Here is a 72,089-nt window from a genome sequence, read left to right as displayed (position 1 = left end):
CTTTAATTCTGTTCTATTTTTATTATTAGATGTAATATTATCAGTTGACCAAAACAGAGTAAGCAAAATTGGTTTAGTATACTGCCGTCAGTTTTTATTGGTGTGCTCGAGGGGTGCTTTGTCCTGTTCGACAACTGATGTTTCGAACCCGTTCTTGTTCGTCTAAGTGTAATGACCAACCTTTAAGGGGAACACCTCAATCCAAGTGATTATATCAAATGCTCATGGTTAATTTCACTCTAAAGCTTCGCATCCATTCACTATGTAAACTAATGCCGTCGGTTTTCATTGATGTGCTAGTCTAAGAGGAGTGTTTTGTGCTGTTCGACAACTGATATTTCTTTTAACGGCAACAAATATATCATAGTAAGAATGTAAAACTCGAAATCGGACATTTGAGCGTTGGAGTTTAATTTTGTTTTTTTTCCAATATAGAGTATGTTTGTGTTTTTTATCTATAAAAAGTATTAATGCTGATGTAATTAAATACTAATAACCTCCACCGGAGTAGACAACTCGATATTGTACAATTTATTTCACGTTGTTACGAATGTAAATGAATTGATGTAGGGAGTACACACGTTGTAGACTTAAATACTAATCTTTTTAACTTTAGTCACATCAAGGTTATATATACGCTCTGTAAAATTGTTATAATGAGCACAGTGTATTACGTGCTTCATTATAGTGAACACATTATTACATCAAACTAATTGTATGTCCTCTAAAGAGTTCGTTATAATGAGATTACATTATATTAGTGGTATGTGTATACAAGTCACTGTAGCTCACACTGTAGTTTCTATTGGACTAATTTCAACAATAAGAATGTATTCAATTTAATGACTGCTAAATGTACTCACGGTATGTACAGTTTACTTCATCACTGAAACCATCCCAACAATGGTGGTACCCATCACATAGCAAGTGCGTCTTTATACATCTTTGTCCGTCACTACATGCGAAATCGCCTGGCAGACAGGGAACTAATGAAAAACCAATTATTATAAATATGTCATTACAATTTGGTAATGTACACTAATCCAAAAATCATATTATAATTACTATGGATAAAGTTCTCTCAGAAACCGCGAGTATAATGCTACTCGTAATTGTAAACGAATATCACGATTTGTTTTCATCATTGGTGTGTTAAATTCCCACAGTCGTCGCCCCACCCCCCATGAACGAAATGTACCCCATGACGTCTACAACGCGTGTTGTTCACATACAGTTAATACGTGCGCAATATGACTACTGTGAGCGTTGACAAAAAATGCAGTGACAGAATTTTGTAGCCAAATCTACATTACAAAAAGATTTACAACACATTTTAACAACACGTTTGAAACTCGAGATTATCAAACAATACCTCCGGGACTATAGACAATAAAAAGGAATACTAGCTGTTTGCTAATACATGGATGATATAATATTTTCTAATGAGAACAAGTGAGTGTCCGCTTCAAACCTATTCTTGTTCGTCTAAGTTTAATGACCATCATTAAAGGGGAACACCTCAATCCAAGGGATTATCCCAAATGCTCATGGGTAATTTCACTCTAAAACTTCGCATCCACCCACTTTGTAAACTAATGCTCATTGTCTGTCTCAATAATAGGTTATGTAAATGACCATTGAAAGGATTGTAATACTTATCTAAACACGATCGATAAATAAACAAATTGCAAACTAGGTACACTTTGCTCTGTCATTTGCTTGGACCTTAGAATGTATATGCTTCAAATGACCTGTTGTCAATCACATTTGTAAGCAATAAACACATCCGAAACAAGATATATTTTTATGTTTTACACGCACTCAAAAAAGTAGAATAGACACAATGTTGGCTTCTCGGTGTTGGCTTTTCAATACCAGCTTCTGAGTTTAGAAACGATATAATTGCGAACTGGGTACACTTTCCTCTGTCTTTTGCTTAGACTTTGCTTAGAATGTATATGCTCTAAATGACATGGACATGTGTTCAGTAACAATTCTAAACAATGAACACATTCGAAACACGATATTTGTATGTTTTACAAGCAAACAAACGGGTAAAATAGACACACTTTTGACTTCACACTGTTGGCTTTAGAGAAGTTATACTCGTTATTGCAAAAACGCCAATAATAAACATCGGTGGACAAAACAAGACACTAAATGAAACAAATTCAAGTTGGAGATGACCCACTACTAACATCACAACACAATGTGAGTCTGAGTACAACATACCGATACTGACATATATAGAGCCTTCAATGCAGAAACAAACGTACATATGTCATATTCGGGGGCCCAAAACAGTATACGACGTATCTATTGTTTCATAAATTCATTGATTACACAAAGTACATTATTCTGTTTGTAAACCCAAATACATTGCATAAACATCTAGAGGTTAAACATTTAAGTTACCCAAACTGTATATGAAATACATTTTAAAATTATTATTTTTCATGCGTCATGGATTGGTTCGACTGAAAACAACTACATAATAACATGATACTTCCAAACAGACAAGTAGAATTGTTAGTGCACATATTCAAGATGTATTAGGAGTATTGCCTCAAGCATTGTAACTGGCATATTTCCCGGAGCACTCCGTTATGTTGCAACAGGCTTTGATCATACTAGTTTTGGCTGCCATCTTGCGCTAATTACACGCATTGAAGGTATGTGTTTAAACAAATTTTTCGAATTGTTATTGTCAATTTTGTCACGTTTCGATTTTACAATTCCCCAAAATTCATGGATGTTATCGTTATTACCATGTGGATACATATATTTTTCATGTTATTTAACCATAACGTCGCTTCTTTTTATCAGATTTATTTCTTTGTTGTATTTAATTATCAGTGTTTATTATCTCCAGTTATGTTGTCAAGATTGAGTAGTTGTAGTCAAAGTTTCTATAGATTTATGCTGTTTTCGTGACGCAAAGAAACACACTTTGGCCATTTCTATCAGTTTACATAAGTGTATTCTCTCTGATTGGCTCAATTAAAACAATCAATCATATTAATTGACGCCAAGGATTAAAATTCTAAGGCGTGAATCCACCCTTGTCTTTAAATAGACAAAGAGTGTTAATTAAGACAGACTTCATTCTTTGTACTCCAAGTGATACATTGTTCCAAATCGTCCTAGCGTATGTAGTTTTTCAACTAGCTCTATCTCGTTGCTGTACAACTGAATAAATGCGTGTTCACCATTAGAACATTGTACACTAGTATACCGTCTACTGCTTGATGTATCTACAGTCTATCTGGTGAGATTTAAAAATCCTATACTGTTTGTGGCAGTTTCCCCCACAGATGTGTACATCTTAAAAGATTGTTTCTCATGCGACACATATATGTATCATGGGACTATATCTATTTATTATCCCTTGCCAATAAAAAGTATTTACATTTAAACTAGCATATATCATGTAAAAAGACATAATAAAGTGCATCGTTAAAACACATATTCAAGGCTATGGCAATGTACTATATGTGCGTTGTGCACGTCGATTGTCAATTGTCACTGTGATACATAATGATACGATTTCAAATTAACAATAGAATATATACACAAATACGTTAAAATCAGAAATAATCTAAAATTATAAAATCACATTGGTTTAACAATGACATCTTAAATAAAAAACAATTAAAATATCTCAAATTTTAGCAAAGAACCAATCAACAAAAATCTAAGAGTTATATGTGGGTATTACAAGGATGTTGAAAAGTATGCACGAAGACAGTGCAGCGAGAGTATCGACCGATGCGCTGCGTAGGTCGATGCGACGGTGTACTGTCCGAGTTTAGTGAGTGGTAACTGTCCTTAAAATATAGGTTTCATCATATATGTCCATTAAAAGGTTATAACATTGATTCGGAAAACTATAGTGGTGTAACCTTTTCAATACTACAAGCAAATTATATAAGTCGATTTTAAAACAAAGGATAAAACCAATAACAAAAGAAAATAATGTGTATACAATTAAAGAACAAATTGATTGACGCATATATATAGTACAGAGGCTACTAAATCCGCTACTAAAAATTGGGTACCCAATATGGATATCAGTGTGGAAAGCACATGGAAGAATAAGGATATTGAATATAAACAATTCTAAGTAGATATATAACTGAAAAACGAATAACCAAATTGTAAATAAACATCACGACATATATCATCGATGTCGACAGTATGTACACATGTTTTACAAATAGAAATGAGCAGATACAACATTATTAACTTGAGTGACACTGTAAACTATATAGTCCAGTCATTCTAGCAAAAAAGGGGGCCAACCCGTCACAAATTGCAACAGAAATAATTTTTTCACAGTGCTTTTCAGAAAGGTATCTAGATTGACATACTAAAAGTCTAGGAAAATCTAGGCTTCCGAAATATACCTAATTTGCATATATTCAAAATGGCCGTTTTGCACATTTTTAGAACAAGGACATACAACTATTTGGACTTATATTTAATTCTAGATGGGGTATTTTAAAAGTTCATGATGCTATGGTACTGTTTTGAGTCAGGGAAGGTATGAGAGTGCTAAATGTGTTGATTGGGTAACTGAAAATTAGCATAAATCCAATATGGCCGCGATAATATAATTATTTAATGTAACTTCTCTTCCGGCTTTTCTTCTATGTGGCATAACTAATAGGTTTAAGATGCTAGAATGCTAGAATATTTTAAACAGAATCGTAAAGTACAGAACAGATGTAAATAAATGATTTCCTGGGTAGACAGATGCTTCATCTGCATGAATCCAACATGGCCGTCCCGTCTAAAAGCACAACTAGAGGAATGGAACACCTTGGTTGGATCTACAAATCTGCTATACTATATACACAATAGACCATTTAAATGTAAATTCTCAACTCTATAAACTATGTTATTGATTTAACAAACTGTATTATAATAGTTATAATTCTGTCCAAAAGTTTATTGTTTAAAAATTCAATTGCTAATCGTCATCGCTATCTTCATCAGATATCTGGACTACATTTGTGCATCTGGATCCTCGATATTGACCACAATCTGCAGAACATTCAAGGTTGTGCTTTCTGCAGGTACATCTGAGACTGTGACAGTCTGTGGAGCAGTTGCATCTCACTATCCTCAAGAGAAATTCAGGGGCAGTTTCCTTGTCAGTCATTACAGGAATGACGATCTGTTGTGGATCGCGTCCTGGGATTTGCTTCCTGGCGAGAAACCCGATTCGTGTCTTTATCATGACTTGATTGTCCATAAAGACGACACACCTGTCCTAGTTCAGCCTGAGTCCTACCTGAGGCGAGGGTGAGTAGGAAGATTGTTTTCCACCTCAAAAGTTTGAGTGGCCAGCTTAGAGCGGCCAGCACAACAGAGAAGTTCCGATTGGTTGGGTTCCTCATTCGGGCTCTAGGCCTCTGATTAAACAGTTAATAGTCTCATAATGGTAGGACAACCAGCTAGCCTAGTCCCCAGAGAATCGCAATAGTGACAAGACTGACCTATAACCAACAATCGCTGAAAGGACAAGTCCATTTCATTTAAACGATGGACAAAAAGTCAGCTGTCTGGCCAACAAATAAATGGCGTGGATCTCCCTTCCACTACACCAATCAGTGTACGCATGTCATTTCAAGGCATAGGCTGTATTGGTGGGATCTCTTTTCGCCCTGGCCAGGACGTTAGCAGCCCACTGAGGGAGTCAACCGAGAGCCTTGATGCATGTATGTGGTACACTGCTGGGCTCAAAGGCAGTGCGTCGTCCAGTTGGAACAGCAGATTTGGAAGTCCTGATGCACCCCTGGTGTTTCGTCTAACATTTCTAGCAGTAGTGGAAACCAGACCTTGCTTGGCCCATTGGGCGCCACCTGCGTCAAAGTGCAGATGCGCTCCTGTCGAAGTTTCTCCAGTACCCGGTGAATAGCAGAAAGGGAGGAGAGGCTTACACGTCCATGTGGGTTCACGGGGGTCGACAAAGGCTCCTGGCATCTGCAGTAATGTTGTGTACGTCAGTAGCTTGGTGTTCTGGGGTGTGGGGAATAGGTCTAACATTGGACCGTCCCACCATCTGAAGGTTACCCATTGGGGTATCCGCCACTCTGTATTCTGGAGATGGAGCCGTCATGAGAGGCCATCCACTTGACTGTTTCTCGCCCCTGGAAGGTGGTGTGTGGCTAGCTCCACATTGTATTCCAGGTACTAAAGGAGAATTTTCTCTGGTGGGACTGACAATGATGGGCATCTGGTCCCCCTCCTTGTAGCTATAGGAGACCACCGATGTGTTGGCCGTGCAAAGCAAGACTCTGTGGTCTCAAACTAAGTGAAGTAGTGCAAAGCACACTTCTTTCAGTTCGAGCCATTTGATATGGCAGTCCTGAATCTAATGCAGCGGCCATATTTTCCATTGGGCTTGTTGGTGCAATAGGTGCGCTCCCCAACATGTGAGGGAGGTATCCGTTTCCAGAGTCACAGCCCTTGTGAGTGGGTCCAAGGAAACCCCCTGCCTGAGGTTGGCAATTGCCGAACACCAGGGCAAGGCATTCCTAGCTTGGTCCGAGAGTGTTACTCACCTCTCTAGTTCCCGGTGTTGCAACAAAAGTGCGCTATAACAGGCGGCTGCATAACGCAGCCTGGGGGAACTACCCTGCGAACCACTGACATCATTCCGGTGATCCGCATTACTTCTCGGAGAGACACAGAGGGAATGCTGACTAGGCGTTCAGCTAGGTCATTTAGGCAACAGGCCTGAGGTGATCGTACCAAGCCCACCTCTTTGTCAAACTCCCTGGTCAGGAACACCAACTGTTGTGTTGGCTGAGGGTGGGACTTGATCGATTTACTAGGAAGCACAACTGGTCTAGAAAATCTGGTGTTAGCCTTACTGCTTGACTAACCCCTTGTTGGGTTGTGCAGCAACCAGCCATCTAGGTACACGTTGATGTGTATCGTTGTGATTTGTATCGGCACAGCAGTAGCACCACCTGTTTCCACAATCAGGTGATACGCATGAAGCCCTGCAAAACCTCAAGGGGAGCACCCTGCACTCGACTACTTGGCCCAACTGGGCGAAGTATAGCTCAAATCTAGCAAGGCTAACCAGTAGAAACAGAGCACGGAGAATAATATGATGCTTGGAGTTTCCAGGAAGCTCATATTGATTTGGTCTGCTTAAGTTCATGCGGCACAGACACCTGTAGTCTCAGTTATAGTCTTTGGAACCACCAATACTCACGAGTAGAAGCCCGGACTTAATGCCGAGTGCCCTATCCTGTGTATAGCGCCCTTTGTAAGCAAACCATCTACCTCCTGTCGAATTGCTCTCGCTTTGTGGGGATTCCCTGGTAGTGCCTTGCACGGGGGCTGGTGCCAAGGGGGTGGAGATTGCAGCGGGATCTTGTAACTGTGTATCGCCACCTGGAGAGTCAAGGGATCGGTTACGTGCTGCCTCCAAACTGGAATACACTAGCACAATGAGTGCGATATAAATTTGTGGGTTCAGCGGTTCCACATCTGGGTGATCTTTCCTCCGCTGAGGTGAGACCCCGCGAGGCCTGTAGAAGTCGATAGGTTCAGACTCAGCCTTCCGCCAAACATATGCCCATCCCCCTTGCCACATGTGGAAGCATCAAACCTGCTTCCCCTGCGAGCTGGGTAGGCGACCCCAGGGGAAGAAAGGGGGACCAACACCTGGTCCCTTCTTCCTGACGGGAGCGTCGCCACTCTTCCCTCCCCCAGAAGAGCTGGGAACCTTGCCTCCTGGACACTTCTGGCTAGTGGGTGCCGACTTTGGTCGTTATGTTTTCTCAGCTTGGGGTCATTACCGCTTGCCCTTGGCAGAAGCCAAACTAGCTCACAGGTCGCACCTGTACCAACTGGTCAGTGGGTCTAGGAGGCTGGTGCGTTCCGCCATTGAGACTTCAAAGTGCTTGCGGCGCAAAACAATTCGTTTCAGTGGGCTGGCCACAACTCGAAGGTTGAGGGTCGCCACTCTGCAGTCAATGCATGGATTTTTCTGAATAACCGGTCGAAATATTTGATAAACGCAGCCACCCATTTTGCCCGCCCCACTGAACCAAAACAATCGTGGTACCATGGTTGGGGAAGGAACCGAAGGATCCAATCAGAATGCAAGATTTGACTCCAGACTGGCTACGGTCTCAAACACTGCCTGATCAGATAGCGCTTGGTCAGGTGGAAAAGGTTGAACATAAAATTTACCTACCCTAAGGACTTAGGCCTCTACCCCACGGGGGACCAAGGTCCGCCCATCAACACCGTCTATGCGTTGCCCCTACGTCCATCACTCAGCGGGATCCAAAGCAATACCGAATGCAGGACTCTGGATCCCGGAAGTGACAGTCCCCCCTCACCCGACGGCGTGGCTTTTGAAGTCATTAAGAGGAACAGACTCTGAGGGGCCGCCCGAGGTTGCATATTTAAATGATACTATTATGACGGCCATATTGGATTTATGCAAATGGCTGTTAATCAATCAAATGTTTCACAATCACATACAGGCACCTCCCTGGAATGTATTGTGAAGAAATTATTTCTGTTGCAATTTGTGATGGGTCAAACCATAAATTGACTGGACTATATACATGAATGAAAGAAACGAGCGAAACAGAACAATTTACAAATCTGACAACAAATAAATTAAATATGATTGACACCATGACCTGTAATGATGAGCGATTAATAACTGCTCTATCAGAACATACATATAACTGTTTTTAGTCCCTGTTCAGGCGCAGCCTTTTGTCAAATGTCCGTTTTCAGTTTCCCATATTCCATTTTACGTCTCCAACATTTTCTCAGAAATTCTACAGCAGGTATCAGTGAAACTTGGCAGGTTGATGAACAAGTCTCTGCCGAGTACGCACGTAATTTTTTTTCCAGATCTGAAAATTTCAAGTGGGTCTTTTTCACGATTTTCATCAAAAATTACCTCTCCCGGCAACATTGACAGGACGTCTGCGCATGCTCAGAATAGATTAATTACTGTAATGTTTCAGTTAAAATAAAATCCAGCGAATATACCTTTTTTCCTATATTTTACAGTCAACTTGTTAAAAATCAATGAAAATATATTCAATACAAAACACCCAGAAAAAGTCTGTATGACGATGAGTAGATGATGGTATCTTTGGTTTATGAACGTGCAATTCCAGGAGGCATAGCTCAGTTTGGGTGAAGGGATGTGTCATGAATTAGTTTTTGCGTATCTGTTGACCGACTTGGTTAGCTGGTTAGCTCGTTAATCGCTGTGTTATGTCTGTCATCGTTTAGGCTCATGCAAGGTCCTGGACGGAACTTGACTCAGTGATTGGAACTAATTACGATATAATTACGATATAACCGTCGCCATCCGAACTACTAATACTATTTCCAGTTAAAAGACATAGGGCGTACCCTTCACACATTCAACTTGCACATAGCCAATCAAACTAAATACTGGACCTGTCATATCTTTTGATTAATCGTTCACTATATTACTAACTGCGAATACCAACTGTCAGAAATAGTAGTCCGGATAGCGGCGGTTATATCGTAATTAGTTCCAAATCACTGAGTCAAGTTCCGTCCAGGACCTCGCATGAGCCTAAATGATGACAGATTTAACACAGCCATTCACTAGTAATCAGCTAAATAGGTCGATCAACAGATACGCGAAAACTAATTCATGACACTGCTGTGAATGCATGTTTCGTTGCATCGAATAAATAACCCAATTTTATGATAGAAGCTTGCGGTCTTTTGCCATACAGGGTCAAGTGATTGAGCAATAAAAAATGTGGTTTTATGTATCAGGTCATTGAGTGTATCCAAAAACATGGTACCAATGATCCGAAATTTCAGGAGTGCTCGCTGAAGATCTATCAATCTTGCGTATTTCAGTTATTAGAATTTTTACTAAAACAACATGAGAATGATTCTGATGCCCAGTGGTGATGTTGAAACAAACCCAGGTCCTGGTAATATACTAAGACCTGATTAACAAAAAAGTCATGTACATCAAGGTTCACTCAGATTTATGAATGCAGTTTCTTGAGCAAGTATACATGTATGACAAATAGTTTTGTTGCACTTGTGTACTCTGAGATTCTGAACATGGGTCAGTGGAAGTTTTTAGTTGTCAGTACAAAACTAGATTATGGTAAATCACTTTATGATGAGTTGTACCCACAAAGAGTTCATATTTATTCACCTGTTTGCAAATGTTCCTTGTACTAAACAAATAACGTGGACTATGACATTTCATGTCTTGTCAAATATGAAACATATTTGAATAAAATAAAATTGTAATCAGCCTCATGCCAAATTTGTCATATGAAATCGAACATAAATAACAAACTTTAAACATTAAATACTGTATTGTGTCGACACAATATCCAGAATGCACGACCATTGTGTAAAACTAAAAACGAATAAGACGTGCTACACCAGAATACGGACGAAGTAGCAGCATAGGCATTCAAGGAAATGTATATTGAGATAACAAAACACGACGGAGAAGAAACACGGAATCAGCAAAATGATCGAAACGCGTAGCTATTATTATACAATCTAGCATCAAGAAAACAACGATACAGTTTTTATAGAAAGAAACATGATCTGAGCCAGGCTACATGCCTAATTATATTCTACTCTAGTACAGTGAAGTGTTTGAATAAAACAAGCAACAGACAACTTGTTGCATATATCAGAACTAGCCGAGCTTGATGTCTATTTAGGATTCTGCTTACAAATAATTTATCCAATCATAGTACGTTCATTTTAGCAAATAAAACAACCTCATTAATAATTATTTTACCTATCAGCTTGTTTCCCTATTACCCAATCATGTACAAGGCCAAAGTCACTTTGCCAAAATGCACCAAAATGCACGGAATGTAAACTTGTGTATATAAGTGGGTGCTTTGACACATCATGGCAGGAGTTTCAATAAAGTCATCTGTTATAGTGTACACCAGTTCGTCTCTTGTTATTCACCCCTGAACCTTATAATAATTATACACAGCGTATTCAAATTGCCTCATCATCTGTACCGCCTTCAGAATAAAGCACGAAACAATCTAGCATTGGATTTTCCCTAAAGTTATCAGAAGAAATTGATAAAAAATATGTTCGACTTGAAAACATCCTTTGATAAGAGAATTATAAAAAAAAACAATTAGTAAAGTAAATAGAAATAAGGGTACAATATTTACCAATGACTCTCATTTATAATTATTTCAGTAACAGAAAATAGCACACTAGCGTAAATGAATTTGTTTCTAAAGATGCTTAAACAATTTGCGAAGTCCGTCGAGGATCTTATTTTGCTTCACAATTATTCGCAGATGGACCTAGCTTATTTCGTACTTTTATGAGCGATAACTTTAATATAACAGCATATACTGGAAAATTATCATCTCGTTGGTAATGTTTTAACAATATTAAAATTCTCGTCAATGATAGCATATGTCTTGTTAGTCTTATGTCACGTGACAACATTTTGAGTGACAAAGAAATTATCATAACGTAATGCAAACATGCATTTCAAGCCTGTGTTTCTCGTAAAAAGTATGGATTTGTTTTTCATTGTTGGTATCCTAATAGCTTTGAACCATAATAACGAAAGCACAAAAATCTACAATTTGACTAGAACCATCTTAATATGGAAGCACGCATTTATGAAAATTATGGACAATGTTCATTTAAATTCTAATCTTCTTTTTAAACAGACACCCACTATTGTTTTATTCATAACTCAGTGTGTATTTTTGAGGCAACAAGTGATAATTTACATATAAATTGCAAAAGTAATCATTTGTTTCGTCAGTTAATAATAATTTAAATTTCCTTCAAGGTATTTATCCTTAATTAATGCGTCACATGTCGTCCATATTAGACTATTTTAAAGAGAATAATTGTATTCAGTTCACACAGATACAATTTATTACCAAATACAATACACGGTTTATTACTCGCCAGGGATGTCATCGCAATGGGTGGCGCGATTTTACCTAAATATTGGAACACATACTTTACATATGTAGTCTACATAGTATTTCCTAGATACGTTCGAACTGATGACTGTATGACAACAAGTAACATACTATACACATAATAAATGAATCGTACGAAGGAAGATATTCACAATGATATTCTTTTCGTTAACATAAAAAAATATATAGTTTTAGTGTGAGTAGGAAATGTACGATAGCCAAAGATTATTCAAAAGTTAACATCGATGCGCCATACGCTTCCAGCGCGGTTGCTCTGTATAATGATCTTCATAACAATGTTAAAACACCAATTACTAATTTTAAATTGAAATCCTCTAATCAATTTAATCAACTTTGACCTTTTCAATCCATATGTAATTCATTGTTTAATGTTAATTTGTAATGTTTTATAGATATGCAAAGTTGTTTAATTATCTCATCCACTTTGCATGTCGTATCTCTGAGTCTGCCCTCTCTGGAAATTAGCTTTGGCTAAGGAGGTTACCCAGGATAAATAAAATGTTACAAGACATAACAAAACACTACAATAGTATAAAAAAGCTGGCCACTACGTTATACAGGTAAATACGGTTATTAGCAATCGTTAAAGAATGATTCATATAAAATATTTGTATGGACATAACTAACACGTAATAGTGATGACATTGACCGTGTACAAATATGAATTACTTACATTCGTAGGACAGCAAACGATGGATCGTGTCTGGATGCTGAGGGTCCGTTCTGGCTAACATATTGTGTTCGCTTCTTTCAATCGCCGTTAATCGCAACTTGTTGGTGTTGCACAGCGTAACTGCTGGGAAGGGTAAACTCAGTGCCGTTCCAACTTCGATTTTCACCCTCACGTCGTATGCAAGGAACAGTTTGATGAGGTCCGAAGCCTGCCACACGAAGACAGTCAAGGCGGTTATGCACACCGCCGACCATATGACCTTACCAAACATTGACTTTGCTCCAATAATACGGGGTAGACCATGACATGTTGTTGATTCACTAAATCTTGCAAATAATTCAAAATATGTATTATGTTTGCGAGTAAATTCAGTCACAGGCTTGACGGAAACTCCCTCTTGGCGAAGCATTGCTGTAGTGTGAATAGCGTCGTCCCCACTGAACGAAGTCATCTCAGACAGCATTAGACTGAATCATACATAAACTATTAGTTTATATTCACGACTGCTGCAGCGATTGTTTATCATATTACAGCGCACGAAAAGGAGGATAAAATACCGTACAGCCACCCTTTCCCGCGATCGCCGTAGGACGGAATGAATCATAAAACTAATTACGCCGTGATATTATCTGTCAATGCGAATGACTGATTCTCCTTCTAATGGGTTAATCGCACTATCTTTTGTTAACGCATATTAGTGAAGCTATTATTCAAATGCATATTGTCATTTAATTGGTCAATGTAAACATTTGGAACGTGGTATCAGAACATAATATTGACATCATAGCGTATAATTCATCTGTATACGTAATTTATGTTCATAGCGCATTTGTTACGCATGCGCGAATATTATATCGCATTTACAAACTGTCAAATAAATATGCCCAATTTAACCACAGGCTCCATAGACCTCACTAACAACAATGCCAATTGTGTAATACTATGATGGTTTTATTTTCATAAATTGTTATATTTACATTATTTATACGATAGGATTATGGGTGTTCCCAGTATTATGGCGTAGTATATTGAACGCCGCTGACTGAAGTCACCATTAGTGACGATTGCATGTATCTCAATGATCATCCGACCAATAGTAGAAACGGTGTAACTTATTTGTCATTACCAACCACATGGGATTCAACAAGTTATTAGAATTTGTATGTGAGTAAGCAAAGCTCACATTTGAACATCGCTTACAGCTGCGATGAAATCGAGTCATGTTTCGCGAATATAATTATTGTTAATGTTCTTAAACAGAATGATTGTCAAACGACTAGAGTCGCGATTGGTGTAAAGTTTAGAGAAGCGCAGATAGGAACCATCTTCATATTTAGAGGCTGCGTCAATACCTAGGATTCATATGGTAATATAATGTGACTTGTATCTTTGCTGGTCTGAAATAGAGACACTCTCTCACTGAGTGGTTCTCGATCTCTGTAAGGTTGTGATATGAAAGGCTGTCGTCGACGTTGAAATGTAATGAGCGGTAATCATCGCAGCGCGTAATCGAATAAATAAACAATATATTTTACACCGTTGTGTACGTCGTTTTGAGTTCATTATCGAACAGAACGCGGCGCGACGACCACCATCGACGACCACCATACTACACTTACACTGTAGAAGTACTGGGCTCAACTGAAGAGGATACACACCAGCTTCCTATAGTTTATTCTTAAAGGGTGGTGCTCGTCGAGCAGCGCGTGTTCGAATTTCATGTAAATAAACAATGTATATTACACGCGTTGTATATGTAGCTATGAGTCCTATATCGAACAGAACGCGGCGCGACGACCACCGCCCTTTGAACAAACCGACATAATTGATACAGGTTGCCAACTCAATTTACGTTTTTTTCATCGCTGTCCAATATCTAGGCGTGGCAAAGTAAACACCGTACCCACAAACGGTTGCAGCAGTACGAACAAACACGTGATTGCCAGGTCTCCAATCTCATGGTTACGTCCTGCCTCACAGACATAGGTAATTAGATGTGGATTTCATTTCATTGTTGGATAATAAGTTAATGTCGTTGAGCATGAGTGATGTATTATTCATCTTAAGTCGACAAAAACACAAAGGTAATTGTTTGGCTTAGCCACGTAACCTAATGAAGGAGCAGTATGATACGTATATTATACTTTTTATGTGTGGCGTTTATATATAGTGATAAGTTTGAACTCGTAACCTACATCCCGCTAGAAATTATGGGAAGATGACAAAAGGGTGATATGAAAAAATTTGAATAAAAAAAATCAAATTATCTAATAATATTATGATATGTCAATTCAATTCAAAAACGGACCCGTAACAACGTTTCCAGATATTTCGACTTCTAAAGTGCTTCTTGTGTTGGTAATATTCAAGCACATTATGTTACACTGTGTTCCCACATAACTATCTTTCCCCACATAGCTCTAATGTTAAGGCCACACTGGCCACCAAATAAGCGTAATGGCCACGCTGGTTTTCTCCTACGGAGCTCTAACGTTTAGAATTCACTGTATTTCTCAATACCATTCTAACGTTTAGGATCCATGTTATGCCTTAGGGGTACATTGTCTTCCCCAAATAACTCTGACATTAAATCAACAATGTCTTCCCAACATTAATCTACGTTGTATTCCCACAGAGGTTACTAAGTTTTCCCCAATATCACGCTAAGGTATAGACAACAATGTAATCACCCAAAGAACTCTAACGTTCGAGACATATAGATTTGACATACTGGGAAGGTATGCATACTTGTGTCTAATTAAAAGATATCCTGTTGCAGTGGGTATACAATGCCGGGTGCTATAATGGAACAAGATTATACATGTTATAATTAATTCAATGTATTTAAAACCTTTCTCAGAAGGTTATTTAAACGACAGGACTACAAAGGAAAATGGCATAGTGGGATACCACTAGATTATATATGCTATAATTAATTCAATGTAATTAAACGCATTCTGTCTCAGTGGGTTATTTAAACGTCAAAGTATCACGAGAGAATACCTATTATAAATAATTCTATGTACTTAAAACAGTCAAATATTAGATTGAAACAAAGGTCGGCACTTAAGGCAGATATTATTTTTCAGTGCGTTCAGAAATGTTAAAACACACACATTATTGCATTGTGCGGTCAATTATCGTGGGAGAATAACCGAAAACCATGTAAAGCGAGTATTTCTAGGCATCTTGAGGCAGTTATACAACCACCAAAAGGTAGTTTTAGAATCACCTGGACAATTCACTTTTATGATGACAAATGTTTCTTGATCTTCTCACCGACAATGACGAATTGTTTACGTTTGGGGACCGTTTTTCAAAGATATCAAATATAGTTTCCAGCTACCTGTATCCTATTTCCTGTGGCTCTTTAATTAAGGGGACTTTCCGATAGTATTACTTTGCAGTGATATTTGAATTCATTGAAATAATGTATTGAAATAACTACACATGGGATTTTTAATATAGTGACGTTTATTTACAAACAACATTACAATGCACATATATCATCGGCAACGTGGTATAAACATGAATGTATGTATGAATAATTATTGACTTTTTATGAACGTCTTAACTGCATTCAGTTGTTGATAGAAATTCACCAACAAGTATTTAAAAACGATTAAGTACATTTGACTTAAGAACACTTGATAAAACAGATATTTACAACATTATCAAAATACTCGCCGTTGACATAAATACATTTAATTGATATTTATAAGGGTAATGCTTGATATGGTAATTTGAGACACAAATATAAAAAAACTATAACTAATGCATGTTCGTCAATCTCTCAATTATTCGTGCAACATCATATGTTAGAAACAGGGCGGTGTTTGGTTCAAAAATCACAAATGAATCAGTTATAAATCGAGTGTTCGTTTAGTAAAATACAATTGACAATGACATCACTCAATTGTTTCTGAAAAGGTATACTTAAACTCGTTAATGTCAAATACATAAAGTATAACGGCGGAGCATATTCAAACACTCGTTCCTATCATAGACTGCGGCAGGTTGCACGGTATTGGATCGTATTTGTGATTCATATTCTTGCTTTCCATTTTCTTTGCCCGTTTTGCTAGTTTTTCCTCTCTGTTCAAGCTAAAATAGTTGTACAAATTATAAACCAATTCGATGAACTCCACTACTGTTATGAGCGAAATGCCCACGTATAGTCCCATCAGACCGCCAATATCGGCAAATAGCTGATCAACCTACAATAACGATAATATGAGGTTATTACGAGGATACCGAAAAGTATGCACGAAGACAGTGCAGCTTATTGACCGACGCGCAGCGGCGTACTGTCTGAATGTATGAATAAAAACAAATGGATGTTTTGTGTAGAATAATGAGTACAGGATCTCCAGTATCATCAGTATTTTGTTGGTCATAGTCACTAAATGAAGGACATTTTAAAATAGTCAGCTTATTGTGCTTCGCCAGTAGCTCGTCATACAAACATATTGCTTTATAAGAGCATTTAACAGTAACGGCATCTATGAGGAAATCAAGTTTTGTGCATATGCAGTGATATTTGCATGTGACTTCAGCTTTTGGCCAAGGTCAAGATCAATTGTATTCTGAATGAATTGAAATTGAAATATTTGCCACAGTTATTTAAATGACCTTATGTTGCAACACAACCATGACACAGAGATACATGGTACAGTGATGCGTGTCCAAGCAACATGGGACGTTTCGTGATGTAGCTCTGTCCTGAGAATTAGAAGGGTATTAGAGTGGATTGATATGGAATTACATACTTGAGAATCTAGTATTAAACTGAAAGCAATTTTTATTATTTTACTTAATTCAGTCAAACTAATTTGAATGTAGTCAATACGAATTATCTTGCGCACAGTGTAATGCCTCACAGAGGAAACACTATGTCCTGTGTTGAATTGTCCTAATATTGTAGAATTAATTATGGTCAGCACATCAGTCAGATTTGTCAGTAGCATAACATGTGTCACCGAAGAGGGTTTGCCAGTGTATGGTTATACATTGCCAGGTGGAGCTACATCATTAGCAAGATTTGTTTAGACCATAACATGGGTGGCAGTAGACGTTTTGCGCTCTTTTCACCAGCAATTCAATAACTGGAGTACAATTGTTCCTAACTAATTTTGTTGACAACCTTGGTACTAATTAGACTCATCGTTTACAGCAACAAGGGAGGTAGTCATACATAGTATGCTTATATAGCAAATAACATACCGTATACGCTGGTGTATTCAAAATACTCCGGTAATTAGGTACTTCAAAAAAGACTTCAATAAGAACCAAATTGTCCCTGTAATAGAAAATCTTTATATTGAGCTATAATATTATTGAAGTGAGCGTCACAAAAATCATAGGTCCATTCGCTTAGTTGATATTAATTGATATGAAAATACAACTCAATAAAACAAAACAATACTATTTATTCCTACCATCTTTCTAACCTTGATAAGTGATCTTCCTGTGATGTTATTACATTTCAGATATACCACCTCGATAAAGACTTTCCGTTTTTGAAATTCTTTTGTTTTTTGAGGAAATTAATTAAGACAAGTGATTTTGATTAGAATATTCTGAAATATATTAACAATAATTCATAACGAGATGTATTTCATATGCACACTATTTCATACTTACTGGCTACACAAGAATATGAATTTGATATCTGCTATATTCTCTATATTTTTGCATTTTATCCTGTCTTGACTGAAAGAAGCTTAATGAAATTACAAATTATGTAGTGTGTCCAAAAACTCATTTTGAACGATAACTTTAACAAAAAAAATTTTCTTGGTAAAAATATTGTATTTTTCTGCATAAAAACAAAAGAATTTCACAATGTCGAAAACGGAAAGACTATATCGTGGTGTTCTAGTACTGTTGTGATGAGTTTGCAGTTACTATCTAATTATCGAATTATAGTTATATTGCCGGGTTAAAAATAAAATACAATATAAGATAGCATACCTGGCACTTTTTTCATCAACTACTTTATCCCGAATTTTGGTATTGATCGGCCGTAATACTTTGAGAAGACCACCCTAAAATAAGAAAAGAGCTGGTAAGTCGCCTTATTTTGCCTGTTACATAAGGAGTATTCATAGCGGATATGAAGTTATCATAAACACATGGGAACGCCCTTCTGTACGGAATGTTCTACATCATAACTACATTCATAACATAATACAAATATACTTACCAGGTGTTTGTTAGAAGGCCACATTGATTGGGACACTGTCTTTTTGAAGGTTGTTTTCCTAGAGTTAAATATCAAAGTTATACTCTGTAAAATGTGTGTAATGATTGTTGTTTGAAAAAGAATCTGATAAATAAAAAATACCAACAGCCAGTGAAGGAGCAATGGCAGGAGAGGGTAGGGGATGTTTAGGCTGAAAAGGGACAATATAAAGACAATTATTTCACCCAATATGCAAGGCCATGTCTCAAATATTAACCATATGCATGTCACACATCACCCCCCACCCCAAATGTATAAAATTGTGATCAAAATCTGAAATTTACAACATGGAAATATTTAATGTTTGTTCGTTTTTATTAGTGCCTATAAAATATTGGAATTAATTGAAGCCCAATCATAATGTTACATTGTATATTAACCCCTCTTACAGTAAAAGTAGTATCATTTACCGACATGGTTCTTTACAGTTGTTTTCAAAAACTCCTCTTCTATCGAGGAAGTTAATCAATCGCCGGCACACTTCTGAAAACAAAATTATGAATAAATCTGGCTTTTATGAGTAATAATATGAATAAAGAGTAAATTAACGTAAGCATACAGTACAATATGTGAAAACATGAGTGTGGATATTATAAACACATTTATAAAATCCATACTCATGCATTGACTGTGCATATAAACACAATATATTGTTGCTGTACTGTTATGCTATGTCCATGTATTACTATGCTATGTTCCTGTATTACTATGCTATGTTCCTGTATTACTATGCTATGTTCCTGTATTACTATGCTATGTCCCTGTTCTCTCGTGCTATGTCCCTGTATTACTATGCTATGTCCCTGTATTACTATGCTATGTTCCTGTATTACTATGCTATGTCCCTGTTCTCTCGTGCTATGTCCCTGTATTACTATGCTATGTTTCTGTATTACTATGCTATATTCCTGTATCACTATGCTATGTCCCTGTATTACTATGCTATATTCATGTATTACTATGCTATATTCGTGTATTACTATGCTATGTCCCTGTTCTCTCGTGCTATGTCCCTGTATTACTATGCTATGTTCCTGTATTGCTATGCTATGTTTCTGTATTACTATGCTATGTTCCTGTACTACTATGATATGTTGCTGTATATCTATGCTATGTTCCTGTATATCTATTCTATGTTCCTGTGTTACTCTGCTACTACTATGCTATGTTCCTATATTTCTATGCTATGTTCCTGTGATACTATGCTATGCTCCTGTACTACTATGTTATGTTGCTGTACTTATATGAATGTTCCTGTACTACTATGGTGTGTTCCTGTATTACTATGCTATTTTCCTGTAATACTATGTTAACTTGTTGTACTACTGTTATGTCCCTGTATTACTACGCTATGTTAGAGTTCTTTTATGCTATGTTTCTATTCTCCTATGCTATGTTCCTGCACTAATGTTATGGTCCTGTACTTCTACGCTATGTTCATGTACTACTGTTATGCTCTTGTACTTCTGTGCTATGTTCCTATACTACTATGGTATATTTCTGTACTTCTATGCTATATTCTTGTGCTACTATGTTATGTTCCTGTACTACTATGTTAACTTGTTGTACTACTGTTATGTTCCTATATTACTACGCTATGTTCCTGTTCTCTTATGCTATGTTTCTATTCTCCTATGCTATGTTCCTGCACTAATGTTATGGTCCTGTACTTCTACGCTATGTTCATGTACTACTGTTATGCTCTTGTACTTCTGTGCTATGTTCCTATACTACTATGGTATATTTCTGTACTTCTATGCTATATTCTTGTGCTACTATGTTATGTTCCTGTAATACTATGTTAACTTGTTGTACTACTGTTATGTTTCTGTATTACTACGCTATTTTGCTGTACTACTATGCTATGTTCCTATTCTATGTTATGTTCCTGCACTAATGTTATGTTCCTGTACTTCTGTGCTATGTTCCTATTCTATGTTATGTTCCTGCACTAATGTTATGGTCCTGTACTTCTGTGCTATGTTCTTGTACTACTATGTTATGTTCCTGTACCACTATGTTATCTTGGTGCACTACTGTTATGTTTCTGTATTACTACGCTATTTTGCTGTACTACTATTCTATGTTCCTGTTCTCTTATGCTATGTTCCTATTCTATGTTATGTTCCTGCACTAATGTTATGTTCCTGTACTTCTGTGCTATGTTCATGTACTACTGTTATGCTCTTGTACTTCTGTGCTATGTTCCTATTCTATGCTATGTTCCTATTCTATGTTATGTTCCTGCACTAATGTTATGTTCCTGTACTTCTGTGCTATGTTCCTATTCTATGTTATGTTCCTGCACTAATGTTATGTTCCTTTACTACTATGCTATGTCCCTGTTCTCCTATGCTATGTTCCTGCACTACTGTCATGTTCCTGTGCTTCTGTGCTATGTTCTTGTATTTCCATTCTATTGTCTTGTATTTCTATGCCAGGTTCCTGTACTACTATGCTATGGTGTGTTATTACTATGCTATGCTCCTGTACTACTATGCTATATACATGTATTACTATGCTATGTTTCTGTGTTGATATGTTATGTTCATATACTACTGTGTTATGCTCCTGTGTCTTTGTATTATGTTCCTGTATTTCTATGCTATGTTCTTGTAGTACTATACTATGTTCCTGCACTACTATGCTATGTTCTTGTAGTACTATACTATGTTCCTGTACTACTATGCTGTGTTCGGATTACATTGTTTCTTCACCTTGAGCAGTGTTAGTTATTTTACATGCCGGTCGATCTTTACTCAGCCACAGTGTGTCTCGGCAATTGCACTTCTGTTGGATTTTCTGATGTAGATATGTTTTTCGACACGCCTAGAACAAACATATAAATTAGGATTATAATTATCTAGATAGTACTGTATGTTAATACAACACGCTGATAATCGACTGGCTTTGGATTGAGCTAGATGCTACCTGGGTACATCGTCTTGAAAAACATGACTGTATGAAAATTGTTCATGCAATAATCAATTGAAAAATATCCCAATGTAGAGTTCAAATATTTCAGATATTATTATTTCAAAACTGTTTTTTTTTTTTATAAATTACCACAAATTGTGATTATGTAATTTCTTCATACAAAAATTAATTTCATATTGTTGTATATAAATCTATCATTAACTGATGTATTTTTGAGAATATTTTTTTATCTTGATACTGATTACCAAGAATCGGTCTCTATTCGTGGTCGATTATCACTATTTTTGTACTCCTTTGTACAGACAAATAAAAACATCTTATGTAATTATTTTGTATATAATATTTTATAAACATCCAAATAAGAAGTCATAATGTCTTATTGGTGTCTTCGGATGACAATTCACTCTGAATCCAGCTTATACGGATGAACCACGGTGTAAATGCAGTTATTGTGGGAATTAAATAAATAATACAATAACAAACATAGAATATTCGTATTGACTGTCGAATATGCAAACAACAAAAACTAAAAACTAACCTGTACAGAATAGTTGTATTGGCTACCGAATATGGAATCAATCTGAGGATTATTCTCACAATTACTGTATGGGTGGGCAACAGAAGAATGTAATTCCTAATAAAAGAACATCATAGATATTTATTTATGAAAATCATAAAATGTAGCACCAGTTGATTCTACAAATTTAACTTTACTGTGGGTTATAATCGTGTGTCATGTAGGACTATATGTTTTCCGCTATACGGCATTATGTGTAATTGAAAATAAATTAATATCTTATTTCAAAATTAGTTGTGTAATTGTATTTAGTATTCAGAGCGTCGTGTCATCGCCCAACGCGTTCGACCAATTCGTTTTAAATGCATTGTATACGTTACTTCGACCGTGTTTTTAGAAAACACAAAGTGTGAATTCTTCATGCTCACAATAATAGGGCTGGATTGAGTGCGGACGAGAGAGCTTCAGACATTATTGGAAAAACTTGTGGAATTATAAACAATTTATTATTTTGTTTTTCGACAAATACATTCGCCATCAATTAATCAACACTACTATGTTTAATAAAACAACAGACAAATCAAATAAAAGTAATTGTCACGGTATCACAGGCATAAAACAAGTTGAAGATTATAGACAATCCGTTGTCTGTGGCATGTCAGTTATTCGATCGTTGCCAGTAAACTAAAAATCTTTTACAATTTACAAATTATTTAAGTGACTAGCAAACGCTGTATTTAATAGTCGAACAAACAAACAAACAAACAAACAAACAAACGAATGAATGAATGAATGAATGAATGAATGAATGAATGAATGAATGAACAATCGATTGATAGATCAAACTAAAGTCAACTCACCTCTCTCAAGGCAATTGATGCCTTCCGCCCCGGTGCAACTGTTATACCATCATCTTCCGGGAAAGGTGTAATATCAGAAGGGTGCACCAGTATACGTACGCCGGCTTCCTGACCATATAAGGGTATATACTCGTCCTGCTCAATGTACAACGTAAGTTTCAATCCTGTGTAACAAACGGTAATCGTCGGACCTTTTACTTTTCTGATCATTTGTTATTTTAAATTGAATTTATCACGAAGATATGCAATATTTAAACACTTTTTTGCAAACATCGCTCGCTTCATTCCATCTTATCGTTGACCAAAAGATTACTACTCAATATAAAACAACGCGATTTACACTGTTTCTTACCATATTGAGAACCCATTTTGTCAGCTCGACGTGTGAGGGCGTCATTTCTGACGTTGTTGAACGTGAAACAGTTGCCATACCTATCATTTTGGAAAGTGGAGAAGTCACTAAAATAAAAGACAAAGAAGCATAATTCAATGTAATCAAATATGAAACATAAAATGTGGTATATTACATTTCATTTTTTCTATCATTGTTATGAGATTGCGTATATCTATGTATTTTATTATGGCACCAGGAATTACAATTGGCTGGAGAGTAAAAGTTGGTAAGAGTTTAATTTTGAATCTAAAGCGATTATGAGTATTAATATTCCGTACTGTCGATTACTTAATTATACGACTGGCATATACTCGTGAGTGTGACTGAAGAATAAATGGAACGGGAAAACAATGGCGCGGTACAAGCTATCAACAAAAGCGGCAATGTGAAACTTGTTTTGTTTCGCTATAATCTCTAAATGGAATTTAAACAATTGAGTCATGTGGACAATATCACATCGACTGCTTCGATATTTTGAACACAAATTTAGTCCAAAATTTTTAGGCGGCACAATAGGGGAGCTCGCCGAGTATAGTACTGTACTATGAAAAAGTTGAAAAGTTAAAGCGAAATTGTACGTAATACAATTTCGAGAAAATTTCAATCTGTGATTGGCGATAACAATTATGTTTCTCAAATACCATAGCAACGTTTTTTATGAACCTTTCGTAATTTTCAGGTATGTTTAGTTCTAGTTTGTTAAAATATAATTTATTCTCGTAATTGTTCATGTGCGTAAAAAATGATTTTATACGTAACAATAGTTCATAGTGGCTTTCATCCATGCATTCGAATTGGAGAATTATGAAATGCTTTAATATAATTATAGTTTTATCGATCTGTTCGTAATTTTGATTGTTCCAGGCCATATTTGATGTTAGTTGACAACACGGACGAGTATGCCGCTTATACAATGTATGTACTATACTGTAGTGAAGCAGTGAACCAAGCCTGTAGATGCCCTTATAGCCTGGCAAAGATTCACGTACATAATTCAGCAATTCCACCATGAAGATAGGTCACCTGGTACATACTCGTATCTCGTACATCTCGTATTGAAGCCAACCTATGAAAACACATTCTTTAATGATGAGAATCCCAAACTCGGTGGAAACCTTAACTCCACCAGGAACAGGTACTATCAAACATTTTTTAATCGAAATGATCCAGGCAGGGATGTCGATATTTAAAATATCCAGATGCAACCCGAAAAAGCTCACTACTTTGTAACTCTACATAAATTGAGCAAATGTGATTAATACCTTACCTTTGGTCACATTTATTTTCATTGAAGGCACACTGCAACACAAAATCCTCGAATTGGTGACCATATTTGAAGACGTCGGACATATTTAGTGTCAATACATCACGGAGATCGCTATAGTCTGTGGATGAGCTGTAAGTGAGATAACCTGCAGCGGAAGGACACAAAATATACCTTGTGTTTGTTTAGTATAAACGGGAGTAAATAAACCGAGTATATTAAACTAAAACCACGACCAATTGAATAGTGTATAAAACTTAATGTATTATATACAAATTTATAACAACGTACGCTTCCAATCAGGGGTGTCATTGTTTGCCAGGTCGCTTTGGTAGAAATGATTTCCTTGGTAGTAGTTTACACGAAATTCGTCGAATAAACGAGTGTCTTGCGTAAGTTCTTGATACCTTTCTTGCAGAGAATGTATATTCACAATATCTACACAGAAAAAATAATTCACAGTATATATTAGGTTTTTCGATGTAAAGTATTTTTTTTAAATAGAATGAAAATTCAATAATACCTTTAATTGGGGACGCACGCAGTGTAGTTGGCATGGTACATTTTGCCTCAGTTGCTGGCTTGAGACCTTCACAGAATGAATTTTCAATGAACTCATTTGTGGCGCGGCTACGACACTCCACTCTACGGTATCTTCTACCAACGCCATATGTTACGTTGCACTATTTGAAAAGAACAAAATTTACAATGTATCGACAAAGATATGAAGAGGATGAGTGTGAGTAATGAAATGAAAGATATGAGTGTGAGTAATGAAATAGTAAAGGAACAGACTAAAAAATATTTGCCAACTTGATCATAAAACCTCACATTTGTAAGCTGCTTACATTTAAAATATTGTCATTCCTCATACACTCGTGCCACACGTAATGAATTACTAGCAACTCTCAACATTGCCAAAATTGTTCTGTTCCAAAATGTTTGTTACTGGTAGATATAAAATATTTTTTCAGAATTTGTTTGTTAAATAGCTCCCGGAGTTTAAACTTTTAAAAGCGATTTCATTTTGTCCGTGTCAATTAAATGTAGTTCTAGCCAATATCGTCACAGAACGTAGTGGGTTTCTTTATTTCCCAATTGTTATTGCTTTTATTTATATAATTATCAACTTATCTCGAGGTAAATAACAAAACAGAAAAAAAGTTTACTTATTATTATTTGTATTATTTTTATTATTATTATTATTATTATTATTATTATTATTATTATTATTATTATTATTATTATTATTATTATTATTATTATTATTATTATTATGCAGTGTAATAACAATTCCGATCGTTTGATTTATAAGTTTTTCCAAAGATTTATCGTTAAACATGACGACTGGCACCAAATGTAATACTTGATAGACGATGTCTTGCATTTTTCCAACACTTTGAGAAAATAACCTTTCGGCAAACGACTCACAATACAATATGTTCCTAGCCATGCATAATAATGTATTCAATAAAATCCCATCTGTCATACTTTAAAATGAACATTGTCTTGTTGGTTTTGGCATTTGCACTCTTGTATGAAGAAGTAACGTACATTCTCGTCGCAATATAGCTATTATGATTCTTAGTTCAAATGAGAATGTTGTTAGCTAGACCATTACATTGATTGTGGCTATCTGTGTGTGCTTTCAGTACGCCTTCTCTGCCGGTTGTGTGTGTTTCTTGAAATCAAACTTTATATTCTTTCAACACTACCGAGACCGAAATATGTTCATTAATGTGTATTTCATAAGCAGTTTTCTCTCTATATATATTTTTTTTCCTTTTTTTATGTGCAACGCTTCACGAGTTTGCGTGTCATCCTTGCGCAGAGGCCATGCTAATCTTCTCTGTATCGTTCCAATTTTAGTATATGTGCTACCGAAGCAAACACATCTATATATTTCACATGGTTAAATTTTAATACATAATGAGACACAGAGAGGGCGGATGTAGTTTTCAGTTTAGCATTCTGCATATCTCAAACATTCTTAAAATATCTGGAACTATTGGTTATTTACCATGAACTGACAGAGAATGAGATTATTACGCATGGTGTTATTAGTGTCAGGAATTTGTTTACGCGTATCTGTTGACCGACTTAATTAGCTGATTATTAGCGAATTAACGTGTTATGTCTGTCATCGTTTAGGCCTATTTGAAGTTTTGGACGGAACTTGGCTCAGTGATTTGGAACTAATTACGAGATAACCGTCGCTATTCTGACTACGAATTCTGACAGTTGGTATTCGTAGTTATTAATGTAGTGAACGATTAATCAAAGATATGACGTATTCAGTACTTAGTGTGATTGGCTTTATGATTGAAGGTTACGCCTTAGAGTCTTAATACTGCTTTGTAATTGGTTAGAGTTTTGAAAATGAATAAAGAGAGTTTGAATTGGTCTTGGGGAGCACAGCACGACAGACGCAGTCTAAAGTCCAGTCTTGGGCTAGTCTTGGGTCAGCCTTGCGATAGTCTTGGGGATTTTTCCCCAGGGCGCTGTGTCTGATAGAGTGCTCGATTGACCGACTAAGACGAGAGCTGAAACGTATTTCGTTGTGTGTGTGTCTTATTTGACTGTAAAGTATAAGTGACTTTCCCGATCCCATACCTCAAGGGGACGAGATATAGAGACGAGACGAGATTCCCCCCTGACAAGTGTGGAGACCCCCGTGGAGAAGAATTCCCCCCTGATATTAGTATTAATACCTTACTCCATGCTGATACATGCCACAATCCACAGGGCAGGAAATGATACACAGCACTAAAGCCTCGAGCACGTTGTTCTCCATTGCTGCGATATGTTACGCTAACATTACCAGAAAAAGACCCCCAGGTTGGATTACTGTCGCCAGTTTCCATGTCACAAATCCTTCGATACAATGTTGGTTTGTTATGATCAGAAAGCTGAAACAAAATAATCAATATGGGTAAACAACAAGGTACAGAGTTATATCATATCCTCTGTATTGTGGAAACATCCCTCTATTTAATTACAACGTAACACCATAACAACCATTTCGCTAACAATATGCAGAAAACACACAAACCTCGACAAAATCACCACATGATCCACCTTGTTCCAAGGGAAAGTCGGAGAAAGTGATGTTGATACAGCCGCCTTCGTTAATAATATTGGTATAACAATTCTGTCCATTAGTGTATTGATCTGGGTATCCTTTCGATTGTATTACTTGACAGCAGTGGGTTAGTCTACTTTGACAGGTGGACTCTGAAATATATATTATAATTAACTATCATCTTGCGATACTCATCAATGTCTTTTCAAATGAGCGCGTAAATCAATGTTGTCAAAACTGATTAATATTTCAGCACGTTTGCTCTGTCCGTAATGATTATGTAGTGGAAGGGTGTAGGGGTTACAATGAATGTCGTTGCCGTCGCCATTCTTATCATAACACTGTCTTGCAACTAAAGTAATTTTCGATCAATCTTTCTTAAACTTGAGAATGTTTCAAGAAATGCGTGATATTGTATACATTTTTGGGGATATTGCCAAAAAATGTGAATCATTGGCACAAACTTGACGTTATTTGTGATTGATGTAGTACGAGGAAATGTGGCACCAATACTAATGTACACGTAATTGAATACTGATAAGATCAACTAGGGCATTGGTTTATTTTAGCGCAGCTTGAAACTTCAAATAAAGTAACGTCATACAATATCAACACTTTGTAAAATATGGGATCGATTCGTGTAACTGGTATGTACGTATAGCCCTGTCATTGTGTTGCATGAAAACATACATACTGTTCAAAACTCATTCGTTATGAATGACACCAAATGTTGCTTCATTTAAAACGGGAAAATCGGTAGAGGTAACATTGTACCAAATGATGTCAAAGTAAGGTACACAAGAAATTTTTGTAAAAATAGGCTGGGCTTCCAAATGTTACTGTGAATTAGTGGCCATTTTGGTTAGCTTATTTTTAAGTATGGGTTATTTTAGCAATATTGGCATTGTATATTTTTAATTTCTTTTGTGTCAATTTCTCTTACTGGACACTTGCAAAGACGTTCATTAGTGTATTAGGATCTTTTCCTGTCGAAATTTACATGTAATATTAACTGTGACAATCTCGGTGATTTGTGACAAGAGCGATGATGTCAATTGCAGAAAATAGGTCAATTGTCATAGCAACAGTCAGGGAATTACAACAAGAAATAATATACTATTATGCATACGTCACATGTCGACTACTGTTATACTTACAGTCTATACCGATGTGAAATGAATCATACTTACCACATACTTCCTGCTTACATACTTTAGTCGATACTGGTCTTGAACCAATGGCTTTACACTCGTCCAAATTAGTAACTTCTCCTGTTTGGGATGCCCCATTACACATCACAGCCCTAGTTTGTACACCTCCGCCACAACGTTTTGAACACTGAAAATAATTAAAAAAATAGTTATTCTTGCGTACCCGTCACTTAGGCCCTATATAAATCCTCAATTAATTAATTAAGCGTAATGGTTTGTACCAATACGAGTATGTAGTTATGTGCAGCAATGCCATATCAAATATTAATGACTTTACTCATCTATTATTTTACCTGCACTCATGACCTTACTTCCTATGCCATCGTTTGTTTTGTGAAATTCACAGATTTAATTTACAACTAATGCTCGACGGAGATCGCGGCCCTCATTTCACAATTCACGGTCTCAATTAATCTTACGACAATTACTTACCTGCAATCATGCCCATTCTACTCACGTCATCGTTTATTGTATACAATTTACAGTCTCAATTTACCTTACAACAAATACTCACGTTAGACCAGGGTCCTACTTCCCAGCGCATCGTGTATTGCGTACTATTAACTGCCTCATAAACCAAGTGAAAACCTCGGGCAGTATACTCTGTATCGCTTCGGAACGTCACAGTAACAACATTAGAAGAGGAAATCCAGGGTGGCGGTCTTAGTCCCCCACACAGTTTGACGTTAAGATCAGAGTTCATATTATCCTGTATCTGTAATTGGTAATATTGTATACATTGAACATTATTGCCTTTATTAATTTATTATATTCCATGTTGTTTATATGAAACAAATTACACAGATTGTGGCAATTAAGGCAATAACCACGATATATACATGCCTGCTATATTTAGTGGTATACCCGACTTTGGCGAGCGGAGTTATATCCTTAAAAACAAAAATGTTTTAATTTCAGTTGCCGAACAACACCATAACCCCCCCCCCCAGCGCCGTACACACCACTACATTCACTACATAGCATAGACGATGTGAATCTGGTTACGGTACTGAAAACAGTCGGCAGGCTTTTATACATGTTTCGCGTACACTAATTTCGTGAAGTGACTTTCTTTACCAAACTGTCTATGTACTATAGTTTCCATCATTTTTCTTTGTTTTCCCAGCAATAAAACAAAAACAAAATTTTGATAAATACTAATTTAGTGTCAAATCTGGTATTCATAATCTGGGGCATAAATTCAAAACCATAACCCATGGTAACATTGCATTATGCTATATGTGACTAAGGATTGTATACATTAGAACAATGTATCGTACAATCTCAATTATGCATTCATAGGACTGACACATTTTGAAAATAATCAATTATTTATTTTGATGCATTTCTCGTATTATTTCTGAATTATGTCGAAATGACAATATTGTTTATTTTTGCAGAGATTTATTTAATTATTGTAAATAGCAAATTTTAGCTTTGCACAATATTTCATTTATATATAAATAAATAAACATGACATTATAAGCTTCTAGTATGTATTTATTTGCAAAATGTGAAAAAGAAAATTCATATATGTAAATGCAATTGTAATTATCTACACTGATATGTATAAATGTAATACAATTGCATTTATAATTTAAATAACTGATGTAAAATGAGTTTATGTAAAGAATGTTACCGTTGTGTATATGTACGTTTAATCGCAAGTATCTGTTATAACGATTATAGCAAGTGAACAAACACTGAGACCTATGTTCGTAAGTTTATCCGCCGAAATATTAATTTAATATTGATTCAATATTTAATAAATATTCTTTGATATAATGTAAATAATCTATAATAATGTCATCACAATACCATTGTGTATTGATGTACATTTAATTGTACAATATGTTACTAAAACTGTGTAGAGTGTAATACCCACGCTTAAAGTAGCATTCCCACTTTGTAACACCTCCCATGGATTATTCTGACATGAGAAATTATGAAAATGGTATTGTAGACTAAAATATTGGAGCGTCAACGCTATCCTGTAACCTTCACAAACGAGATTGTGGTGCCTTATCGCAACAACAAATATAATTATCATGGTTATTATAGTTCAGTACTATATGTTCATTAAGATGTATATAAGAGCTGCAGCACTACAGATGTTAAAATTGATTTTTAGATTATGTTGCTTTTCTTATATGAACTGTACACAACCAACATGTTATGCTTACATGTATCAGTGCTAAGTATTTCGTGGATTCTACAAAGCAGGAATGCAACTTTTTGGTTTTTAATTTTGGTGTGAGAAAAAAAAACCTACCTTTAGATAATCGTAATCGCAAAAACTATTGTGCTCAATGTCAAACACTAGGAACGTTATCAAAATACTTTTGTTAGGAGGAGCGATGATTGTGACTGTGCAAATTTTTTCCACTGGATATGCCTTGGGATATAGAGGTGAATAAAGGTTCTCTTGCATGGATGTTGCAGATAGGTTTTTATCACAGGGATCAGCTGCAATAACAATAACATGTAAAACGTGTATTATATTGTCAGCAAAAATTGCGATACTTTTGTTCAAAAACTGAGCTTATAGGACGGTTTGTACACCACTAAATTATACTATGATAAATACTATACTTTGGTATATAGGTCAACCACTTATTTTTTTAAAGCTATTTTAATAAAATCACCGACGGCCATATTAAAATGTAATTTCTCTTGTACGAAGAAACTAATCACGTCTTTGTATACATACGACTATTGCCTCATCAGACAACGGATATTTTGTACACTTTTCATAAAAGTATGCAAACTTACATGGGACCTCAATGTTACATATGTCATGAATTTGTTTTTGCGTATCTGTTGACCGACTTAATTAGTTGATTATTAGCGAATTGCTGTGTTATGTCTGTCATCGTTCAGGCCTATTTGAAGTTTTGGACGGAACTTGGCTCAGTGATTTGGAACTAATTACCAGATAACCACCGCTATTTAGACTACTCATTCTGACAGTTTATATCCATAGTTATTAATGTAGTGAACGATTAATCAAAAGATATGACGTATTCAGTGCTTAGTGTGATTGGCTTTATGATTGAAGGTTACGCCCTAGAGTCTTTTTACTGCTTTGTAATTGGATAGAGTTTTGAAAATGAATAAAGAGAGTTTGAGTTGGTCTTGGGGAGCAGAGCATGATAGACGCAGTAGAGAGAGTGCAGTCCTGGAGAGTCGAGTCGAGTCCTGGAGAGCCTTGGGGCGAGTGTTGACGCAGTCTAAGAGAGTCTTGGGTCAGCCTTGTGATAGTCTTGGGGACTTTTCCCCAGGGCGCTGTGTCTTATAGAGTGCTCGATTGACCGACTAAGACGAGAGCTGAAACGTATTTCGTTGTGTGTGCCTTATTTGACTGTAAAGTATAAGTGACTTTCCCGATCCCGTACCTCAAGGGGACGCGATAGAGAGACGAGACGAGTTTCCCCCCTGACACGTGTGGAGAACCCAGAGAAAGATGTTCCCCGTGATACGTGGTGTGAGAACCCTGGGCATTGCGTCTTACGCACATTGACATCCTGAGAAGAAAAGTGAAATGGCGAAGGTGTGTCTTTCTTGCGAACCGAACTAACTGGCTCGATGGCAGAGTCGAAACCGCACTTGACGACTAACACCTTTACCAGTATGGCACCGATGAACGACGCTGAAGAGATGAAGACTTCTGAACCCCTTACGAAGGATGAGTACCGGATAGGACTGTATAATTAAGACTTGAGCGACATTAACGACAAGATGAAGAATAAGAACGACCCGGACTAACGCGACGACAAGAGAAGAGACGCTTATAGACTTTGATTAGAACTTTAGCTATCTGTGTATTGCTTAGAGAACCGCTCGTTGGACACTGTAACGGACACTGTAACTCAAGAACGTTGAACTCTTTTCACAATCACAACACTATTGCTCAGTAATGTAATGTATTGCTTGCTTTCCCTATCGTTTTTTCTTACCGTTTTTTTTTTGTGATGTCGAATTGTATGTTATGTAAGCGCCCAGATCTTTGTTTTAAACTGATATTTAGTGACGTTCGAGGTCCTTTATAACGATTTAAGCGCGCCTCAGTGGACAAGTATTTGCAACACAGTGTTTTGAGTTTTGTGAAGTGTTATGGAGTTTTAATGAGTTTATGTGTAAGGATTATGATGGGGAAAGTAATGCCCCAATGAGTTTTTTAAGAGTTTTGAGATTTGTCGATGTACAGAGATATCGACGTTTTAAGAGTTGTTTTTGTTTATGTGTTGTTTCCGGAATACTTCTGACGTTTTTTGAGTTGAGAGCACTTTGTAACGTTTTTAATGTCTTTTGGGGATGAGAGGTGGTGCGCTTATATATGTATTGTTTGATAACGCAAGCTTTTGTTCATGATTGACAGGTTTATGTAACTCAGTAGTTTCTATCGTTTTAGTCTTTTTCCCGTCTTTATTGCCAGAGAAGTAATGTATTATGAAAGCGAATTTGTCTTTGCATTCTGTTTCCACGCCGTATGACTTTTGTTTAGATTAACGACTTGTGAGTTCAGTTGAAGTTTATAAGCGTATGTGACAGGAGTTTGATTAATAGCTTTTTTTATTCATTGTTTATTAGTTACCGCTTTGCAATTCTTTAACCGAGAGACGCATCCCCAGTAATCACGTGATCATGCTGTCGACTGCAGCGATTGGCTGATCGCTTGGTTACACCGCCACGCCTTATTTTTTTTGGACCTTTTGATATAGAGTTTGTAACCTTAGTAACGGAGACAGTGCAGCGAAGGGTTACCTCAGCGAACCGTTTTGAGAAAAGTGAGTCGATTGGTAGCCTTTCCCTTGTTTTTTGATTTATAACCGTTGATATTTGAGACTTTATAACCATTGTATTTAGACTTATAATCAGTTTATTAATCAGTGTGTTTTACTCTTTTTGATTTATACCTTTTCTTAGTATTGTATTTAACTCGTATGACTATGAGTAGAGGACGGTATCTTTGATTTATGAACGTGTTATGCCAGGAGGCACAATCTCAGTTTGGGTGAAGGGATGTGTCATGAATTTGTTTTTGCGTATCTGTTGACCGACTTAATTAGTTGATTATTAGCGAATTGCTGTGTTATGTCTGTCATCGTTCAGGCCTATTTGAAGTTTTGGACGGAACTTGGCTCAGTGATTTGGAACTAATTACCAGATAACCACCGCTATTTAGACTACTCATTCTGACAGTTTATATCCATAGTTATTAATGTAGTGAACGATTAATCAAAAGATATGACGTATTCAGTGCTTAGTGTGATTGGCTTTATGATTGAAGGTTACGCCCTAGAGTCTTTTTACTGCTTTGTAATTGGATAGAGTTTTGAAAATGAATAAAGAGAGTTTGAGTTGGTCTTGGGGAGCAGAGCACGATAGACGCAGTAGAGAGAGTGCAGTCCTGGAGAGTCGAGTCGAGTCCTGGAGAGCCTTGGGGCGAGTGTTGACGCAGTCTAAGAGAGTCTTGGGTCAGCCTTGTGATAGTCTTGGGGACTTTTCCCCAGGGCGCTGTGTCTTATAGAGTGCTCGATTGACCGACTAAGACGAGAGCTGAAACGTATTTCGTTGTGTGTGCCTTATTTGACTGTAAAGTATAAGTGACTTTCCCGATCCCGTACCTCAAGGGGACGCAATAGAGAGACGAGACGAGTTTCCCCCCTGACACGTGTGGAGAACCCAGAGAAAGAATTTCCCCCTGATACATATATGGAGAATTCCTGCATATTTAAAAATGCCTTCTATGAATTAGAGATAATAAACATAAAACAATCAACGCTTTTTGCAATGGGCAAGAAATAACGAATTGGGGTTGTCTACAGCAAGTCTCAGAAATATTGGGGCAGCCAATTTGCAAACTCGCTAGCGAATTGGTTAACTGCTTGGGTTTTGGCTAAGCAGTTGGCTTTCGAGTCTCGCTGGCGCCGTCTTGTGATCACGACCACTTACGGCGAATTTATATAACAGTAGGGGACTATCGTCATACTTGAGGAGCTAATCAGCGACGGTTTTACAGTTGGGTGGCGATTTCGCTTTCAAGCAGTGTTCACGATGGCTACCCCCATATAATATCGGTGAAATAATCGCATTTATCATATTATCACTTGTACGCTAGCTGACTGGTTATTTTCAGGCTCAAACCGGGGGCTCAAATTACTCAGGGGAATCCAGACATGTACCAGGCTGCGTAAAAAGCATTCTATGTCTCCTACTGCAATATAGACTCGCCCAGAGTGGACGCGATCTCAAGTCGGCGCCAGCGAGATGCGAAAGCCAATCGTTTAGTCAAAACCCAAGCAGTTAGCCAATTCGCTAGCGAGTTTGCAAATTGGCTGCCCCAATACTGTAAGACCTTAAATATTGCCGGAAAATAAAATCTTTGTAAGTCTTTGACATGTTAAGTAGTATTTGTACTGTATTAAATAAAACATTTACGGGATTATTAAGATATCAGACTTGCCAATGGTCAAATGCTACTCCGAAGTTCCGTACCTTCGTTTATGTTTGAGCATATTACAGTGTTATCATGTCATCGAATAACACATGTTTGACGATCGAATATATTACACAAACATTTTTCATTACGATTATTCCCTCAATTGTTATTTATAGGACGAGTATTTTACTTTTTATGGTATTTTATGGTACTGAAGCATATAAGCGAATGTTTAACACGCTCCCCAAAAGAATTTGAACCGCAATGAATGATGGGATTTATTGCAATGGGGTCGGTAAATTAGTAACTTAAACCGATAATACAACTTTAATTCACTCCCACATTTACAAGAATGTATCAACTAAAAATATTATATTAAACATGTTTTAAAATGTTAATCAAAGAAAGCTTAGAAAGAACTCCCGTGTGCTGAGACACAGTAAAAATTAATTCAAAATTACTTGTACTTGAGATATTGATGGAAAAGCTGAAAACTAATTATGCAAATCAGAAAATTAAAATGAACAGACCACAAAACTAATAAGGTCTGCGTAATGTAACAGACCATCTATGTACAAAGTTTCATTGATATGTGATCAGAACCAAACAATTATGAATTATGCTAATTACGGAGTTTATATGAATAGATTTTAACCCAAAACTGATCATATTTCTACGTTGTCCTAGAGTATCTATGTACAAAGTTTCATTTAAAGGGGATGATTAGTACTCGAGATATAAGTTAAAAAGCTGAAAATTAAAATAATTATGCAAATTAGGTGATTAATATGCACAAATATTTATCCCAAAACAATCGAGTATCTATGTACCATGTTTCACTGAAATGTAATGCTTACTACTTGATATATCAAAAGCTGAAAATTAATTTATTATGCAAATTAGGCAAATTGGTACTGATATTACCCTAAAAACTACTAGGGATGTGCAGTGTCCAATGACATCTGGGTACCAAGTTTCATTGAAATGTGATGATTAGTAGTTGAGATATCAATGGAAAAGCCGAAAATGTACTAATCATTATGCAAATTAGGTAATTAATATGCACAGGTTTTCACCCAAACTAATAAAAACCTGGCATTAGTTCAGAACATCTATGAACCAAGTTTCATCAAAATCCGATGAGTGGTTCTTTAGATATCAGTGGAACAGTCAAGGAACAGCTAAAAATGAGCTAATTATCATGCAAATTAGGTATTCAATATGCATGGATTTCTACCAAAACCTAATCAAATCTGTGCATTGGCCCAGAGCATCTATGCACTAAGTTTCATCAAAAAACGATCTATGGTTCTTGAGATATCAGTGGAACAGACGAACACACACACATATACACACATACACACACACACACACACAGACAGGGTAACTGCAAAAACTCCCATTGTGTGCTTCGAGTCAAAAACATATCACAGACATTTTCTTTTGACATTATTTCCACCCCAACATAAAAGTAGGGTCATGCATTATTTAAGCAATAACCCCCGCCGAAGGCGGGTATACCACGAGATATTGCACAATTCACGACATATATGCACGAGCCGCAGACGAGTGCATATATGGAGTGAATTGTGCAATATCAAGTGGTATACCCAACTTCAGCGGGGGTTATTGCTATTATATTATACCAGTATATTGACAATTCGATAAAACTTGTAAAAAAAGAGTTTACTTTCATCTACTAAAAGATCATGATTATGGCCCTTGAACATGAATGTTTGTAAGAATAGTATGTAGTTGTACGCTGAATGCATACAAAAATTACATGCGCAACACAGTTCAAATTGAATACAAACTAATTTTTATTCCACATTAAAAACAACATATCCACGTTGAATAGAGCAGCGTAAACACACAAATTAGCATAACAAAGGATGACCTTTCTGACCTTTTACTGACGCACAACGCGATTTGAAATACAGGGTCGTGTACAGTTTGGATCATTTAAACAACGGATTTTCCACGTTTTCATTCCGTTTTTTGTACAGTTTGGACTGTAATTTGCCCATTGAAAGTACAGTTGTGAAATAAACCGGTTTTGTGACTCATCATACTACTTGTAACTGTGGATATTTGACGTTCAGCGGTACGCGGCGGGACGCGGTGTATCGTGTACGGCGACCGGCACAGCGACCTCAGTTCCAACATCTGACCTGGATATCTTTGGTATAACCAAAGTTTTGTGACAGTATGACTGACAAGTTTTGTCGTTGTTCTGGGGTAAGTTTGATGGTGTAAGATCGGATTTTCGCATCAATTTTGTGACACGTACATGATATGCCTTATCTCAACTCCGGCCGAAAGACTTTGCACGCCGTCGCTCTAATACAGTGGTTGGTGTACACTCGGCACAAATCTGTAGCTTTCGAAATTACCTTCATCATCTCATGTAATTTATTTACACACAGTGAAGAATTACAATACCATATATCGTCGTCGAATCCTGCGTTGTCCCGTGTTTTTTGAAACAGATGGCAATTACCCGGGTGCACTGCAATTTTGTCAGCTGCCGCTACCGGACACCGGTTGTTATTGGTGGCATACATTTTTGCCTGTGACTCATAGTTTTTTGCATTTTTATGTCAATAAATCCCTCAATTATATCTTGTACTTAAAGATCATGTTTTCTTTGTTGGAAGTTCGCATTCCATCTCAAAGTAACAACACTGAGAACATAGCGTTCTGGCGTTCGTGTAGGCACGGTGTTAAGGGACGGTGGTTTAGGTTTGTGTGGCGAACGACAATCACCCAACGACCGACGCTCACAACTTGGATCCCAACATTTACTAAAAGCAATATTATAGTTATATAACTTTTCAGATGTTTTTAATTCAGTATTTTTTTCAATATTCTTCTAAAATTCAACCACTATATTTCCCTAAAAATCAAATAATACCGGTTTTATGTATTTCCATATTAAACCTGTAGTCAATTCATGTTCCAGGGCCACTTGGTTTAGCCGTGCATTATCAGCCAATATACCATGGATTGCATATGCAAATTTTGTGTTTGGACCAATCAAATCAATGGATTAACACCATCAATATACTGGTATAATATAATAACCATTATGACATGACTACCGAGCTATGTAATTACAGGATGTCGTTGTATAATGTTTACATCAGACACATACATTATATATATATATATATATATGCTGATACATCATACACATGGCTATTGCTTTCACTGGCAAATGGAGTGTATTATGTAAGCATCGTATCAGGCTTCTAAGATTTCTACGACATATAAATATTTTATATTTGTTCAGTCTGTGACTTGTTCATTAAAAGCCTATATTTAACTGTGTAATTAGTTTCTAAATTGTTAAATAGCATAATTAATAATTTATAGTCCATATATTATGTATTTTAGGTCACCGCACTCAGTTATAAATCTATTTTACTCTTCAATTATTCAGATAAAAATATGTGTGCATGTGAATTTTGTTTTCTGAGTATTTGATGTCAATGAACAGTGTTTATGAGTATTTGATGTCAGTGAACAGTGTTTATATGAGTATTTGATGTCAATGGACAGTGTTTATATGAGCATTTGATGTCAATGAATAGTGTTTATAAGAGTAGTTGAAGTCAATGAATAGTGTTTATAAGAGTATTTGATGTCAATTAACAGTGTTTATATTAGTATTTGATGTCACTGAACAGTGTTTATATGAGTATTTGATGTCAATGAACAGTGTTTATATGAGTATTTGATGTCAATGAACAGTGTTTATATGAGTATTTGATGTCAATGAACAGTATTTATAAGAGTATTTGATGTCAATGAACAGTGTTTATATGAGTATTTGATGTCAATGAACAGTGTTTATAAGAGTATTTGATGTGAATGAACAGTGTTTATATGAGTATTTGATGTCAATTAACAGTGTTTATATGAGTATTTGATGTCAATGAACAGTGTTTATATGAATATTTGATGTAAATTAACAGTGTTTATATGAGTATTTGATGTCAATGAACAGTGTTTATAAGAGTATTTGATGTCAATTAACAGTGTTTATATTAGTATTTGATGTCAATGAACAGTGTTTATAAGAGTATATGATGTCAATGAACAGTGTTTATATTAGTATTTGAAGTCAGTGAACAGTGTTTATATGAGTATTTGATGTCAATTAACAGTGTTTATATGAGTATTTGATGTCAATGAACAGTGTTTATATGAGTATTTGATGTCAATGAACAGTGTTTATATGAGCATTTGATGTCAATGAACAGTGTTTATATGAGTATTTGAAATCAATGAACAGTGTTTATATGAGTATTTGATGTCAGTGAACAGTGTTTATATGAGTAATTGATGTCAATGGACAGTGTTTATAGGAGCATTTGATGTCAATGAATAGTGTTTATAAGAGTAGTTGAAGTCAATGAATAGTGTTTATAAGAGTATTTGATGTCAATTAACAGTGTTTATATGAGTATTTGATGTCAATGAACAGTGTTTATATGAGTATTTGATGTCAATGAACAGTGTTTATATTAGTATTTGATGTCAATTAACAGTGTTTATATGAGTATTTGATGTCAATGAACAGTGTTTATATTAGTATTTGATGTCAATGAACAATGTTTATATGAGCATTTGATGTCAATGAACAGTGTTTATAAGAATATTTGATGTCAATGAACAGTGTTTATATGAGTATTTGATGTCAATGAACAGTGTTTATAAGAGTATTTGATGTCAATGAACAGTGTTTATATTAGTATTTGAAGTCAGTGAACAGTGTTTATATGAGTATTTTATGTCAATGAACAGTGTTTATATGAGTATTTGATGTCAATGAACAGTGTTTATATGAGTATTTGATGTCAATGAACAGTGTTTATATGAGCATTTTATGTCAATGAACAGTGTTTATAAGAGTATTTGAAGTCAATGAATAGTGTTTATAAGAGTATTTGATGTCAATGAACAGTGTTTATATGAGTATTTGATGTCAATGAACAGTGTTTATAAGAGTATTTGATGTCAATGAACAGTGTTTATATTAGTATTTGAAGTCAGTGAACAGTGTTTATATGAGTATTTGATGTCAATGAACAGTGTTTATATGAGTATTTGATGTCAATGAACAGTGTTTATATGAGTATTTGATGTCAACGAACAGTGTTTATATGAGTATTTGATGTCAATGAACAGTGTTTATATTAGTATTTGATGTCAATGAACAATGTTTATATGAGTATTTGATGTCAATGAACAGTGTTTATAAGAGTAGTTGAAGTCAATGAACAGTGTTTATATTAGTAGTTGAAGTCAACGAATAGTGTTTATAAGAATATTTGAAGTCAATGAACAGTGTTTATATGAGTATGTGATGTCAATGAACAGTGTTTATATGAGTATTTGATGTCAATGAACAGTGTTTATAAGAGTATTTGTTGTCAATGAACACTATTTATAAAAGTATTTGATGTCAATTAACAGTGTTTATATGAGTATTTGATGTCAATGAACAGTGTTTATAAGAGTAGTTGAAGTCAATGAATAGTGTTTATAAGAGTATTTGAAGTCAGTGAACAGTGTTTATATGAGTATTTGATGTCAATGGACAGTGTTTATATGAGCATTTGATGTCAATGAATAGTGTTTATAAGAGTAGTTGAAGTCAATGAATAGTGTTTATAAGAGTATTTGATGTCAATTAACAGTGTTTATATTAGTATTTGATGTCACTGAACAGTGTTTATATGAGTATTTGATGTCAATGAACAGTGTTTATATGAGTATTTGATGTCAATGAACAGTGTTTATATGAGTATTTGATGTCAATGAACAGTATTTATAAGAGTATTTGATGTCAATGAACAGTGTTTATATGAGTATTTGATGTCAATGAACAGTGTTTATAAGAGTATTTGATGTGAATGAACAGTGTTTATATGAGTATTTGATGTCAATTAACAGTGTTTATATGAGTATTTGATGTCAATGAACAGTGTTTATATGAATATTTGATGTAAATTAACAGTGTTTATATGAGTATTTGATGTCAATGAACAGTGTTTATAAGAGTATTTGATGTCAATTAACAGTGTTTATATTAGTATTTGATGTCAATGAACAGTGTTTATAAGAGTATATGATGTCAATGAACAGTGTTTATATTAGTATTTGAAGTCAGTGAACAGTGTTTATATGAGTATTTGATGTCAATTAACAGTGTTTATATGAGTATTTGATGTCAATGAACAGTGTTTATATGAGTATTTGATGTCAATGAACAGTGTTTATATGAGCATTTGATGTCAATGAACAGTGTTTATATGAGTATTTGAAATCAATGAACAGTGTTTATATGAGTATTTGATGTCAGTGAACAGTGTTTATATGAGTAATTGATGTCAATGGACAGTGTTTATAGGAGCATTTGATGTCAATGAATAGTGTTTATAAGAGTAGTTGAAGTCAATGAATAGTGTTTATAAGAGTATTTGATGTCAATTAACAGTGTTTATATGAGTATTTGATGTCAATGAACAGTGTTTATAAGAGTATTTGAAGTCAATGAACAGTGTTTATAAGAGTATTTGATGTCAATGAACAGTGTTTATATGAGTATTTAAGTCAATGAACAGTGTTTATATGAGTATTTGATGTCAGTGAACAGTGTTTATATGAGTATTTGATGTCAATGGACAGTGTTTATATGAGCATTTGATGTCAATGAATAGTGTTTATAAGAGTAGTTGAAGTCAATGAATAGTGTTTATAAGAGTATTTGATGTCAATTAACAGTGTTTATAATAGTATTTGATGTCACTGAACAGTGTTTATATGAGTATTTGATGTCAATGAACAGTGTTTATATGAGTATTTGATGTCAATGAACAGTGTTTATATTAGTATTTGATGTCAATTAACAGTGTTTATATGAGTATTTGATGTCAATGAACAGTGTTTATATTAGTATTTGATGTCAATGAACAATGTTTATATGAGCATTTGATGTCAATGAACAGTGTTTATAAGAGTATTTAAAGTCAATGAATAATGTTTATAAGAGTATTTGATGTCAATGAACAGTGTTTATATGAGTGTTTGATGTCAATGAACAGTGTTTATAAGAGTATTTGATGTCAATGAACAGTGTTTATATTAGTATTTGAAGTCAGTGAACAGTGTTTATATGAGTATTTGATGTTAATGAACAGTGTTTATATGAGTATTTGATGTCAATGAACAGTGTTTATATGAGTATTTGATGTCAATGAACAGTGTTTATATGAGCATTTGATGTCAATGAACAGTGTTTATAAGAGTATTTGAAGTCAATGAATAGTGTTTATAAGAGTATTTGATGTCAATGAACAGTGTTTATATTAGTATTTGATGTCAATTAACAGTGTTTATATGAGTATTTGATGTCAATGAACAGTGCTTATATTTGTATTTGATGTCAATGAACAGTGTTTATATGAGTATTTGATGTCAATGAACAGTGCTTATATTTGTATTTGATGTCAATGAACAGTGTTTATATTAGTATTTGAAGTCAATGAACAGTGTTTATATTAGTATTTGATGTCAATGAACAGTGTTTATAAGAGTATTTGATGTAAATGAACAGTGTTTATATGAGTATTTGATGTCAATGAACAGTGCTTATATTTGTATTTGATGTCAATGAACAGTGTTTATATTAGTATTTGATGTCAATTAACAGTGTTTATGAGTATTTGATGTCAATTAACAGTGCTTATACGAGTATTTGATGTCAATGAACAGTGTTTATATGAGTATTTGATGTCAATGAACAGTGTTTATAGAGTAGTTGAAGTCAGTGAACAGTGTTTATATTAGTATTGATGTCAATTAACAGTGTTTATATTAGTATTTGATGTCAATGAACAGTGTTTATAAGAGTATTTGATGTCAATGAACAGTGTTTATATTAGTATTTGATGTCAATTAACAGTGTTTATATGAGTATTTGATGTCAATGAACAGTGCTTATATTTGTATTTGATGTCAATGAACAGTGTTTATATTATTATTTGATGTCAATTAACAGTGTTTATGAGTATTTGATGTCAATTAACAGTGCTTATATGAGTATTTGATGTCAATGAACAGTGTTTATATGAGTATTTGATGTCAATGAACAGTGTTTATAGAGTAGTTGAAGTCAGTGAACAGTGTTTATATTAGTATTGATGTCAATTAACAGTGTTTATATTAGTATTTGATGTCAATTAACAGTGTTTATAAGAGTATTTGATGTCAATGAACAGTGTTTATATTAGTATTTGATGTCAATGAACAGTGTTTATATGAGTATTTGATGTCAATGAACAGTGTTTATAGAGTAGTTGAAGTCAGTGAACAGTGTTTATATTAGTATTGATGTCAATTAACAGTGTTTATATTAGTATTTGATGTCAATGAACAGTGTTTATAACAGTATTTGATGTCAATGAACAGTGTTTATACGAGTATTTGATGTCAATTAGCAGTGTTTATATGAGTATTTGATGTCCATGAACAGTGTTTGTATGAGTATTTGATGTCAATGAACAGTGTTTATAAGAGTATTTGATGTCAATGGACAGTGTTTATAAGAGTATTTGATGTCAATGAACAGTGCTTATATTTGTATTTGATGTCAATGAACAGTGTTTATATTAGTATTTGATGTCAATTAACAGTGTTTATAGAGTAGTTGAAGTCAGTGAACAGTGTTTATATTAGTATTGATGTCAATTAACAGTGTTTATATTAGTATTTGATGTCAATGAACAGTGTTTATAACAGTATTTGATGTCAATGAACAGTGTTTATATTAGTATTTGATGTCAATTAGCAGTGTTTATATGAGTATTTGATGTCCATGAACAGTGTTTGTATGAGTATTTGATGTCAATGAACAGTGTTTATATGAGTATTGATGTCAATGGACAGTGTTTATAAGAGTATTTGATGTCAATGAACAGTGTTTATATGAGTATTTGAAGTCAATGAACAGTGTTTATATTAGTATTGATGTCAATTAACAGTGTTTATATTAGTATTTGATGTCAATGAACAGTGTTTATAAGAGTATTTGATGTCAATGAACAGTGTTTATATGAGTATTTGAAGTCAATGAACAGTGTTTATATTAGTATTGATGTCAATTAACAGTGTTTATATTAGTATTTGATGTCAATGAACAGTGTTTATAAGAGTATTTGATGTCAATGAACAGTGTTTATAGAGTAGTTGAAGTCAGTGAACAGTGTTTATATTAGTATTGATGTCAATTAACAGTGTTTATATTAGTATTTGATGTCAATTAACAGTGTTTATAAGAGTATTTGATGTCAATGAACAGTGTTTATATTAGTATTTGATGTCAATGAACAGTGTTTATATGAGTATTTGATGTCAATGAACAGTGTTTATAGAGTAGTTGAAGTCAGTGAACAGTGTTTATATTAGTATTGATGTCAATTAACAGTGTTTATATTAGTATTTGATGTCAATGAACAGTGTTTATAACAGTATTTGATGTCAATGAACAGTGTTTATACGAGTATTTGATGTCAATTAGCAGTGTTTATATGAGTATTTGATGTCCATGAACAGTGTTTGTATGAGTATTTGATGTCAATGAACAGTGTTTATAAGAGTATTTGATGTCAATGGACAGTGTTTATAAGAGTATTTGATGTCAATGAACAGTGCTTATATTTGTATTTGATGTCAATGAACAGTGTTTATATTAGTATTTGATGTCAATTAACAGTGTTTATAGAGTAGTTGAAGTCAGTGAACAGTGTTTATATTAGTATTGATGTCAATTAACAGTGTTTATATTAGTATTTGATGTCAATGAACAGTGTTTATAACAGTATTTGATGTCAATGAACAGTGTTTATATGAGTATTTGATGTCAATGAACAGTGTTTATATGAGTATTTGATGTCAATTAGCAGTGTTTATATGAGTATTTGATGTCCATGAACAGTGTTTGTATGAGTATTTGATGTCAATGAACAGTGTTTATATGAGTATTGATGTCAATGGACAGTGTTTATAAGAGTATTTGATGTCAATGAACAGTGTTTATATGAGTATTTGAAGTCAATGAACAGTGTTTATATTAGTATTGATGTCAATTAACAGTGTTTATATTAGTATTTGATGTCAATGAACAGTGTTTATAAGAGTATTTGATGTCAATGAACAGTGTTTATATGAGTATTTGAAGTCAATGAACAGTGTTTATATTAGTATTGATGTCAATTAACAGTGTTTATATTAGTATTTGATGTCAATGAACAGTGTTTATAAGAGTATTTGATGTCAATGAACAGTGTTTATATGAGTATTTGAAGTCAATGAACAGTGTTTATATGAGTATTTGATGTCAATGAACAGTGTTTATAAGAGTATTTGATGTCAATGAACAGTGTTTATAACAGTATTTGATGTCAATGAACAGTGTTTATAACAGTATTTGATGTCAATGAACAGTGTTTATAAGAGTATTTGATGTCAATTAGCAGTGTTTATATGAGTATTTGATGTCAATGAACAGTGTTTGTATGTGTATTTGATGTCAATGAACAGTGTTTATATGAGTATTTGATGTCAATGAACAGTGTTTATATGAGTATTTGATGTCAATGAACAGTGTTTATAACAGTATTTGATGTCAATGAACAGTGTTTATAACAGTATTTGATGTCAATGAACAGTGTTTATAAGAGTATTTGATGTCAATTAGCAGTGTTTATATGAGTATTTGATGTCAATGAACAGTGTTTATAAGAGTATTTGATGGCTGTGTTCATCATAGCCCAGTGGCAACCTCTAGAATAGTTTTAGTCGTATTTCTATTTATTTGTTTATATTACGGATTTTAATCTGAAGTTGTATTTCGAGAAACAAATTCAAGATTATATTTTACATTTTAATTGATTGTAGCAGGCAACAATTCTGAACAAAATCTGCTGCGCACTCGACTTTAAGTTGGTGCTAATTGCAAGTTCATCGTGCAAACTAATCCCATTCCCGCGTGTTTGGGCCATTTAAGTCAGTCTCCGGTAATTGACCCACAATCTTCGCCATGCAAAGCACTGTACCATCGCCTAACTGTAACTGTGCTTGACAAAAAGTCGTATATAAGCTTTTCTAGTCTCCGGTAATTGACTCGCAACCTTCGTCATGCAAAGCACTGTACCATCGCCTAACTGTAACTGTGCTTGACAAAAAGTCGTATATAAGCTTTTCTAGTCTCCGGTAATTGACTCACAACCTTCGTCATGCAAAGCACTGTACCATCGCCTAACTGTAACTGTGCTTGACAAAAAGTCGTATACAAGCTTTTGTGCGATAACATTTAGTGCACGTTTGACGTATTGTATTGCAACATTGCACCTCCGTTACATCAAAAAGACTCATCCAGGAGTATTAAGTACTTACCGTACACACTATCACATTTAGATTCGTCCTGACCATCTTTGCAATCTTCGAATCGATCACACCGTTGCTCTTCTTGTACACATTTTCCGCCCTGCCCGTCATCGTTGTCATCACATTTAAAACCACTCTTGCATTCGTCTATGAAATAAAAACAAATATCGGAATTTACAGTTTTGTCCATTTTACCTCATTATTACACAACGTATTCCGTGAACTCCAGCTAGAAGAATACATTACTGCATTGTCACGTTGCTTCCACAGCTCACGTGAATGCATTGACTCATTATTTCCGTTCGTCTTCTACGAAAATTTATGTAACATAAAATACAACTTATATTAATTAAAAAAAATATGTATCATTAAATACAACTTGTACTTGTAGAAAAACACTTACTACACTGAACGGAACACTTACTACACTGAACGGAACACATACTACACTGAACGGAACACTTACTACAATAAGCCTCGTCTTCGCCGCTCAAACAATGAGGTAATCCGTCACATCGTTTATCGCTATCAATACAGATCCCATAGTAGCCAGGTCCGTTACATTTAAATTGATCTCGTCCACATGGCGCTACAAGGTAATGGGAAAACGTATAAAGATGACAACGCAAACGTTTGTAACTCACTAGAGATTTTAGTCATTAAATGGATGTATGTAACTATGGTGGTTTAGAAATAGAAATTAGATTCAAATCGGCGTTTGTGACAGGAAAAATGCCAGGATAATTTTATTTTCAAAAAAAATCTCTGATTAAGTAACATTTAGAGGTTGACAGGAAGTTACACAAAAAGTACAAATACATTGGTGTACAATCTGATTAAAATCTTATGTTGGTATAGGTCCCATTTTTAAAAGCTTTTGTTATTAAATTTCATATATAATTTATTGTTACTTTTGACTATTTTTTTTACATTTTACTTACTGTTATTAAGCTTTTCCACATATCGTATCTCGATCGCCTTAACTACATAATATGTGGTTGCAGCTGTCACATACGTTCTGGTCTGCTTGACTAATTTTAACGTTAGCTACATATTTAATTAATCCAAAAGCGATATTACTACTCATTGAGTTAGTCAGTTAATGCACAAATGATGAACGAATTTGATTTTCCCTGTTGCCATGGTGATACTCACGATATGTACAGTTTACTTCATCACTCAGACCATCCCAACAGTGGATGTATCCGTCACAGTGTAAGTGAGGTTTGATGCAATGGATACCATCAGAACACTCAAAATCTCCCTTGAGACAAGGACCTGTAAATTAAAAAATTATTGGATAAAACTATCTATAACACCGTACCCTACTGAAATTCACCTCGGTGTAATTGCTTCTGCACTCTTATCGGCGTAGTTATTTATACGTCCCCGCATTCGGGGAATATTCGAAGAATAAACGTAATTAGAAATGCGGAGATTATAGGCACTGATGTTTTTGAGTAGTAACTAGATATTTGATTTTAAAAAATTATTTCGTTAATCAGTGATATGGACCTTGCCAAGTATCTGTATTTAAGCAGCCAGCACTTTCCTGAAATAATCGAACAAATACTGCATATTGATTCCAATCAAGATATTTTTACACTACATATCTCATGTTTCATTATGCTTTAGTAATGCCTGATATTGGTATCCCGTACTAAGTGAAATTATAACTAATAATGCAATATTGTGAGCCAGGCATATTATGTATCTGTGTTCCAGCTGAGTACATATTCAAGTAAAAACGACTACATACGAAGCGTCATGGAGTGTATTTCAGCGAACATGAAGCTACGTGTATGTGAACGTTGTCGACAATTGCCTGGTGATGACACGTGACTGAAACGCGTGGTATACGCGATGACGTAAACACGTGTAGATTACCGTGACAGTTCAATTATGACCATCTATATGGTAGACAAATTAGAAAGAGTTGTAAAATTACTGTCAATAGAAATAGTATAAACAGCCACTACATATAGTTTATATCTAAAACGGTGTAACAAGTAAGAATTCATTCATACCATGCAATGAAGCAAGTAGATGACTCGTCCATAGACTAACTTTGTCTCCAAAGCAATGTAACAATGCAATTGTAGGTAGGCAAACAAACATACATACATTACAACACGGGCTTCAAATTCGTAAAAGCTGAACATCAAGTTAATAATAACTCAATAATTTCATGTCTGGTCGTCTTCAAACTGGCCAATTTTATAAATCACTATATAATATCAATGTTTTATTTTGGTGTCACTTGGAAGTATATTTCCTATTTTATTGCAATTCGAAGGAAAAGGGAAGCTTTTGAAAACCCGTGTAATGTAAAACTCTACATAATAATAGAGCTTTTAAAATGTTTACTCTTTTCGGTGACAAATGATAAATTACTACATCTCAAGTAGAATTATAATACGATTCATCAACGTAAACTCATCCATGCATGGTGGACAATGTAATAACACTGGGGATTACTTAGTTTCTCTGGAGTGTTGTTAAACTTTATTTTACACAATCTAAATTAAGCTGACATATACTCAAAAAAGCTAACATTTCGGATGACACTATGCTCTATTCAAGATAAATTGTTTTTTTACGTGTGGTTGCATTTATGTATCACAGTTGTCTGTTACCATAACAACGATTGCAATTAATCATACAATGGTGGCATATTGGGTGTATATTATATATCTCTGACCTGGAGATATTTTGGCAGCTAATTATAAATTACATTCCCGGTGTGCATAGCTCAGGTGTAAATGGCTTCTATGTAAAGAATGACGGAACGTGTGAAATAAAAACACTGACCTTACTCGTAAAAATACGCATACCAGCACAGACGAGTTGCTTTTCCTGATATAAATGCATATTTTCATCTTTCGATAGAACGGTTTAAACATCTCGTTGATGGGCATTTTAAAAATATTGTTTTCATCTATAAGTGCAGGATCTAATCTTCAATTTAACCCAAATGAAAATTGCGCTTTTTGCTTTCTTCTTCAATGTTATGCTTGTTATATTTATATAATGATAAGTTGAGTTGGTAATTCATTCAGAAAATATATAGCAGTATTCAGATAATACGTCGTCATTAAGGTGTACCACGTGATTGAACATAAGTTGTGGCTGCCATAACTAATATTGAGACATGATGAATAAGCGAATAAGCGACAATATATTTTCTTGATCTGTAGTTGATCATTACACTGTTCATTGAAACTAAATAGGTAAGTACGTCATTGAACCCAAAGGGTACAGTAAACTTGCTATCCTACCAGGAAGCAACATCAGCCAAGGTACACGGGCTTCGCTGATGTTACGTTCCGTTAACTTTTGACATTGCAAGTTCACGAGATGCTGTGGTTGAACCATTCATAATGGTCGTCTGTTGACTTTAACGCGGTCATTTAGGTTTCATTCAGTAAGGAAATAACCCGCGGTCAACATGATGGTATACCAGTGTATGAGAAAGCGTGGCTTCCACGCGGCAACTAACACATCTACCAAAATAGATGCTTAATACCCGAACGTGTTCCACACTGAGAATGTGTGACCATACAAAGCCAATCGAATTGTCCCATGTGATATTCCTAGTTTAAATATGTTTAAATATGACACTGTCTTACTCTAGAGGTAATCTCTGGCAAGTTGTACAATACATACATGATTGATTAGATGACAATAAGAAGTGGAATGTATTGCGCAATTCACTAACTTGTGATATACGTCAATTCATTATTTCCTACATACCATGCTTCCAAAACCAGTGTTTGTGTGAAATGGATGACTTGCCTAGCTTATATTGAATATCCACACTCTATACAAAGCTAGATTTATTGCTGGATTATCTGAATGATAAACCTAAGAGTTGTCTAAGTCATCAGCATCTATTCTGTCTGCTTCAGATATACTTTGATATCATATTTTTAAAAGTGGTTTAAATCAAATGTTGATACTGAAAAAATCAGATTTTTGGGAAATCAATATCACTTTTAAGTATGGCTTCAATTCACACACTGTGTTGCACGGTAAATTGACGTTACGCATTAAGAATACATCAAGTATTTGTAAAATAAATATGATAAATAAATAAATATGATAAAATGGTTTGATTCGTTACAAGTCATTACATTTTCCACATTAAAGAGGATATTATCAGTATGATAGAACTTCTTATTGACCATATATTTGTTGAATTTGAAGACATATATTCAACAATGTATTAACATTCCCATCTAACATAATCATTTGATTATGACCCAGATATATGTCTGGTGTCATACATGGAGCAGATTGTGTTTACACTTGACCTGACATCACTGTATGTGTGCCATTGAGTCCACATAGCTTTCTCTTACTGATTTGACTATGTAGTGCTGTAATTTGTCTTGTCAATTGTTTTCACTCGTGATCTTGTCAATTTCCCTTATGCGAATTGTGTTCAACGATTTACAGTTGGGATGTTATTTACAATCGTTTTCACTAAACATTGGACAATCAGATTGTGGTAAATGTTGATACATCAGAGCAAGTACCTAATGAAATTGCCACTGATTTTATCACTACTAATCAAAACATTATAACTGTAGCCTAAACATGTTTGATACAATGTATAACTGTCTGTACTCAACTCATTTACATAAAATGTTACGTTTGTGTGTGTCCCAGTAGTGTGTCCAGACACCCAGAGCATATAACGCGGGAAAGTCGGGAGTACATGTAATTTGGTGACAAAATGCAGTCTCATAATTCGACACACAATTTAGTGTACGACAGAAAATTGTTGAACTTTACTTAAATTGGCTGTCGTGTAGTCAACTTGCACAACAAACTAGGGTGTCAAAAAGTACTACGAATAATATATGCACTAAACTTATTACTAGCGGTGATGTTTCAGCTGGGAAGCACGGACGAAAACATGGTAACAGAACATGCTTGACTGGCAATATTTTACAGCATATTGAATTTTATAAACGGCGACAGCCTAGTATTAATCGGCGTGAAATTCAAAAAACAAAATGTCTAGCGCAAACAATAAAAGAGAGAATGGCGCCTTGGACTCAGACAGGTATACATTGTATCAAAAATGTTTATGCTACAGTTATGATGTTTTGATTAGTAGTGATAAAATCAGTGGCAATTTCATTAGGTACTTGCTCTGATGTATCAACATTTACCACAATCTGATCGTTCAATGTTTAGTGAAAACGATTGTAAATGCGTTCATTGCTGTCGGAAGTAAGCACATAAAGGTGAATCAATAGTTTCAGAAACCCACTTAAGATCTTTCTCCGTTTTGCGCACTGGTTTCTAATAAAGAGAAGATGTTTGCACGAACTAAAACAGTTGGCAAACTTGATTTTAATTGGTACCAGAATATGAAAGCAATGACCTAGAATTAATTCTTTTTTTTTAACTCTGGTCAACAACTAAGGGATATCGAAAATTGAAAATATTTTCACAGTATTAAGAAACTAGCCATATACACTTTTGAAAATATTCGTCAGTTATTATTCAGTTTCTATTACTATAAGGAATGTTATGGCTGGCGAATTATCTACAATGTATATTGACATGAATAACTGTAATCATTACTTGATTATAATGATCATATCGACACTTACACGAGTACAGTAAGTGCGCTCATTACGTCAATACAATGGTAGTATCGTCACTCACGTAAACACTAACGAACAATTATTATTACCTGAATACAATAGTCGTATCGACATGGTGTTTTGATTCGACTTTGAAGTACGGACGTCAAATTGATTCTTGGAAAGCATTTTCCAAATTTGAAAAAAAAAACTTGTATATTCAAATGGTGTTGATATGTACTTACCTTGGTATGATAGAGACCGGTGTAAACTATTAGGATGATTTGGATCAGTTCTCAATAACACTGCATGCTCACTTTTTTCTATTTCCGAAAAACGTAATTTGTTGGTATTACAGATTGTTATAGCGGGAAACATCAGACTTGCTATTGTCTCGTCTTCAATCGTCACCGTTACGTCGTAGTTCAGATAGAGTTTGATCAATTTTGTTGCCTGGAATACAAATGCGCCCAGTGCTGCGAAGAAAACGAGCGACCAGACGAACCGGCTCGGTAGCGTTTTGGCACTAATGATTCGCGGTAGCCCATGGCATCTTGTGTTTCGACTGAACTCGTTCACGATATCTCTCCTAGTGAATCGTTTCATTCTCTTCTTGAATTTCGGCGAAGCATCCATTGACTCCACCGTTAAAGTGCCGTGGCTCAATTCCCGGGTAGAGTTCATTCCCGTACCCACAGACTCGTTACTATCAGTGGATAACGTAACAGCTGTCATCGGAATATTCTGCTATCATTCATCTAGAAACTGAAAATATGAGAGATATACTCGGTTAATGGTGACTCGACAGCTCTAATAACTTATTAATACGAAGCCATATACAACTATGCATCTTTTAGTAAAATTAATATTTAATGACTGAGGATCAATCACGGAAGTGGAGTACATTCACACACATAATAATACGGCAGAATCAAAATAACCATTTCAAAGTCATTAAAATTAAATAAAATGAGATAGAGTGTAGATGAGTTGTCACGTTGGTGGCTCCACGCTATGTATGCCAATTTAACACTCGTAGATAGTTGCAGGTATCCTGTATGCGCATGCTGTATGGATATCTACTTGAGAGTGTTGTCATAGCGACGGGACTACTTATTTTGTATCACTACGCCAGTAACACACAATTGACTCATGTTTGTACATTTAACTACGTGTGTGACAATTATCAAATTATTGTATGAAAAATATTAACAATAAAATGAAGGATATCACCTGACCTTGTAATAAAATATTTGTTACACATGGCTTGTTGTGGAGTCAAGAATTTGATATGCTGTTTATCCTATCTATCCGTTATCCAGCGTTTAAACACACGAAATAAAATCGATGACGTAATTCGTGAGCGCGTATCCAAGATTGAACCTATTTGATAATTAATATCAAATTTCACTGAATAATCATATAAAATTAATATAAAAAGGTTACTGATAAATATGGCTGACTGCAACAGATAGACAACTCAGTGGGAATTAGCAAACGTAACAGACTTCTGATTGGGCCATGCGAGAGCGTAATCTTTGACCGGGTACCAATCAGATGTCTCAAGGGCGTGTTCGTTCCCGCTTAGTTGTCAGTTTTGTCGAAATCGGCCGTGTAGGTTTGGTAACCTGCAAAAAGTTTATCAGTGAGATGGCGTATTATTGGTTTCAAGAACACGCACGGTTGTTTTCTCGTATATTAATTTAATTGTTGTCACCGCAAATTGAAAATGTCCAATCGATGCCGTTCGAAAATTACACACACACACTATATATACGTCTACAGGGTTAATTTTACAACATTCTATCACGGATAAGGGCAATTAAATATTTAAAAAAGAGTGCGGGTGATGAAAAGACAGGATTTCAATATACTAAGGCAACTATGATCCTATTTGAACGTAATTATATTCACATACTGCTATTAAGCGCATCAACGTATATGACACATTGGAAAACTGACAACATAATCGTATTACAGAATTTTTTGGTAATTTTTGTATCAGTAAATTTATATCAGTAAATCTACATTTTCGAACGAGAGTTTGAGTTATACCACGAAAAAAGATTCAGCAATTGGTTGCATTGCCATTGTGCGGCGTGCAATGAACATACAAAGGATGTATCGTACGCTTTGTCATTTGCTCAGGAATAATTCAATTATAATACTTGACGTTCAAATGACTCTGGTGATATCTATTTTAATCCAAAACCTTTACCGGAGATTGCAATATCTCAATCGTTGAAAATCTTTCTGGTGTATTTTATGTTGCCGGTTCGAACCCCTTTCGTGACAAACTTTTTCATTAGTTGAAAAACAGTTATGTCTCCTCATGCAAGTGTTATAAACCTAAGACAATGCCGGTTTACAGGATATGCCACAGTTACGTAGCTATAACAACGCCGGTTTACAAAATGCCACTGTTACGTAGCTAGCACAATGCCGGTTTACAGAATATGCCACAGTTATGTAGTTATGACAACGCCGGTTTACAAAATGCCACTGTTACGTAGCTATGACAACGCCGGTTTACAGTTATCTGTAACAATTACACTTAACATCTGAATTCAATTCAACACTGAAATATAGTTTTGGCGAGTTCCCAATTGGTATTTAGAGAATATGAGTTCGTTTCCCGTTGCAACTAGTAATTAAACAGTCTACATTACAGTACGTTCTACAAATGCTTGTTGACCCGTGTCTGAACTGCATATGTATGAAACCATCATATCATCTATAATCTCCCATGAAATACCTCATCACGTGTCATCATATTGTCGGTCTATGTATGCATCTCTTAATTATGTACAGATGAGAGTAATGAAGTTGAATGTGTTTTTAAATTTACCAATATGAAATATTAATTATGTACGGATTCGTGCGAGGCATGGCAATTACAAATGTATGGCCACTGCGGTGCAATTAAACAATTAGTCTCAGTTTCCATCTACATATTTAAGGAAAGCCTACATTTATCTTACAAGGTAATTTTCGGGTCATAACTATCATAAATACCGTGACGTAAACTAATTGGCTGCTATATAACCTAAATACATTTGGATGACGAATGTTTACAAATATTTGCAGGCTGTCCTGTACCTAATGAAGACGAGGGACATTCCAGTCCCAGTGCAGCGCAATCATCGATTATAGCAAAAATAGTTTGGTTTATTTAAAACAGTCATAACGTTGAACCATCGAAATAATATGTGGCTTATAGAAAATGGGCAAACGCGTGTGATTTTGGTACGTGTACGTGTACATTAGGAAAATATTGTCAGAACTGAAAAAGTCATGTGTCCTGTGGGAAATCATTAGCTGTTCGTGTGTTATATATCATCTGTTCAGATAGAGACGATGTATTGTATCATGGTGTCAAAGTGCACGTTCTGGGAATGTCAATTTACGAGACTTGTACGCCTAATAAAATGGATTGAAAATGGCATAGTAATTGTTACTACAGCTGCTGACGTCACTTATTAATTATCTGAATGTGCAACCAATAAACCATTGTGATCTTGTAAATAAAGTATTATAGACTAAAATAACAAAGTAATTGTCATACATAGGCCTAATCGATAATTTGAGCCAATGTGCATTGGAATTCATTGTGCGAATTAATAAGTCACTACCTCTGAAGCAGGGCGATGTAACGAAAAAATGGAGAGTGGGGCTTGAGAAGAGCGGATATCTGACAAGACACATGAATCTATCTCATTTTAACAAACACGATTGTGAAATAAACAAGCTGGAGTTATCTCCCGACCGTCTTCAACATTCCAGTAAGGGAAGTTTACGACATTATGTTCACATACAATACGTTATGTAAAGAGACTCGGCTTCTACGTCAACAGTGCTTTATCATTTAAATGTAATTCAATTTCTATGTAGTTGTCTTGTTCACCCCGTAACTCGTCTATACAACATGTGACAGAGAATATGGATGCATATATGATCCGCTATTTTAATTAAATACGGTTTTTGCACCGGAGCGTGACAACACCTAAACTGTTAACACAACCAACTGAAGAAACGCGTTGGTGGAAATGTCACATACATACATTCTATTAGTCACTAGTAAGAGCCGTTTAATTTGTCATTCAAAGATTAATTGCATCTGTTATGGGGACATGTATAAACAGCAGTTGGTTTAACACAATATATATCATGGCGTGTCTTCGATCTCTTTGCCGACCTAGTGTGTTTTCGCGACGGTGTAATATTCTCTTATCTAATTCTGAACACAGCGATATACAAATAGATTTACCCTAGATGGGTAAATTATGGCTAACACTCACTTACACCAGCTAACTCTATATATGCGTTAAATGTGCATGCAAATCCAACTACTACATTCCCGTAATAAAGGACACTTGTAAAAAATAGAAGAAATTCATAACATAGTTACAGACGTCACACCGTCATAAATAACGCCATAAATAAGGATGGTACTTACATATATAAAAATTATAGCGTTAAGTATTCCAAGTGCGTTGAGAAACGTCGAACAAAAAAACCACACACGCACATCGGTTGATGTCACCTTTAGGAATGTCAGTAAAGACCGAATGTAGCCGGATAGTACATTTAAACATTAATAACGTTATTATAAGAGTAATCAATATATGACGTGGTATCTCGCCGTCATTTCATCCAGTCTCCTCGCCCACATTCAAAAGAACGATGGCAAAGCAATGTCTACGGAATATGAATCCATCGAGCATTCCATCAATATTCATCGTCTATTCCATGCAAATAAAAGATATAATTCCCAGTGGTTTTCAAGTAATAGTGAGAAGCTTTGGGTATATAGACGCCTTTTATGTCAATGTTTCACGTGACCTTGCAAAGATGCACGGCTACCGGTATGTTTGTCAGCCCACTGCTATCTTTAACGAAAATCTATATTTAGGCCACATATTAGAATAAATGTACTGGAGGCGGTTTCATATTATCTATGCATGGCTGCTCATTTTGAGTGAGGGCGACTCTGATGACGACACATTTTATTTTGTTTAATCCTACGATTTGAGTGCACCCAACTAGTGTCCAGATGAATATCAAATATAATTATAATCCATTTGGTGATGTATACATTATTTGAACACAAATGTGACAATGTACACAGTATCATCGCGTATTAAAAATACTTTGAATTAATTAAGACAAACATAATTCTCTATTCACAGCATTCGAATTCAAATGACTTATAGCACGTTATGTTACGTTATGTTATTATTATATTATATTATATTATATTATATTATATTATATTATATTATATTATATTATATTATATTATATTATATTATATTATATTATATTATATTATATTATATTATATTATATTATATTATATTATATTATATTATATTATATTATGTTATGTTATGTTATGTTTTGTTTTGTTATGTACATTATGTTTATATTACATGTAAAGTTTTTCGGGATAGAAGATGTTAGTTGGCCATGTAAATATTTTTTTTTTCATTGACGAGATGTGATTAAATATTTGTATAAAGCCAAATTCCCAAATGGATGACCTCTTATCTGAACTATAAATTGTTCCGCAACAATAATATTTTGGCGATAACATTACTTATCACGCAATGTCACTGGGTCAATAAATCATGTTAATAATCATTATATTAATTGACCGTATGTGCACAGATATAAACGTTCACTGAATTTTAACCATAATGCCAATTGGTTGAAACATTATGACAGACAAAATAATATCTTTATTATACCTCATACTCAAGCTTGAATGCGGTCACGCCGGGTGAATAATTAAACCTAGTAACATTATGTGCAGTCGTAGTGCAAACAATATAAATAAATAAATGACTAGTTTAAATAATGTAAATCCAATGCGATCAATTGCTGCTTTATTACGCATGCGCAATTGTGTTTACGAAACAAATAAAATTAACTTTTAATTAACTTCAAGTAGTTGTGACATATGTTTATTTGTTCGGCACAATAAAACATAGTCAACTTAGTGTCGGTTAATATTCAGTTTTTATCACACGAAAAGGGAGTTATTGACCGGCGTTGTCGTATTATAACATTACTCGATATAATTGAACACTAATCCAAATTTGGTAAAGCCAACTCGAACAACCATCGTATACTAGTTGTACATCTGCAAAATCGTGGTACCAGCCAGTGTGAATAGAATGGATTAGATCAACAGGGACCTGTGTGTATCTATGTACAACTCACCATCATCGTGTTTGTGCTTTAAATTTCGCGATAGAGTGATCGGGGCTGCGTACATAAAGTATCCGCATTATCCCTTGGCGCCAGAAAACATACATTCTTCAGTTTAAATTGCCATCACGTAAATATCGATCAATGAAGGTTAATTAACGTTATCGATCGGTATTGACTAATGAAGGATAATGTGGACAGTTCTGGACATCATCGTACATTTTAAGGTAGCAGAATAGTTTTTTGGGCACTTTTCACATTTTTTTTTGAAATCACACGAATAGCTCCCTAAGGCATGCTACATACATTGGTGTATTTATTTTATTGAAAAAAAAAATATCTTGTACAAGTAAACTGATTTTTTTCTTGTGTGCAAACAAATGGCCAAGTTTGTGTTTATCCAGTGTACATCCAACTAGTGCATCTAATTAATATGCATGGTTTACAAACGTAACTGAGCTGAGGGTAAATAGTTTCAAGTTGGGCCACTTTCTTTATTTGCTATTTACAAACAACTGATAAGATATCTGTTTGTAGTTTACACACAGCTGATAAGATTGCACTGCTGCCTTTCTAGACAGGAAGTACAGCAAAGACAAAACAATCGCTTTTGAAACAACAAATTTTGAATAAACAAAAAAGTACATGAATGTGCCACTTCAATGAAATTATATGTTAACAGAATAAAAACTTACAATAAATTTCTGTAATATTTTTTTTTGGCTTTGTCATTGAAAGGTGTCTGACCACGGGGTTAATGCAGTTACATTGGCAGGGGGCTCCCTTGTACAAAATATGGTTGCAAACAATAAAATACGGCCATCTGTGGTGGATATGCATTGCATAAAAATTCTGATAACAGGCCACAAACTACATGTAAAGGTTGATCAATTAAAAGAATATGCTGGGACCTGGTTTATATAATCCATTTTTCAGAGGAGTTTTCACCAAGTAGGCATACTTGCATGCTTAGGTTTTTCTAAATTCGTAAATTATGTTACATGTAATACATCTGTCTGATAAATACTTGGTTGTTTTATCTAATGTACTCACGCGAACAAAATGCACGGGAACGAAATAGTAGCCCCCCCCCCCCCGGCCCGACGTCTTGACATCGGATATGGGCCAGTGTTTCACGCAAGACAGGGGTTGACTTTCTCGTACGACTTCGGTAAAAAATAAAAGTATCATCTAAAATCTAGGTAGTTTTTATAGATGATAACAGTGAGTCCGGTTACAATTAAATTTTGAAGAGATTCATCTACAAGTATAAGACCCGATGTTACTGCGACGGTAAAACTCTGTTTTACGGGATTTGATTTTTAATAGCACAGGAAATGCTACACATGGCGGCATACATCACTGGGCCACATTTTACAATTATTCTATTCACACCAATTATAAACAGGGCAGCTTCCTTCATTAATGTGCAAAATATGCAAAGACGGAGAGGGTTATCAGTAATTCTTTAGTTTAGTTGTCATTCACTAATTATGGACGAGATAGTAAGCACGCGAAAATTTCCAAGAAAACGAAAGCGAGGAAGAAAGAAGAAAAACGTCAAAAGAATGATCACTCCTGTCAAAAAGATGTTGAAAGAAACGATGCTGGGTTCGTACAGAACGGATTTCCCCCTCGAAACAAGTGTCAGCCATGAAGTGGACGAAGAAAGTATTACCGTGACACTGAGAGTCCGATGAATCAGACTTCAATATAGTGGGTTATACTCCTGTTCAAAACGTTCGAGAGATGTCTGTATCTCGCAGGAAAATATTGTTACCTTCCGACATAGAAGACGAAAGTGAGAGTGAATCTCACGGCCGATCGTTTGAAGATGGCGAGATTCGACTCGTTGACATGTCACTGTTGAATGGCGCCCTAGAAAAAGAGATTTGTCAATTTTGCAAAGTAGGCAATATCTCAATAGTGGAGAGCAGGCGTCACGGTCTGGGCAGTCAGTTTGAATCTCTTTGCACGCAAGGAGATTGTATTCGATGGAGACTGAGCCAGCCTAGCTTCCCGTCATCCCGAAAAAGGGGAGCAGTTTTCGAAATAAATAGAAAAGCTGCCATTGGAATGCGAGCGATTGGAAAGGGACGGCGCGCTCTGGTGAAACTGTCAAGCTATTAGGGGTTACCTCAACCAGTAACGGGTCCGCCCTTTCGCCAGTATGTACGAGCTGCCTCCAGGAGACTTCGAAACTCGTGGCGTGCTTGAACTAATAAGTTTACAAACACAACAGCCCAAAAATAAATACACTGTATTTGCAAACACTTCAACTGCCAAGTGTAGTGTCTGTATTGTTTGTTACTCGCAAACAGAACCGCCCACTTTGCATAATCCAAGCTTTAATGAATGACGTCACCGTTCGTTATCAGCACAGACCGTCACAAAACTCCATAGCGTGACAGAAAACGGCCAAAAAAACAAAGTTTTTCACAGATATAAACGTCGGTTCATGATTTTTCTCGAAAACAACTTTCAAAGCATTTCATTTACAATTAGCCCATGTAAATTTTGCTGCTAAAACGGGAGTTAACGTTGATTGAAATCATGAAAGTGCCGATTTCTCCGTGTTCGGTTTCTGGCAATTACCGTTGACCTAATTGTAAATGGCGTTTCAGTGAATAGCGCTACGATGTCGCCGTTTAGCTTTTCTTACTCTTGGATATGTTGGCTTCATATCCGTATTTACATATTTGCAAAATTCTATTGCGTGTTTTCACAAACCTCGCGCAAACCACCGGTATACTCTAACTTTAACACCAAAAAACGTGCTTGAAATTTGTGATTTTCGGAAAGAAAAAAAAAACTTAATGCAAAAAATAGAAATACGGATTTAAACTTCATGACCTTTGCTTCAAAACAGTGTAAAGTTTTTGATCGCATGAATGACTGTAGAGATGACAATTAACATTGTATTCACGTTAGTTAAATTATCAGCCCCGCTGATTTTCAGAATCACGTGACGCTAAAACAAATACAATGTTCACAAAATAATAATAATAGGAAAATACAAGTCAAGAGCTTTCCAAACATATATAGATTGTATGGTTTCTTGTAAAATTTATTCCGATTATAGGTGTTTGCATTTTTCAAAGCTATTGTGAGTGTTTCTTCTCATCGCCATGCATTTCTTTTAAAATGGTGGGTATTGTAAAAAAGTGTTGTTTCAAGGAAAGTGTGACAGTGAATTTGTTTCCGCGGGTCTTATTTGTACATTTTTATTTTGTTATTGAAATGTTTTTTCCTGTGACATCTTGTATTCAGTTTTGTCTATTACAATTAGTGACTAGCTTGCAAATTGTTAAACAAATCTTTCAGCCACTCCCTCCCTCTACGAGTTCAAATCGCCGACCCGTTACTGCGGCCCAGTCAAATGTAATATAATGAACATTAATGGGAAAAACACGAAACACGGTGAATTTTTCATATATTAAAAATTAATAATGTTGATATCTCTTGTTGGTAATTCCCACGTGACATGAGCGAGACAAGTGAGATTTAAATAGTGTCTAAAATATACATATGAAATAAATAAGATAGGGTTGACAAAGTGCTGGGTCTCATCCATCACCGTCTCTGTTTTATTTGAAAATAATCTGCGATTAGTCACGATTCACTGGGCGTAAAGTGCTGATAAGATTCTCAATATTGTATATAGTGTAGCACACAATAAGGAAATATTGATAATGTACTGAAGTATGCCACCATCAAAGTGTTCCCTTCTTCTCCTACCTTTGGTCTGTGAGTGTATTACACATCAGTAAAGTCGTCATTCCACGGGTAATTGATAGCACGTCAGCCGGCTACACAAACGTGCTTATATTTTCTTTCAAATCTCACAGATATCAATAATATTAATGTCAAGGCACAGTGTTACTGTCTACAAAGTTATATGATGCCATTGTTTTATAGCAAGTCTTCATTCAGTTCAGAGACAGGTGTGCTGAAGGTATTGAAGGCAGCCATTGAAGTTAAAAGTTAAGGTGTGAAATGCGACACATGGTACCAAAGTTAGTAATAATAACAGAAACAATAACAATTTAACAAAAGAAAATAAATAACAACGGACATGCACCGAGAGTGAGTGAAAATGTGCGTTATTTAATGTATTCTGTCACATCATCGTGCCGACTGTTTTAAATACCACGGTTACACCGAATCACAACTCAAAACAATGACATACCACACAAACGTCATGGTGAGGCCATTATTACATATATTTCGAGACTTTCTGAAAATTGCCAGGTAAGTTTCAACAACGGCACCTACATACTTGTATGGCTTTACAAAAAAATACACTATAATTCTCTTTATTTTGTGAGTCACGATGACCTTATTTTATCAACAACATCAAATAATAAACTTGCATTTCAAATACAACGAACCCTCGCATCCATCGTTTTGAGTCAGCTGTTCATTTAAGTTCGAGTTACTAAATTTGTACATTCATCATTTATACCCGGCTTTCGCCATTTATATTACTTATATTTTTTAGTGTATACAAGTCTAACTTTTCAATTAAAGTAAGCAATACTTCATGGGAAATCTTTCTGTACATTATACTTCTCCCACCAATTCATGAAAAATCTAATAAATAAACTTATATAAACCACTACTAATAAATGGTATTGTTTATTCACAATTAAGATAAAATCTTGTCCTACTGTATGTTTCACATATCGGGACACTCTAATACTATAGTACCGTATATATTCAGTGTCTGGTGTCGAAGCGAACAGACGTACATCGTCAACCGGGGTTCTCTACTACTGTCCTCGATATTTATCGGGTTTTGGATCGTATAGAATTCGGATTGCTCTCCCGACTGGATAAAAAAAAACGTGTTCGAATTTACCTTTAAACCCGGGTTAAATATGAACTAATTAACACAGCTAATAACTCAAGTATAAACAGCTGATCCAACATTGATTCGTTTCGAATCGAAACTCCGTCATTGTTATCTAGTAAGAATTGGACTTATGTTACTAGTATGTTACCACAACACTGGTTACCCTGCAAGTGAACTCCAAACATTACGGTAAGCCTGCAAGCGAACTTCAAACATTACGGTAACCCTGCAAGTGAACTCCAAATATTACGGTAACCCTGCAAGTGAATTCCATACATTACAGTTACCCTGCAAGTGAACTCCAAACATTATGTTAACCCTGCAAGTGAACTCCAAACATTACGGTAACCCTGCAAGTGAACTCCAAACATTACGGTAAGCCTGCAAGCGAACTTCAAAGATTACGGTAAGCCTGCAAGCGAACTTCAAACATTACGGTAACCCTGCAAGCGAACTTCAAACATCACGGTAACCCTGCAAGTGAACTCCAAACATTACGGTAACCCTGCAAGTGAACTCCAAACATTATGTTAACCCTGCAAGTGAAATCCAAACATTATGTTAACCCTGCAGTGAACTCCAAACATTACGGTAACCCTGCAAGTGAACTCCAAACATTATGTTAACCCTGCAAGTGAACTCCAAACATTATGTTAACCGTGCAAGTGAACTCCAAACATTACGGTAACCCTGCAAGTGAACTCCAAACATTATGTTAACCCTGCAAGTGAACTCCAAACATTACGGTAACCCTGCAAGTGAACTTCAAACATAATAGTAACCCTGCAAGTGAACTCCAAACATTACGTTAACCCTGCAAGTGAACTCCAAACATTACGGTAACCCTGCAAGCGAACTTCAAACATTACGGTAACCCTGCAAGCCAACTTCAAACATTACGGTAACTCTGCAAGCCAACTTCAAACATTATGGTAACCCTGCAAGTGAACTCCAAACATAACGGGAACCCTGCAAGTGAACGCCAAACATTACGGTAACCCTGCAAGCGACCTCCAAACATTATGGTAACCCTGCAAGTGAACTTCAAACACTATGGTAACCATGCAAGTTAACTTCAAACATTACGGTAACACTGCAAGTGAACTCCAAACATAACGGTAACACTGCAAGTGAACTCCAAACATTACGGTAACCCTGCAAGCGACCTCCAAACATTATGGTAACCCTGCAAGCGAACTTCAAACATTATGGTAACCCTGCAAGTTAACTTCAAACATTACGGCAACCCTGCAAGTGAACTTCAAATATTACGGTAACCCTGCAAGTGAACTCCAAACATTACGGTAACCCTGCAAGCGATCTCCAAACATTATGGTAACCCTGCAAGTGAACTTCAAACATTATGGTAACCATGCAAGTTAACTTCAAACATTATGGTAACCCTGCAAGTGAACTCCAAACATTACGGTAACCCTGCAAGTGAACTCCAAACATTATGTTAACCCTGCAAGTGAAATCCAAACATTATGTTAACCCTGCAGTGAACTCCAAACATTACGGTAACCCTGCAAGTGAACTCCAAACATTATGTTAACCCTGCAAGTGAACTCCAAACATTATGTTAACCGTGCAAGTGAACTCCAAACATTACGGTAACCCTGCAAGTGAACTCCAAACATTATGTTAACCCTGCAAGTGAACTCCAAACATTACGGTAACCCTGCAAGTGAACTTCAAACATAATAGTAACCCTGCAAGTGAACTCCAAACATTACGTTAACCCTGCAAGTGAACTCCAAACATTACGGTAACCCTGCAAGCGAACTTCAAACATTACGGTAACCCTGCAAGCCAACTTCAAACATTACGGTAACTCTGCAAGCCAACTTCAAACATTATGGTAACCCTGCAAGTGAACTCCAAACATAACGGGAACCCTGCAAGTGAACGCCAAACATTACGGTAACCCTGCAAGCGACCTCCAAACATTATGGTAACCCTGCAAGTGAACTTCAAACACTATGGTAACCATGCAAGTTAACTTCAAACATTACGGTAACACTGCAAGTGAACTCCAAACATAACGGTAACACTGCAAGTGAACTCCAAACATTACGGTAACCCTGCAAGCGACCTCCAAACATTATGGTAACCCTGCAAGCGAACTTCAAACATTATGGTAACCCTGCAAGTTAACTTCAAACATTACGGCAACCCTGCAAGTGAACTTCAAATATTACGGTAACCCTGCAAGTGAACTCCAAACATTACGGTAACCCTGCAAGCGATCTCCAAACATTATGGTAACCCTGCAAGTGAACTTCAAACATTATGGTAACCATGCAAGTTAACTTCAAACATTATGGTAACCCTGCAAGTGAACTCCAAACATTACGGTAACCCTGCAAGTGAACTCCAAACATTATGTTAACCCTACAAGTGAACTTCAAACATTATGTTAACCCTGCAAGCGACCTCCAAACATTATGGTAACCCTGCAAGTGAACTTCAAACATTATGGTAACCATGCAAGTTAACTTCAAACATTACGGTAACCCTGCAAGTGAACTCCAAACATAACGGTAACCCTGCATGTAAACTCCAAACATTACGGTAACCCTGCAAGCGACCTCCAAACATTATGGTAACCCTGCAAGCGAACTTCAAACATTACGGCAACCCTGAAAGTGAACTTCAAATATTACGGCAACCCTGCAAGTGAACTTCAAATATTACGGTAACCATGTAAGTGAACTCCAAACATTACGGTAACCCTGCAAGCGACCTCCAAACATTATGGTAACCCTGCAAGTGAACTCCAAACATTACGTTAACCCTGCAAGTGAACTCCAAACATTACGGTAACCCTGCAAGCGAACTTCAAACATTACGGTAACCCTGCAAGCCAACTTCAAACATTACGGTAACTCTGCAAGCCAACTTCAAACATTACGGTAACCCTTCAAGTGAACTCCAAACATTACGGTAACCCTGCAAGCGACCTCCAAACATTATGGTAACCATGCAAGCGAACTTCAAACATTATGGTAACCCTGCAAGTTAACTTCAAACATTACGGTAACACTGCAAGTGAACTCCAAACATAACGGTAACACTGCAAGTGAACTCCAAACATTACGGTAACCCTGCAAGCGACCTCCAAACATTATGGTAACCCTGCAAGCGAACTTCAAACATTATGGTAACCCTGCAAGTTAACTTCAAACATTACGGCAACCCTGCAAGTGAACTTCAAATATTACGGTAACCCTGCAAGTGAACTCCAAACATTACGGTAACCCTGCAAGCGATCTCCAAACATTATGGTAACCCTGCAAGTGAACTTCAAACATTATGGTAACCATGCAAGTTAACTTCAAACATTATGGTAACCCTGCAAGTGAACTCCAAACATTACGGTAACCCTGCAAGTGAACTCCAAACATTATGTTAACCCTACAAGTGAACTTCAAACATTATGTTAACCCTGCAAGCGACCTCCAAACATTATGGTAACCCTGCAAGTGAACTTCAAACATTATGGTAACCATGCAAGTTAACTTCAAACATTACGGTAACCCTGCAAGTGAACTCCAAACATAACGGTAACCCTGCATGTAAACTCCAAACATTACGGTAACCCTGCAAGCGACCTCCAAACATTATGGTAACCCTGCAAGCGAACTTCAAACATTACGGCAACCCTGAAAGTGAACTTCAAATATTACGGCAACCCTGCAAGTGAACTTCAAATATTACGGTAACCATGTAAGTGAACTCCAAACATTACGGTAACCCTGCAAGCGACCTCCAAACATTATGGTAACCCTGCAAGTGAACTCCAAACATTACGTTAACCCTGCAAGTGAACTCCAAACATTACGGTAACCCTGCAAGCGAACTTCAAACATTACGGTAACCCTGCAAGCCAACTTCAAACATTACGGTAACTCTGCAAGCCAACTTCAAACATTACGGTAACCCTTCAAGTGAACTCCAAACATTACGGTAACCCTGCAAGCGACCTCCAAACATTATGGTAACCATGCAAGCGAACTTCAAACATTATGGTAACCCTGCAAGTTAACTTCAAACATTACGGCAACCCTGCAAGTGAACTTCAAATATTACGGTAACCCTGCAAGTGAGCTTCAAACGTTACAGTAACTCTGCATGTGAACATCAAACTTTACGGTAACCCTGCAAGCGACCTCCAAACATTATGGTAACCCTGCAAGTGAACTTCAAACATTATGGTAACCATGCAAGTTAACTTCACACATTACGGTAACCCTGCAAGTGAACTCCAAACATAACGGTAACCCTGCAAGTGAACTCCAAACATTATGGTAACCCTGCAAGCGACCTCCAAACATTATGGTAACCCTGCAAGCCAACTTCAAACATTATGGTAACCCTGCAAGTTAACTTCAAACATTACGGCAACCCTGCAAGTGAACTCCAAACATTACAGTAACCCTGCAAGTGAACTTCAAACATTACGGTAACCCTGCAAGCGAATTTCAAACATTATGGTAACCCTGCAAGTGAACTCCAAACAATACGGTAACCCTGCAAGTGAAATCCAAACATTACGATTACCCTCAAGCGAAATTCAAACATTAGGGTACCCTGCAAGTGAACTCCAAACATTACAGTAACCCTGCAAGTGATCTTCAAACATTATGGTACCATGCCAGTGAACTTCAAACCTTACGGTTATCCTGCAAGCAAACTCCATACATTACGGTAACCCTGCAAGTGAACTCAAAACATTACAGTAACCCTGCAAGTGAACTCTAAACATTACGGTTACCCTGCATGTGAACTTCAAACATTACGGTACCCTGCAACTGAACATCAAACATTACAGTAATCCTGCAAGTGAACATTAAACATTACGGTAACCCTACACGTTAACTTCAAACATTACGGTACTCTGCAAGTGAACTCCAAACATTATGGTACTCTGCAAGTGAACTTCAAACATTACGATAGCCTGCAACTGAACTCCAAACATTACGGTACCCTGCAACTGAACTCCAAACATTACGGCAACCCTGCAAGTGAACTCCAAACATTACAGTAACCCTGCAAGTGAACTTCAAACATTACGGTAACCCTGCAAGCGAATTTCAAACATTATGGTAACCCTGCAAGTGAACTCCAAACAATACGGTAACCCTGCAAGTGAAATCCAAACATTACGATTACCCTCAAGCGAAATTCAAACATTAGGGTACCCTGCAAGTGAACTCCAAACATTACAGTAACCCTGCAAGTGATCTTCAAACATTATGGTACCATGCCAGTGAACTTCAAACATTACGGTTATCCTGCAAGCAAACTCCATACATTACGGTAACCCTGCAAGTGAACTCAAAACATTACAGTAACCCTGCAAGTGAACTCTAAACATTACGGTTACCCTGCATGTGAACTTCAAACATTACGGTACCCTGCAACTGAACATCAAACATTACAGTAATCCTGCAAGTGAACATTAAACATTACGGTAACCCTACACGTTAACTTCAAACATTACGGTACTCTGCAAGTGAACTCCAAACATTATGGTACTCTGCAAGTGAACTCCAAACATTACGGTAACCCTGCAAGTGATCTTCAAACATTATGGTACACTGCCAGTGAACTTCAAACATTACGGTTATCCTGCAAGCAAACTCCAAACATTACGGTAACCCTGCAAGTGAACTTAAAACATTACAGTAACCCTGCAAGTGAACTATAAACATTACGGTTACCCTGCAAGTGAACTTCAAACATTACGGTACCCTGCAACTGAACTTCAAACATCACGATAGCCTGGAACTGAACTCCAAACATTATGGTACCCTGCAACTGAACTCCAAACATTACGGTAACCCTGCAAGTGAACTCCAAACATTACGGTAATCCTTCAAGTGAACTTCAAACATTACAGTAACTCTGCGCGTGAACTTCAAACATAATAGTAACCCTGCAAGTGAACTCCAAACATTACGAATACCCTGCAAGTGAACTTCAAACATTACGGTAACCCTGCAAGTGAACTTCAAACATTACGGTATCCCTGCAAGTGAACTCCAAACATTACAGTAACCCTGGAAGCGAAACCCAAACATTATGGTAACCCTGCAAGTGAACTTCAAACATTAAGGTAACACTGCAAGTGAACTTCAAACATTACAGTAACCCTGCAAGTGAACTCCAAACATTACGGTAACCCTGCCAATGAACTCCAAACATTACGGTAACCCTGTAAGTGAACTCCAAACATTACAGTAACCCTGCATGCGAACCCCAAACATTATGGCAACCCTGCAAGTGAACTTCAAACATTATGGTAACCCTGCAAGTGAACTCCAAACATTACCATACCCTAGAAGCGAACTTCAAACATTACGGTAACCCTGCAAGTGAACTTCAAACATCACAGTAACCCTTCAAGTTAACTCCAAACATTACCATACCCTAGAAGCGAACTTCAAACATTACGGTAACCCAGCAAGTGAACTTCAAACATTACAGTAACCCTTCAGGTGAACTCCAAACATTACTGTACCCTGCAAATGAATTCCAAACATTGCAGTAACCCTGCAAGTGAACTCCAAACATTATGGTTACCCTGCAAGCAAACTCCAAACATTACGGTTACCCTGCAAGTGAACTCCAAACATTACGGTAACCCTGCAAGCAACCTCGAAACATTATGGTAACCCTGCAAGTGAACTCCAAACATTACGTTAACCCTGCAAGTGAACTCCAAACATTACGGTAACCCTGCAAGCGAACTTCAAACATTACGGTAACCCTGCAAGCCAACTTCAAACATTACGGTAACTCTGCAACCCAACTTCAAACATTACGGTAACCCTTCAAGTGAACTCCAAACATTGCGGTAACCCTGCAAGCGACCTCCAAACATTATGGTAACCATGCAAGCGAACTTCAAACATTATGGTAACCCTGCAAGTTAACTTCAAACATGACGGCAACCCTGCAAGTGAATTTCAAATATTACGGTAACCCTGCAAGTGAACTCCAAACATTACGGTAACCCTGCAAGCGACCTCCAAACATTATGGTAACCCTGCAAGAGAACTTCACACATTACGGTAACCCTGCAAGTGAACTCCAAACATAACAGTAACCCTGCAAGTGAACTCCAAACATTACGGTAACCCTGCAAGCGACCTACAAACATTATGGTAACCCTGCAAGCCAACTTCAAACATTATGGTAACCCTGCAAGTTAACTTCAAACATTACGGCAACCCTGCAAGTGAACTCCAAACATTACGGTAACCCTGCAAGTGAACTTCAAACATTACGGTAACCCTGCAAGCGAATTTCAAACATTATGGTAACCCTGCAAGTGAACTCTAAACAATACGATAACCCTGCAAGTGAAATACAAACATTACGATTACCCTCAAGCGAACTTTAAACATTAGGGTACCCTGCAAGTGAACTCCAAACATTACAGTAACCCTGCAAGTGATCTTCAAACATTATGGTACCATGCCAGTGAACTTCAAACATTACGGTTATCCTGCAAGCAAACTCCATACATTACGGTAACCCTGCAAGTGAACTCAAAACATTACAGTAACCCTGCAAGTGAACTCTAAACATTACGGTTACCCTGCAAGTGAACTTCAAACATTACGGTACCCTGCAACTGAACATCAAACATTACAGTAATCCTGCAAGTGAACATTAAACATTACGGTAACCCTGCACGTTAACTTCAAACATTACGGTACTCTGCAAGTGAACTCCAAACATTATGGTACTCTGCAAGTGAACTCCAAACATTACGGTAACCCTGCAAGTGATCTTCAAACATTATGGTACCCTGCCAGTGAACTTCAAACATTACGGTTATCCTGCAAGCAAACTCCATACATTACGGTAACCCTGCAAGTGAACTCAAAACATTACGGTATCCCTGGAAGTGAACTCAAAACATTACAGTAACCCTGGAAGCGAACCCCAAACATTATGGTAACCCTGCAAGTGAACTTCAAACATTACGGTAACACTGCAAGTAAACTTCAAACATTACAGTAACCCTGCAAGTGAACTCCAAACATTACGGTAACCCTGCCAATGAACTCCAAACATTACGGTAACCCTGCAAGTGAACTCCAAACATTACAGTAACCCTGCATGCGAACCTCAAACATTATGGTAACCCTGCAAGTGAACTTCAAACATTATGGTAACCCTGCAAGTGAACTCCAAACATTACCATACCCTAGAAGCGAACTTCAAACATTACGGTAACCCTGTAAGTGAACTTCAAACATCACAGTAACCCTTCAAGTCAACTCCAAACATTACCATACCCTAGATGCGAACTTCA

The 72,089-nt window shown here is 36.0% G+C and overlaps 1 protein-coding gene and 1 non-coding gene across 2 annotated transcripts; both read right to left on the bottom strand.

The window, feature by feature from the left end:
* Nucleotides 1-16,140: 16,140 nt before the first annotated feature.
* LOC102803109 (uncharacterized) lies at nt 16,141-57,374 on the bottom strand. The gene is made up of 22 exons (XM_006816213.3): nt 57,146-57,374; nt 52,935-53,454; nt 48,245-48,367; nt 47,556-47,678; nt 47,099-47,236; nt 31,466-31,659; nt 29,708-29,908; nt 29,173-29,320; nt 27,953-28,134; nt 27,612-27,809; nt 25,424-25,583; nt 25,192-25,338; nt 24,904-25,048; nt 23,595-23,701; nt 23,243-23,406; nt 22,404-22,499; nt 21,646-21,757; nt 19,339-19,411; nt 18,890-18,947; nt 18,658-18,731; nt 17,908-17,983; nt 16,141-16,901 (listed from the first exon to the last, which is right to left on the bottom strand). Exons 2-22 carry the CDS (start codon nt 53,422-53,424, stop codon nt 16,668-16,670), a joined length of 3,243 nt encoding a protein of 1,080 aa, XP_006816276.1. The 5' UTR covers nt 53,425-53,454; nt 57,146-57,374; the 3' UTR covers nt 16,141-16,667.
* On the bottom strand, nt 26,687-26,793 carry LOC144351773 (U6 spliceosomal RNA). Its single transcript, XR_013420443.1, has one exon. It is a non-coding gene; the product is annotated as a U6 spliceosomal RNA (small nuclear RNA).
* Nucleotides 57,375-72,089: the final 14,715 nt, after the last annotated feature.

The sequence above is a fragment of the Saccoglossus kowalevskii genome, chromosome 6, assembly GCF_978046115.1.
Source record: "Saccoglossus kowalevskii chromosome 6, keSacKowa6.1, whole genome shotgun sequence".
NCBI lineage: Eukaryota > Metazoa > Hemichordata > Enteropneusta > Harrimaniidae > Saccoglossus > Saccoglossus kowalevskii.
The sequence above is the reverse complement of the archived record's forward strand: the minus strand, read 5'-3'. Positions and strand labels throughout refer to the sequence as shown.

Bases quoted from the DNA above. Each gene is read 5' to 3' on its own strand.
- LOC102803109 (XM_006816213.3), bottom strand. From the start codon at position 53,424: ATGACAGCTGTTACGTTATCCACTGATAGTAACGAGTCTGTGGGTACG. The intron at 25,049-25,191 runs GTACGTTGTTAT...CTTCCGCTGCAG, and splicing joins TGACACCCCTGATTGGAAGC to GTTATCTCACTTACAGCTCA. The intron at 23,407-23,594 runs GTAAGAAACAGT...TTTGTTACACAG, and splicing joins CAAAATGGGTTCTCAATATG to GATTGAAACTTACGTTGTAC.